The 72089-nt window shown below is 41.2% G+C and overlaps 1 protein-coding gene and 1 non-coding gene across 2 annotated transcripts; both read left to right on the top strand.

Annotated features, from left to right (window-relative positions):
* The first annotated feature begins 12699 nt into the window (after positions 1–12699).
* LOC145400778 (uncharacterized) lies at positions 12700–69956 on the top strand. Its single transcript, XM_080273214.1, has 4 exons — positions 12700–13081; positions 15451–17729; positions 68808–68936; positions 69876–69956. Exons 1-4 carry the CDS (start codon positions 12700–12702, stop codon positions 69954–69956), a joined length of 2871 nt encoding a protein of 956 aa, XP_080129340.1.
* LOC145400890 (5S ribosomal RNA) lies at positions 41345–41463 on the top strand. The gene has a single exon (XR_013897514.1). It is a non-coding gene; the product is annotated as a 5S ribosomal RNA (ribosomal RNA).
* Positions 69957–72089: the final 2133 nt, after the last annotated feature.

The following is a 72089-nucleotide window of genomic DNA, read 5'->3' as shown; positions in this document are numbered from 1 at the left end:
TGCTATACTGTTGTTGAAATGTTCTACAAGCCTGTGTGTATGTATGTGTGTATGTGTGTGTATGGTCACGAGACGCTGTTTGTGGGCTATTGTGCTGATATGAGACATTCTGGAGGGGTGCTAACGTCATTTCCTTATGGCCCCTAGGTTTGACATTGACCTAACCTCTAGACTATATATGTATGTTGCTAGCTATTATGTATTACGATATTTTAGAGTCCTGACAGGAATTATCCTGTGATTCGGATGCTGTCAACACGTATTTCTTATTAGGATTTTTCTGCAAGTGAAATGTATGCAAAAAAAATCTTTATTGACAAGTATATCGATTATGTAGATAATGCAAAATATAATAATATCCAAAAACATTATGATGTGCCATGAGCAGTGAGATACAAGTTAGGAAATGGTTATCGCAAACTTAAAACGCCAAAATACCACACTAGCAACAAAAGAAAAAAAAAAAAAGTGCCAGCGAGCAACCTGAGCCCATTACCATAAGAATCCCCAATCAGTGTTTGTCTGTCTCACTGTGTACAAACTCTTTATCGCGCCTGCTTGGAGACCAAACACGCACTGTCAACAAACATAATTGCTATAACACACTGGCACACCCAAAGCAAACACAAGGCATAACGAACTGTGATGATAATGCCTGAAAAAAGTTGAAAAAAAAACTGGGAAAAGTGAATACAATATTTCCTCTGGTTTAATAGAAAAATGTACACACACACACACACACACACACACACACACACACACACACACACACACACACACACACACACACGCACACTCTCTCTCTCTCTCTCTCTCTCTCTCTCTCTCTCTCTCTCTCTCTGGACTTAGGTGCGGAAGTTAGTACGATTATATTTCATACCTTCGTCCATAAGTATGAAGGAGAAAGTTGACAAGGAGTTTGTACCGTGATAAAGCGGGAAATGGGAGGGCACATCAAAGGATTTTTTGTCCGTCAGATAAGTTAATTTTCTAAAAACGATTTAATTTTGACCAGACGATATTATTCATGCTACTGACGGGCCCTGGTAGATTATTTAGCTGTAGCTGGCCCATCTAACCTTTTGCAGCTTACTTTACGTAGCTCACTGGTAGGCTAAAACACCGCGATGGCTCTTCGTCCTTTCCATGGCACTTCTTTGTGACTAGCATCATATTCTGATATTAATCGTTTGTTACAACTAAGCTTTCAAGATGGAGGTAGAGCAATTTTATGCCAAGTTACAGTAAAAAGTGTATACCAAGAGAGAACAGTTTTGCCTCCATATAAATTTATTCTTTGTACTTTAAGACGATTTAACTGGGACTGGATGATTTTGCTCTTGCCACGAGATTTATTTTTTTCCTGGCATCAGCATGATTAACAGTTTCACGCCAAGAAATATTAATTTAGCTACAGCCAGATGATCACGGTATATTATCGGTACAGTCATATGGTTATAGCCTCGTTTTATCTCTCTATCTATATCCAGACGCCTTAATCTCGTAAGGGGTGGCCACAAACAAATCGCCTCCATGTCGCCCTGTCCCCTGTCATTTCACTGCCCTCCCCCCAACAAACATCCTTCCTCATAAACCTCTCTACTCCATCCCTCCATCTCATCTTCGGTCTCTGCCTCCCTCTCCTCCTTTCCACCTCACTCACATTCACTCTCCAAGTTAGCCTTTCACCCTCCATCCTCTCCACATGGACAAACGACCTCAGTGTATTTCTACCAGCGATTTCTATCACATTCATATCTACACCACGACGCTTCTTCACTTCCTCATTTGTCAGTCTGTCTCTCCGTGTAACTCCAGATGCTCCTCTCAAATAACTTATTTCCACCGCTCTCAAACTTGACTTGTGTCCTGACAAGGTCGATGCAACGTTTCCATACATCAGAGTGGGGATCACAATACTGTCATACAGCGATCTTTTTACTTCACTTCCCTGTTTTTTTACCGTTGCTTTCAATGAACCAGCATCCTTTTATTCCTGTTGTACCCTTTCAAGCACTTCATCCTCCAAATTCTCCTCCCCACTCATCGCATTACTCAAGCACTTAAATGCACTCACGTTTTCCATTTCCTCACTATCCAGCAACACTGTACATTCACTGACTTCATTTCTCTCGAAGATCACAACTTTACTCTTTCCTACATTCACCTTTAGAATCTGTTTCATACATACTCTCCCAGGCTCATTCTTCAAGCCTTGCAGTTCCCTTTAGTCTCCACGTAACAATACAGAATCATCTGCAAAGGACAGCACAGGAGGTTTTCAAATGCTGGCCTTTCTTATCAGGGCTACTCCAACATCCACTGCCCTATCTAGTACCTCTTTTCTGGCTCCATCCATTTAAAGATTGAACATCCATGGAGACATGACACATTCCTGATTCAATCAAACATTCAGATAAAAAAATCATTCAGTTCACCATCCATACGCTCTGCAGCCCTAGTGCCCTCATACATCCTATTCTTGGCATTCAACAGTTTCCCAAGTACAACCTATATTTTAATCTTGTCCACATTCCTTGTCTGTCCACTCTGTCATATGTGTTCTCTATGTCGATGAAAGCAGCATACAACATCCATCCCTTCTCTAGAAACTTTTTCACTAAACGCCTTTGGATGAATATTTTACATACAAAACCTCTTCCCTTCCTCAAACCTCCCTGTTCTTCTCTAACTAATTCCCCCGTTATTTTCCTAACTCTGTCAATAAGTATCGTACCATATACTTTTCTCATTACACTAAGAAGACAAATGGCTCTATGATCACCATACACATCTCTTTCCCCTTTTCCTTTGTAAAGAGGAACGTTTATACCTGACTTCCAATCCTCTGGGACTCTATCTTCTTCCCAGGTTAGTCTGCATATCTTCCATATCCATTCTGCTACTATCTCTCCCCTGTGCTTCGGCATTTCTTCACACACTCCATCAGTTCCTGGGGCTTTCACCATTTTGACTCTTCATTGCTTCCACTGTTTTCAGCCTTTTTGCTGGGGCCAATTTATTTCTTGATTTCATTAGAACATTTTATTAAACACTTTCTTAGCGAAAGATTGTGCAAAATGACATTATTTTCTAAACGGTACCTCTGATTCTGTAACTGTGTGTGTGTGGCAGAGTGAGAGAGAGAGTGAGAGAGAGAGAGAGAGAGTGTGTGTGTGTGTGTGTGTGTGTGTGTGTGTGTGTGTGTGTGTGTGTGTCAGAGAGAGAGAGAGAGAGAGAGAGAGAGAGAGAGAGAGAGTGTGTGTGTGTGTGTGTGTGTGTGTGTGTGTGTGTGTGTGTGTGTGTGTGTGTGTGTGTGTGTGTGTGTGTGTGTGTGTGTGTGCGCGCGCACGCGTTATATTGTTGGTGACAAAAAAATCCCCTCTATTTCTTTTTTATGCCACCATTCATCTTTCAGAAGGGACTTAAAAGCAATCTTGGTAAGAAAGACCTAAGTCTAGATTAGTCTCCAACTAACTCTTTCACTGGAGATTTCTGAATACTCTCTCTCACAAAGGATGACCATTTTAACTCTTCACTACTTCTATTTTATTTTTGTAACTACCAAATTATATTTTTTCAGGTATGCCAGTGGCTGCGTCAGAGGAGAGATTGATACAGTTGGTAGAGGAGTTTGGAAGGGTTTGTGAAAGGAGGAAATTGAAAGTAAACGATAATAAGAGTAAAGTGATGAAGTGTGCGAGGTTGGTAGATGGTAGAAGGATAAATATAGTTTTGAATGATGAGTTGCTTGAGGAGGTAGGGTGTTTTAAATATCTAGGGTCACATGTTGCTGTGGATGGAAGAATAGATGCAGAAGTGAAGTTTAGAATGAATGAAGTAGGAAAGGTCCCGGGAGAAATGAAAAAAGTGTTTAGATGTCGTTCGCTTAGAATGGATGTAAAGAGAAGGCTGTATGATGGTGTTGTGGTACCGACTGCGTTATATGGGGCTGAAGCATGGAATATGGGTGTAGCAGAGAGGAAATGTTTGAAGTAATGGAGATGAGGTGTCTGATGAGTATGTGTGTATTGATGCATATGGATCGAGTAAGAAATGATGAAGTGCGAAGGAGAACTGGAGTTGTTCGGGAGATGGCTGATCGGGTTAAGCAAAGGGTGTTGCGATGGTGTGGGCATTTGGAGAGAAGGGATAATGAACGATTGGTGAAAAAGATAACTAGATCTGATGTGAGAGGTATAAGGCTGAGAGGAAGACCACGAGTAGGATGGATGGACAATGTGAAGAGAGCGTTGGATGCGAGAGGGATAACTGTTGAGAGAGGAAGAGTGTCTCTGCATGATAGAAATGACTGGAGAGATATTGTGAATGAATAAATGATGACGCAGCCCTGAGGGGATATTCTCCCGCATTTGGTGTGATCAGCTGAACAGATCAGATGTGGGTAAGGGGATGGGTCCATTATGATGTGGCAGCGGTAAACCGGCTCTGCTGTCGGGCCCTGCTGCTGATGTCACTGATTGCACTGCGCAGTTGACCCTCGTACGGTGTGGTGCGGAGAGGATCTGACCCTTCTCCCCTTGGGGCTAAGATGCGCATGAATGTGTTTGAGTAGATGAGTAAATTGGGAGTGTGTCGTCGTGTCTCGGCCACCTCCCTTTCCTTCGGGGAAGCAGCCTAGGTATATAGATACGAGTAGATGCCGGTGAAAGGGCTTTAATGTCCGAGTCATAAAAGGGTGACCAGTTACTTTATTCATTTCTTTTCATTTGAACTATAGATTTCTCAGCTTGGGAGGAACCTTTTAGTGTGAGGGGACATTGTAGGAATCCAGTACTTTGCATCAGGAATGTCGATATGTTCTAGGTTATGACAAGTTCAAAATATTAAGAGTTTGCTTTTAGCGAAAAGAACACCCCATTTTAGGTAGATCCACAGACTGGCTTCAGAGTGATTACATTTTCTCCTATGAACAGCACACGGTACATCATCCATGTTTTTTCATCGCTCTTATAATAATTACCTGTTCAGTGATAAGATGATGTAAAAACAGTAACCTATTGCAGTGTTAGAAACAGAACACTGATCGGGTGGGACGCCTTGATGCTGTGGCACCAGTATCGCTGGACGACTCCACTTCCTGATTATTAATATGTCCATCAACTTCCTCTCAAATCCCTGGAAGGAGGATGGTGGTCTGCAGAAGATGAGTAGCTTCAGCCTGCAGTTCACTGAAGTCTTATCCATATGGGATGGAGACAGCAACAGCAACAATAACAACAGCAACAACAACAAATGAGAGAACATTCAAAATAAGGCGAACCCTTAGTTTCCACTTGATTGCACAGTACATGCAACTTGCTTACCTTCCTGTGTTTGAAAAGTTTTCGAGTCTATTCTTAAGAAAAAATGTTAAATCATCTTCCCTAACCGAGACTCAGTTGTCTGAGACGACTGATGATAACCCTTCTCTGTATCCTCCTACTTTCTCTACATCCATTTCAAAGCCAAAGGTGGCTGTTGTGTATATGTACACAACAACATATCTTGCTCTCCTATTCCTGAACTTGAATCATCTGAATTCTTTACTCTCTGGCTTCAGCTTTCCTGTCATTCTCTGACTAAATGTATCTGTGCTATTTACTTATCCCCTAATTGTACTGACTACGAAAAATTCTTCGACTCTTACATCTAAGTCCTATCAATTTCTTCTTTCTCTGAAATCTCTGTTCTAGGAGATTCAATGTTCAGTACCACCTCTCCATTTACTGATCCACCTGATGAATAAGCCTACATCTTTTCTAACCTTGATAACTTAGAGCAAATTATACTGCACCCTACCTACACCGCTGACCGCCTTGGAGAGAGTTCCAGCATAACTGACCTCTTTCTTACAACTAATAATTCTGCTTTTGCTGTAAATTTCTCCTCTCCTTTGGCCTCCTCCGATCACAACCTTATCACGTAAACCTGTTGTATCACTCCAGTAAGGTATGTGGACCCTCCCTAGAAGTGTCGGTTGAGGAGCTGCTGGTTGGGAGGCCCTCAAGCAGTACTTCTTTGATTTTCCATTAAATGATTATTGCTTCCACGGCCGAGAGCCATCTGAATGTGCCTTGAACATTGCAGAGGTTATTCTTTCTGGCACGGAAGCATACATTCCGTTCTCATATCCTTTTACTAACTCAAGAAACGCTTGGTTTAATCACTCTTGTTTTAATTCTGTCCACCACAAGAAGGCCTACAAAGATACTGGAGCTAACCCACTCCTGAATCTCATATCTTTATGTTACTACCCAGAACTGGGCCAAGTCGGTACAATGCTCTGCTAGAAATATTTTCATTTGTACTAAATGCTCTCAATTCTCCACTCGAATTCTTCACACTCCTTCTGGAACATTGCCAAAAACCTTTCTAATAACTTTACCTTATCATCCTTCCCTCCTTTTTTTCCACTCTGATGGCTGTGTAGCCAATTCTTCTACTGATAAAGCAGAACTCTTTGCTCAGACTTTCTCCTCCAGTCCCACCTCAGACGATTCTGGTGCTTTTCCTTCAATACTCCACCCCTCTGATTTCCTCATGGCTGACATTAAAATTTCATCAACTGAAGTACAGTGTTTTCTGCGATCAATAGCCTCAATACTAACAAGGTATATGGGTCTAATGGGGTCCCTCCTGTTGTCCTCAAGAAATATGCTTCTGTGCTTACACCCTACCTAGGTAAACCCTTTCGCTTTTGTCTGTCAACTTGCACCTTTCCTTCTTGCTGGAATGCTCTCAGCCAGTCCCAAATAAGGGTGACCATTCCCATCCCCCCTGGGGGTAGGGGGGTTTGTCAAGAATACTCCCCCAGTATCCCTGCTTGTCGTAAAAGGCGACTAAAAGGGTTGGTGGAGGGTTAGTGCCCCTCCCCGGAAAACAACTAACTAAAAAAACAAACAAGAAGCCTCGGACAAGGACTGACCAAACGTTTACGACCAAGGACCGGACAAAGGACATTGCAATTGGAACGTGGAATGTAAAGGAAGCAAATGATGAGGTGAAAGAGAGAGAGATTGTTCAGGTGCTTGAGGATGCGAAAGTGGATGTATGTGGAATAACTGAAACAAAATGGAGAGGAGAAAATGAGAGAATGGGAGTATGGATGGGGTATATGTGCAGGAGTAGGTGAGAATGAGAGGGCAAAGGAAGGAGTATGTATAGTTGTGAGTAAAAGATGGAAGAGGAGCATAAGACAGTATGGATCAGTTGGATCAAGGATTGTGTGGGTAAAGTTGAAAGTTGGAATACAAATGTGGGCGATTGTGTGTGTGTATGCGCCAACGCAAGATCGTGCTAGAAGAGTGAGAGAAGAGTTCTGGACAAATGTAGAAGTGTGCATGGAAAAGTTTGGAAGGAATGATAGAGTGTTCTTGATTGGTGATATGAATGGTAAAGTTGGGAATGTGAAGGTGGATGGAATAGTTGGTGAGTGGGGTGTGCCTGCTGAGATAGATGAGAATGGGAGTGCGTTAGTGGACATTTGTGCTGGGAGGGGGTTGGTGATAGCCAATACCCTCTTCAGGCATAAAATGATCCACAGGTATACATGGCGAGTGATGAGAAGGGTGGGTGGTGAATTGAGTGAAAGGAAGGCAATGATTGATTATGTGTGTGTGGATGAAACGAGGCGAAGATGTATATTGGATGCAAGAGTTTATAGAGGTTGGGGGAGTGGACTTTCTGACCACTACTTGGTGGTGGCCAGAGTTAAAGTTCAAGTAAGATGGAGGAATAGAAGAAGGGAAAGAAGAGAGGAAGGAGTAGTTGCAAGGAGAGTGGAAAGGTTACAAGAGGATGAGAAAAAGGCAGAGTATAAGAGAGAAGTGGAGGAACGATTGGGCAAATATGAGTTGGAGCAGATGGGGGACGTGGAAGGTGTGTGTAGAATATTTACAGAAGAAATATGTGCAGCATGTGATGTGGTGTGTGGAAGGAAGAGAAGACGGAGGGGGGTGCAAGGAACAGTGTGGTGGACTGAAGAGGTGAAACGAGCTGTGACACAAAAGAAGAAAGCATACAATGAATGGATGAGAAATAGGGACGTGGAAGAAGTTGAGAGGCAGAAGAGAGAGTTATATAAAGAAAGAAAGAGAGAGGTGAAAAGATTAGTAAGAGAGAGTAAGAAGAGAGTGGATGAGGAATTTGGAAGGAATTTGAGTGTAAAGTGGAGGGACTGTAAGAAAATGTTCTGGAAAGAGGTGAAAAGAGTAAGACAGGGTGGAAGTGAAGTTAGCAGGGGAGTGAAAGATGGTAGATTACTAGTGGAGAAGGGAGAAAAAGTGAGCAGATGGAGAGAACACTTTAAGGAATTGTTGAACGTGGAGGATGGAAGTAATGCAAGTATAAGTGACTGGGGAATGGCTGGGAGAAGGAGGGAGGTGAGAAGACAGGAAGAAATCAGTGGGATAGAAGTTGTGGAAGCAATGAAGAAAGTTTAATCAGGGAAAGCCCCAGGAATTGATGGAGTGTGTGGTGAAATGCTGAAGCATAGGGGAGAGATAGTAGTAGAATGGATGTGGAAGATGTGCAGATTGGCCTGGGAGGAAGGTAGAGTCCCGGAGGATTGGAAGTCAGGTATAATTATTCCCTTGTACAAAGGAAAAGGGGAAAAAGAAGTGTGTGGTAATCATAGGGGCATTTGTCTTCTTAGTATAATAGGAAAAGTGTATGGTAGGATACTTATTGCCAGAGTTAGAGAAAGAACAGAGAAATTAGTTGGAGAAGAACAGGGAGGCTTTAGGAAGGGAAGAGGTTGTGTAGATCAGATATTCATTCTTAGATCTTTAGTGGAAAAGTTTCTAGAGAAGGGAAAGAAGTTGTATGTGGCTTTCATGGATTTGGAGAAAGCATATGACAGGGTGGATAGACTAGGATTGTGGAAAGTGTTAAGAATATATGGAATAGATTGGAAGTTGTTGAATGCTGTGAAGAGTATGTACGATGGTGCGAAGGCTGCAGTGCGTGTGGATGGTGAACTAAGTGAATTTTTCTCTTTGAAAGTTGGGTTGAAACAGGGATGTGTCATGTCTCCATGGTTGTTCAATCTGTACATGGATGGGGTAATAAAAGAGGTACAAAGGTAGGGTAGTGGATGTTGGAGTGGCCCTGGTGAGAGAGGATAGTGTTTGGAAACTCCCTGTACTGTTGTTTGCAGATGATACCGTTTTGTTGAGTGAAGACGAAGGGGAGCTGCAAGGCTTGGTGGATGAGTTTGAGAGAGTGTGTAAGAAACGGAATCTAAAGGTGAATGTAGGGAAGAGTAAAGTGATGGTCATTGAGAGAGGTGAAGTCAGTGAATGTACAGCGAGGTTGGATGGTGAGGAATTGGAAAATGTGAGTACGTTTAAGTACTTGGGTAGTGTGATGAGTAAGGATGGAGGTTTGGAGGGTGAAGTGCTTGAAAGGGTACAGCAGGGAAGAAAGGTTGCTGGTTCTTTGAAAGCAGTGATAAGAAACAGGGAAGTAAGCATGGAAATGAAAAAGTTACTACATGACAGTGTTGTGATACCAACTCTAACGTACGGAAGTGAAGCTTGGACGTTGTTGGAAGGACACAAGTCAAGAGTGAGAGCCGTGGAAATGAGTTATTTAAGAGGAGCCTGTGGAGTCACATGGAGAGACAGGCTGACGAATGAGGATATAAAGGAGCGTTGTGGTGTGGATGTGGATGTGATAGGAAGCGTTATGAGGAACACACTGAGGTGGTTTGGCCATGTGGAGAGGATGGAGGGTGAAAGACTGACGAAGAGAGTGTATGTGAGTGAGGTGGAGGGGGAAAGAGGGAGGGGGAGGCCGAGGATGAGATGGAGAGATAGGGTGGAGAGGTATATGAGAGAGGGGGGTGTGACTTGGGAGCAGGGGAGTGAAATGGCGGGGGACAGGGCGACTTGGAGGCGATTTGTTTGTGGCCACCCCAAACGGGATTGAGGCGTCTGGCAATAGATAGATAGATAGATAGATTCCCATCCCTCTAACTGTCACCCAATTGCTTTAACATCCTATGTCCCAAAAGTTTTCGATTTTTTTTTTTTTTTAATTATGGATCTTTCCTATCGCAACTTTCTTTCTGATCGTCAGTATGAGTTCCAACAAGGACGCTCAACAAGCAATCTTCTCACCTACCTTTCAGACTCCTGATCATCCTCTTTTCGGGACTTTGGTGAAAGCTTTGCCAGTGCACTTGACATCTCAAAGGCTTTTAGATCGAGACTGGCATAAATCTTTAATTTCCAGACTACCCTCTTACAGCTTCTATTCTTCCATCTCAGCCTTCATCTCTAGCTTCCTTTCTGGTCGTTCTATAGCTATCAATAGTGGTATTCCTCAGGGATCTTTCCTATCACCTTATCTCTTCCTTTTTTCATCAGTGACCTTCTAAGCCTTCCATTCATTTCCTGCAGCATCCATCTCAGCAGTTACTTCAGCAAATAAAGGATGAGGCTGTGGCACACCTAATGTCTGCCTTGGTTCATATCTGTGATTGAGGTAAAAATTATCTTGTGTTTTTTTTTAATGCATGAAAAACTCAGTTCTTACATCTATCAACCTGACAAAATCATCCACAGGAGTATCTTCTGATTTTTAGCAATATCCAGCCCAATCCTACATCATCTTTAACCTGCCCCGTCCCGACCGATTTTCCACTAATGACTCCCCTCAATCCCGACCAATTTTGAGAAAAATTTTTTTTGGCTCAAACCTCCGCTTTTGGTGAGAAACATCGAAAATTCATAGAGAAATCGCTCACCTGAAGTTTAAAGTACTGGATACAGGTAGCAGTACCTCTTATCTTACTGGGTTTTCTATCAGGCTGGCTCCAAAGAAAACGAGTTCTATGAGAAGATAACTATTCTACACCATTCATAAATGGTATTTATTTATTTATTTGTTATGAATTTATACGTAGTACGAGAGTATACTGGTTTTCACACAGTAATATAGGCAATATAAGCATTGTTCCACTCACCAAATACATCAACATATCTGACCTTTTTTGGCAACATTACCTGATCATCATTTCTGACTGTTTCTTCCTCTAATGCTATGTAAACTTTGTCCTCCATATTGTCATCGAATGGGGAATCACTCTGGCCTTGAATTTCATACCGTGGCACAACATGTCTTTACTGGACAGGTCACTGGTAACAGGTGAATTGCTGAGACAGTGGCATGCGGGGGGGGTGGAGGTCATGCGCGGTAAGGCATTGTCCCTGCCTGGCATCTTGTAGAGGAAGGTGTCCTGTGTATAAGTACCAAAAATCACGCGCAAAATTTGAAAAATGTGCAAATAACAGACCTTGCAATTTCAGTGCGTTTATATGCATCAACGGGACTCAAAGTGACAAACGTTCAGATGTATATATACGTCAATGGGACATGGCAGGTTAAGAGTACTTGGGGTTTAATTCTCTCAGGACTTATCTTGGAAAAATCAAATAACCTCTCTTGTAAAATCTGCTTCCAAGAGATTCGGTGTACTAAGCCAACTCTGTTCCATCCTTACCCCTACACAGTTGTTGACTTCATACACGGGTTTTATTCACCCTTGTGTAGAGTACAACTCGTGTGGTCCCCCCTGGTGGGAACCGCCTTGTCGTGGTGGGGGGGCTTGCGTGTCCCTGTGACCTGGCGAGCAAGGCTAGAGGGGGCTTCGGCCCCTGCTCCACCCCTCTTGGGGGGAGAGGGCTACCCATGCTAGTAAGGTCGTCAGTGAGAGACCAGACTAAATGGTTCCTGGAGTTAGGCTACCAGTGTGGGTCAACAGTGCTGCCCGCCAGAGGGATCACCTTCTGGGGTTGTCCTGTGTTGGATGGTTGGGTGTCTGGGCTGGGATGCACTGGGGAAGGGGGTCTTAGCTCCTCCGTGGGCAAACTTTCGGATCATGTGGGGTTTCTTCTTAAACCGAGAAGCCCCCATGGGGACGAGGTACCCCGCTCGCGGCGGCCAGCGCTCGGTCCCCTCGTATTCCTGGTAGGCGGTTGCTCCTGGCCCCTGGAGCCATTTATTATTAACCCATTATATATGGATATCAACACTAAAAATACCTTTGGTCCTCGTGGGGAGGTCGACCAGACCCTCAAGACGTCACCCTCTGGTCGTGATGGTGGTTCTTCGCAAGTGCAGGCTGGAGCTCGCACTCCTGCTGCTGCTACTAATGATGCTGGTAGACCCCGCGAGTCACCTATCAAGTCTTCCGAGATTCCTTATAATCTGGATACACTTAAGCTGATTAATGTGTTTACATCTCTTTCCTACCGTGCCATTCACTCTCTTTTCAAACCATTTGGAACAGTTGTTCGTATCCGTCTAAGATATGATGATGACTGTAGGTCCAATCGGTGTTACGTGACCTTTACTTCTGGCAGTGCTGCCAAAGCCGCTTTTGAGGCAAGGAATTCCCTTTCTCTAGGGGAGGCCAACTGTACTGTTGAGCTGATCCTATCAAACAACGTAATGGATTGTGAAAATGACTATTTTTGCCCCAACATCTTTGATGATGCTGAAGAGCGAGTTCCTAAGGTGCGCCACGCCCCCACACCTTACTGGTTTGTGGCATATTATAGAGAAGGGAGAGGAAACTTCATCCACGCTGCTAGGTATCTAGAGAAAGAAATTGGAGTGCTTCCTGAGGGCAACCTCAAGAAGTATGGTAAAGGAGTGTTAGTTTGAGCAAAGGATCTGACACAGGCCATGATGCTTCTCCATCTACCTTGCCCTTCTGATGGCCTCTTTGAGACCATCAAACCTCATCGAACATTCAATTACAGCAAAGGGCGTGTCTATAATCAGGATTTGTATGCTTTTTCAGAAGATGACATTCTTGATTTGTGCCCTGATAATGTCCAGCGAGTATCAAAGATCAGAGGAAATAGTAACATGATCGTCTTCACCTTTTATGGTCCTTATCTCCCAGATCGTGTTAAAATTGGCCCTCTGTCCCTTCAAGTAAAACCTTTTGTTGACCGTCCCCTGCAGTGTTACTCATGTTATGAGTTTGGTCACGGGAGGAAGAACTGTACAAATCGTTCCCGGTGCGGTCATTGCTCTGCCCTGGACTCTCATCCTACTATTGAGTGTGAGTCGGATCCCTATTGTTTTTACTGCAGGGAGGCTCATTCCCTAAGTTCTCGACAATGTAGGAGGTACCGCCTTGAGTAGGATATTCTTCAGTTCGCTAACTCACAGTTCATTAGCCTGGGTAGTGCCAGACGGGAACTTCTGTTTAGACAAGAGAAGGATGGTGGGGCTAAGACATTTGCCTCCTCCCTCTGCCCTAATTCTTCCAACTCCACATCTGGTTCGGCTTCAGCACCTCACCTTCCTCAACCAACAAAAGTTTCTTCCCGCTCTCTTCCGATTGCTTCTTATATTCCTGTCCGGAATAAGTTTTCCGTTTTGTCAACCGTGTCAGATAGGCCCTCCACAGCATCCTCATCTGAAAGACCGGAAACATTAACTACAAGAGTTCATGCCGTAGAAGGCCATGCCCCCATGGATTCTCCAACAAGAACACCTAAAATATTTACATCGCATCAGAGGCACCTTGGACGTTCATGTGAAGCAGTTGACTCAACAGGCATTTGTCCTAGCCCGTCAGTTGTTTCTCCTCAATCATCAGCTGCCCCCTCTGTTGAGTCCTTAGAGTCTACAAAGACAATCACACATATATGTTCTCCGACTAAGCAATCTCCAAGTTTTTCATCTCAGTCACACCAGAAACGTCCCCGAGGGTCTACTGAGTCTCTAGACTCAACGGACGTTCCACCTAGCAAGATTCCTCTGGGATTATCAGATGGCCATCAGCAGAAGACACCCTATTCATATATGAAACGTGCCCCTAATCGAGAGAATAAATTAAACGCTGCTAGGCCTACCTTTTCTTCGGAGTCCCGTGTGTGAGTCCCGGCTGCTGCACCAGGTACTTCAGCAAGAGTGCCGGTCTCCCCTCTGGAGGCTCGTCAGAGTCCCCCCATTCCCGCAAAACTGTTGACATACCAAGTAAATTTGGTACCGGGAAGTACAATTCTTGGACTCCCCCAAAACCCCGCACTAAATAGTCAACTTCAAGTTCCTCCAGTGGAAGTTCCGTCTGTAACTTCTAAGATCCCAGTCACCAAATCTGTTGTTGACAAGTCCGTGAGGAGCCGTCGTCTGCCATTGCACACTGATACCAAACGTGCGCCTTCATCTTCCCAACCACATAAAGGAAAGGTTGGGGCTTCCGACGTTAGTAGGTAATTTTCCATTCTGACATCTTGCAGTGGAATTGTAAGGGTCTTCGCTCTAGGTCTGAGCAACTAAAAGTTTTGATACATGACTTTGATCCAGGTATCGTTTGTCTCCAGGAGACCATGTTGGGCTCTGAGGTATACAATCCTGGATTGAATTATGCCTTTCACGGGTCTCCCCCTCCGCCAGGAAATCGTGCGCATGGGGGTACAGCAATAATTGTTCACAGGTCCTTGCAGCATTCTTCTGTTCAGTTGCAGACAACTCTTCAAACCCTTGCTATTACAGTTGTATTGGAATATTCGCTCAGGGTGTGCTCCTTGTATCTTCCACCTGGTGGTGGTTTCAGTGAGCATGACATTGAAGACTTAATCCGTCAGCTTCCTGTCCCCTTTCTCCTTCTTGGAGAGTTTAACGCCCATAATCCACTATGGGGTGGTACAATTTTGGATGCTGGTGGGAGGATTATAGATGACATACTCCAATCACATAATATCTCATTTTACAATGATGGCTCTATGACTTACCACAATGTCTGTAGTGGAGCCTCCTCCGCTATTGACTTGAGCTTGTGTTCTCCCTCCATCCTAATGGATTTTCGTTGGTCAGTAAATCCCTTTCTGAATGGAAGCGACCATTACCCAATCCATCTAAAGTGTGTGAAAAATGTTCCTGCTCATTCTTCTCCTAGGTGGAGGGAGCGGGAGGCTGATTGGTTGAATTACAAAAACGGTAGGCTATACTTCTGGCAAGGCCTTTCGAGTCCTTCTGTAGTCACTTGGAAGCCTATGATTACTTTGTTGCTGTGATTATGGGCAGTGCCCATGTGGCCATCCCTATGTCGAATGGTAAACCGCGTCGACCTGCGGTCCCCTGGTGGAATAAAACCTGTGCCATACTAAGGAAAATTACGAGAAAGTGCTATCGTCGTTATAAGACCAGAGCCTCAGCTGCCACGCGCCAAATTTACCAACGTGCCATGGCAAAACAGCGTCGCTACTTTTGAAAGGCCAAGCGGGACTCCTGGATATCTTACATCAATGGCATTAATTCCAAGACTCCCTCTAAGGTTATATGGAGGAAAATTAGAAAGTTTTAAGGCAAATTTATCCCATCTCCCAACCCGACATTGAAAATAGGTGACAACCTCATCACTGATCCTGCTGAGGTTGCGGAGACCTTTTGCTGATGTCTCCAATTCCTCTCGAATATCAGGGAGTGATATTCCTGACATGCCTCCACCTTCTCCCTCTTCTTCCAATGCTGCCTATAATGCTCCGTTCACACTTCGGGAACTAGAAGACGTTCTGTCATCGACTACCTCAACATCTCCAGGTGAGGACAACATCCTCTATTCAATGCTTACAAATTTGCCTGTTATGGCTACGAAGTTCCTCCTAAAGATCATTAACAAAATTTGGGAAACGGGCATTTTTCCTGCCAGTTGGAGAGTTTCCCTCATCATTCCCATCAGCAAGCCAAACAAAAATCCCCTTTTGGCCACCACCTATAGGCCTATTGCATTGACCAGCTGTGTTTGTAAGATGATGGAAAAGCTAGTTAATGCAAGGTTAGTGTGGTACTTAGAATCCGAAAAGCTGCTTTCTCCTTACCAATTTGGGTTTCGGAAGAACCGTTCGACATTAGACCCCCTCCTGATCCTCTCAAATAAAATCCAGCAAAGCTTTGCCAGCCATTGTCAGACTATTGGGGTGTTCTTTGACCTCGAGAAGGCATATGACACAACCAGGCACACTAGTATCCTTCTTCAGCTGTCTCGATATGGCATAGAGGGAAATATGTTTCACTTTATCCGTTCCTTCTTGTCGGAACGTTACATTAAGGTTCGTGTCGGAAATGTTGTATCCAGCCCTTATAGGCAAGAGGAGGGTGTTCTTAGTGTCATCTGTTTCGCTGTGGCTATCAATGGAGTTCTCGATCAGATTTCCCGCCCTGTGTTGGGCTCCCTGTATGCTGATGATTTGGCAATTTGTGTGTCTGGCTACGACGCAGTTGAGATTAGTCATCACCTGCAGAAGTCCATATACACTATTTGTCGTTGGGCTGATGATAATGGTTTTTGCTTTTCACCTTCCAAGACCGTTGCAGTCCTCTTCACTAGAAGCACACGCCAGGAGGTTGTCCCACATTTAAAGTTAAACAACAACATCATCCCTTTTGAGAAGGAGGTTAAGTTTCTGGGTATGATCTTTGACTCACGTCTCTCCTGGTCACAGCACATTGATTATCTGAAGCTTAAAGTCAAGAAATCATTAAATATCCTTAGGGTGGTTTCTGGTTTTGATTGGGGTGCTGATAGGAACTCCCTTCTCAGGCTCTATAACTCTTTGTGCCGGTCACAGATTGACCACGCATGCCAAATTTATTCCTCGGCATGTAAGACTAAACTTCATGAGCTTGATGTGCTCCACAATACGGGACTACGACTGTGCTCGGGTGCGTACTGCACTTCCCCTGTGGAGAGTTTATATGTAGATACAGACCAGCTTCCTCTGGACTTACGCAGGCATGAGTTAGGGCTTCGCTACATTGCACGAATTAAGAGCAATCGTTACACCAATCCTTGTGTTGATGTTCTGTTGCAGTGTGACCCGTCTAAGTTCTGTGGTCCTAGAGCCTCTATACCATTCCAGATTCGCATGCTTCCTGTGGGTGACGCATCACTGAGGGAGCAAAAAATTGAACCAGTGAGCTACAGCAGTCTCCCTCCTTGGCTCATTCCAGAACCTAATGTGTGTCCCAAAACCATACGTAGAAAAATCTTTTCGGATGAAGAAACTAAATCGAAGTTTTTGCATCATGACCTTCTCCACAGAGACTCAGTAAAGTTGTATACTGATGGCTCAAAGTCATCCCTTGGTGTAGGCTGTGCTGTCGTCCATGAAGGGGGTGTACGTCTTGGACGGCTATCTAATAATGCGTCTGTTCTCACTGCTGAACTAACTGCTATTGAGAAGGCTCTTGAAGAGGCTTACTCAATGCCGGGAAAGTCATTTACAATATATTCAGACTCCTATGGAAGCTTGACCGCCATTAAGCAGTTTAACACATTCCACCCTATAATAAGGAAGATTCAGTCTTGGCTTTGGCGCCTGGCTACAAAGTATAAATTTGTTTCGTTCTGCTGGATACCGTCACATGGTAATCTCTATTGGAACGAATTTGCTGACAAAGAGGCAAAATCGGCATGTTCTCTTCCTTCTGTTGGGTATAATAAGGTTCCCTATTCTGATTTGAAGACCGTTATACGTAACTTTGTTTGGTCTGAGTGGCAGGCAAGATGGGCTTCCCCCTCCCTGGCCAATAACACGAAGTATAAAGAGATTCGGCCATCGGTTTATGCCTGGTCATCCTCTTCTCAGGCTTGTCGGGGTTTTGAGACGAGGTTGACTAGGCTGCGAATTGGCCATACACGTTTGACTCATGGGTTCCTTTTGGACCGAGGGGTCCCACCCCAGTGTGACATCTGTCAAGTCACAATAACTTGCAGGCATTTCTTATTGGACTGTCCGACCTATGCCCGCTCTCGGGCGAAATTTTTAACAAATAGGGGATCCCTATCAGTTGTTTTAGGTAATAGGGCAAATGTTTCTAGCCTTATGGCATTTTTAATGGAGACAGGGCTATACTGCAAGCTGTGATTGGTGTTGTCATAGTTATGTTTTAGGGCTTGCTGACTACATCTGTTTTCATTTTACCTACGATTTTAGTTGCATGGTTATTGTGTAGTAGTTTTCTCAATTTTTATACTCATTCTTTTAAACTATCGTCTTTCATATCTCACTCATCAAAGCGCTGAATGACCTATCAGGTCCCAGTGCTTGGCCTTTGGCCTAAACTTCATATTCCATTCCATTCCAACTCGTGTGGGGAGGCTCTCCACATGCAGCTCTTCTCAACAAAGTGGAGTCAAAGGTTTCTCGTCTCATTAAGTTTCCTCCTCTTATTGGCTCCCTTCAATCTCCCCTCTTGCTGCACTGTTGTACCTTTATCTCTTTTTATCGCAACTCTAATGGTCATATCTCTGAATTGTCTGGTTACATCTCTTCACCACTGTGGCGGGTGTGCAGCACCCGTCTTGCAACAAATTCTCATCCGGTTTCTGTCCGACTTTCTAATGCAAGAGTTAACCGTTACTCCCAGTCCTTCATGTATGTAACAAGTCAACTCTGGAACTGTCTCCTTCTGTCTTTATTTCCTACTGCCTATGATCTCCAGTCTTTCAAACGCAGTCTGTCCTGGAGTCTCGAAATGAATGAATCTTGAATTTGGGTCTGTTGTTTTGTTTGTTTCTTTGTTTTTTTAAGGGAATAATTTGCGGACTTTAAGCCTTTGGTTCCCTCTTCCTTGCATAAAAAAAAATGGAACTGAGAATCCTATTGGGTCTTGGAACTGAAAATAAACAGAAGTACTCATTTATTGACAACTCTTTTCACCTGATAATTGCTCTTGATATTTCCGCGTAATGTGTCACTCAGTGAGGAGAATATTGATTAGCGGTGCACTGAAAGCTGGACTAATGAAAGTAAAGCATTCTCCCCGTCCATGAGTGTGTTGGTAAGCCTTACATATATACGATGTAGGATAAGGTTTTGCTGGAGAGGGACCCTTTCACGAGGTGGCACCATTATAACCGAGCGGTTTCACTGCCTGTTATAAGGACTTCCCTCAATCTCTTCCCTATCCCCTGAAAGGAAGATGAAGATGAGAAGAGAAAATTAACACTCAGTCGAGCCTGAGGCCACAGCTAGAGCAATAACTGGAGACAAAGCCTTCTAATACAAAAAGTAAAATATGAGGTGAATATTTTGTAGCAGTTAAGCAGTGTGTTGGATGTCAGAGGAGTTATGGAACAGTAGCTCTCTCCTTCCCTGGTGCTGATGTTTTGATCAGTCTCGGAAAGGAAGTATCTCAAAATCAAACAGAAAAATGTAGGCAATTCTCTCATGGTTGTGCTCTCTCTCTCTCTCACTCTCTCTCTCTCTCTCTCTCTCTCTCAGATTTCCTAGTGTAAAGATGTCAAATCGAGTGTTCCCCAGCAAGCCCACCCAAGGCTCCAAGTCATACCTCAGACTCCTACACAAAGCTAAGTATCAATATTCAGTATTCTAAGTACCCTTTTTCTCTTAACATGTATCCCATAACATTGTCATAAAGACTTTGTAGTTACTTGTACAGAAGTATATTTTAGACTTGTGGTCGAGCGGCTTTTATATCTTGTAGTAGCTTCCCCACCAAATGTCATGTAGTGACAGGAGAGGTAAAGAATAGTATGGGACTATTTTTATTTGTCTTGGAAATATTAACAAGTCTCTCACACGGAACAAAGTATAAGTCCCGGGTAGCTACCTCCCTGTCTCGCTATCTGTTTCTCTCTCTCAAATTGCCAAGCCCTTCTCCCGCCACCTGTCTCCTCTGAGGCCTATCTACTTCTCTCTTGCCTCTTCTGTGGCTAATCTCTGTCTGAGCTCTCTTTCCTAAATTCTGGTGTAGCAGGGGTGTGTCACGTGTGTTCCTCGTGGGTGGACTAGGTCTTTGTTCACGAGAGGACTGCTGACAGCTAACTGCATCATCTCCTTACTGGCCGCTATCGTCAGCTTTCCTCAGTGTTAAGAGTGAGTAAGCATGTTTAGCACTGCTCGATTCTCGCAGACACAACACCTTCTCATCATCTGACTCCCTGCTTCTATCTGTCTCTCTATCTATCTATTTATCTATCTATCTAATATGATTTGCAATTATAATAATTATGTAGTCCTAACATCTGCTTTCGGGTCGCTAATAAAATGGCGTACCATCGACATTTAATAGTTATAATATATTAATACATACTACATATACATTATAATGAACTTATAAGCTAATTAAGTGAAATACATAATATTGTAAAGTAACATAATTGTATGAATATTGTATACATATAATATTCATAGTAAATAGTGATTATTCAGTAATAATACATTTTAAACAAGTTGTATACATATTTGAATAAATGCAATGGTTGTTGTATAACACTTTGTAAGACGTGCATGTACAACAGACGTACGCATATAATTGTGCAATGGTAATACTGCTAGGTTATACATTACATAGAGTTATCACTTTAGTAATGTCTAATATTTCACCTAACGTGTATGATGATACTGGTAATACAGAATTGTGCTATAATTGTATGACTTATAATATTGTACTAACATTGTGGTACTACATAATTGTAACATTTTATGAATTGTTACAAAATATTGTGGTAATGCATAATTGTGTTGGCCTTATAATTGTAGTTACATTTTGTTAATGCAACTATTACATAAGTGTCTTGGCCTCATAATTGTAGTTAAAGTTACATAAAAGTTACATCTTGTTAATGCAACTGTTACATAATTGGCAAAGTGTAACATAATGCAATCGTTTGTCGTTACATAATTGTTACATATCGTTTGTAGGTACATAATTGTAGTTAGTGTAACATAATGCAATCGTTTGTCGTTACATAATTGTTACATATCGTTTGTAAGTACATTATTGTAGTTAGTGTAACATAATGCAATCGTTTGTCGTTACATAATTGTTACATATCGTTTGTAGTTACATAATTGTAGTTAAAGTTACATAAAAGTTACATCTTGTTAATGCAACTGTCACATAAATTGGTACATATTGTTTGTAGTTACATAATTATAATATGGAGTAACATAATTGTAATAACTGCAGTCCTAACATATGCTGCGGTCGATGATAGTGATGACGTGTCATGCCACTTGTTTGTGGAGACAACAATTTGCTTTTTTGTTTGTAGTTTATGTGGTATTTTGGCATATGTAGTAACACTTACACTTATTTTCATTTGTTTGTTATGTGATCTTACTCTATTTCTCTTTTTTCTTTCTTACTTTTTTTTTTTTTTTGTATGTATTGCTTTTCAATAGTTTGTTTCTCTTTGCTTGTGTACACATTTTCCATGTTCATGGTTACATAATTACTGGCTAATTTCCTTGGGATACTTTTTCAAAGTTTAGTTTATATTGCACAGATACTATAAAATGATATGATATAGTCCCATATTTTGTTATTTTATATAAAAAAATATATACACTATATACAGTATTAACTATACACACTGATTTGTTGTTCACCTGTACCTATCGTGAGTAATAAGTGTGTCAGCACTGTGTGGAAATCATTGTCTTCACGATTGTGTTGAAGATGTTCACTCTTGCTAACGGCATTTGTGTTGGCCATTTTTTTTTTTCTCTAGTTTACCTTGTAACTTAATTTATATGTTTCCACTAGGTAGCTTTAATTAATAAATGTTTAATACAGTTCTTTTAATCGCTCACTGAGTAACTGTGATGGTATATTTTCTTTATCGCTTGTAGATGTACTAATGTATAGTTGTATATATGAAACACGTATTTTATGTAGGTATAAATGGTAACACTCGTTGGTAGTAAATAAATGTTATAGTAAATGAATGAATATATACAGTATAGAATATTTATTGTTGGTGCAAGTATTTAATGATTGAATTATGAAGATAATTGAAGTAGGTATGTGTATTTAAGCTGTAACTATACAACACGTTTTATATGTTTGTGCAGAAGCTTATTGTCTATCACTGTGTATTGTATAAATGAAGTAACTATGTAACTCACTAATTTTTACCGTGGTGGAAATGGTGTGAGTGGTGTTGCACGTGGTGATAGCGTTGTCCTTCGCGGGTTGATTGGTGTGCTGTCGTCTCAGCACATGGTGACGTCGGCTTCCCACACTGGTAGCTGTGGTGAGTGAATGAGTAGCGATGAGTAACTTGGGTGAAGATGAGTGAGTAAGATGAGTTATGAGTCTTGTCTCACTCTTCGTTTGTTTGTTCCGGTTTTCTATGTCGATGTTTTCTCGGTCCTTTTCTCTAGTGATTTACTCGTTGTGGGATGAAGACTGCCGCTTCTTGTAGGTGCGTGTAGAAGATTATACAGACGACGTAGAGTTGTTAATTGTAGTTGATTGTAGATGGCTGTAGTTCGCTGATTCGTCGTAGACTTGTAGACTATTTGCACTGTAGGCTGTATTTTGTAGGATTCAATGTAGAACTGAAGCTAATCTTGTAGAGTCTCGGTTGCTTTTGTAGAAATTTGCTTTTAATTCGGAGACGATGTCCGCAGATTTGCTGGTTTGTCGTTAAGCTACTTGCAAGGCGTCGTGTGATCTCTTGACCTCTGGATCAGCATGATAATCTGGGAGACGGAGGGGGCTGGATGGAGAGAAGCGTCAGGAGCAGGTTATGTTGTTGGTTAAGAGAGATATTCTTGTTTTCAATCTTGATATTTTGTAGGAATTTAATGTTGATTCGTAGACGAGGTTCGTATACGTTCGCTGCTACCAAATGTCATAAAGACTTTGTATCATAAAGCAGCGACTTTGTATTTGCTTGTAGAGGCAGGAGAGGTAACGAATAGTATGGGACTATTTTTATTTGTCTTGGAAATATTAACAAGTCTCTCACACGGAACAAAGTATAAGTCCCGGGTAGCTACCTCCCTGTCTCGCTATCTGTTTCTCTCTCTCAAATTGCCAAGCCCTTCTCCCGTCACCTGTCTCCTCTGAGGCCTGTCTACTTCTCTCTTGCCTCTTCTGTGGCTAATCTCCGTCTGAGCTCTCTTTCCTAAATTCTGGTGTAGCAGGGGTGTGTCACGTGTGTTCCTCGTGGGTGGACTAGGTCTTTGTTCACGAGAGGACTGCTGACAGCTAACTGCATCATCTCCTTACTGGCCGCTGTCGTCAGCTTTCCTCAGTGTTAAGAGTGTGTAAGCATGTTTAGCACTGCTCAATTCTCGCAGACACAACACCTTCTCATCATCTGACTCCCTGCTTCTATCTGTCTCTCTATCTATCTATTTATCTATCTATCTAGTATGATTTGCAATTATAATAATTATGTAGTCCTAACAACATTACATACTTTATAATGGCTCCAGCATTTCGATACATGTACATCCGAGTGTGATCATATGTTTAGTGATGCCTTTATGGTTATAGATGATTAAGGAAATTATACTGCTTGTTTGTTGTGCCTACTCAAGCAGAAAATAGATAATAAAAACGAACAAAATTTTTGATTACATCTGAACGTATCTGTTCTGAAAATAGAAAATCTAGACCTTAACAAAGAATATGAATTGTTGAGAAAAGAATTAAATTAGAGTTACACACACAAAAAAAAGGCAAATAAACCCAGTATCTGTACAGGTTCAACCATGCCTAAAACAAATCCCAATCTCCCCCGCCCGCTTCCTTCTCATCATCACCTCTCTTCCCCCATGATCCGTCCTATTCTTTCACCTAACAACCCTGTCCCCCAGTATATGCCCTCATCCCCACCCCTGCCCCTTCAAGACTGTACTCCCTGAGCCCGACCTCTTCTCCCTCAGGACTATGTCCCATTTGTCCCACCTCTGCCCCCTCCCACCCTCATACCTTCTCACCTTGCTCGATTTACACAACATTTCCCTCTGGTCCCCGCTTCCAGCGCTTTGGCCCAATAATGAATAGTGGTGCCAGAGTAAGCAAGTCCGCCCAATCCCCCCTCAAAGAGATCCATCCTATGCCTCGAAGTCTTGGCAGAGAATGATAACAATGAGTCATGATCAGATAGAACAATGGAAGACGCAGAAATGCATGAGAAGACAGGGAAGATATCTAGCAAACGTCGCACAAATTCTATTAAAATATCTAATTGTCTTAAATATTTATTCTTCAATGCAAGAGGCTTACGAGGAAATACTTTCAGACCTTAAACGCTCACTCGCAAACGAACACTTCAGTATAATAGCCTTGGTTGAATTATTTCTGGGCACGCAAAAACACTGAATTAATTGCAAAATGTCAGTTACAAGGCTTCAAGTTTTTCAATAAATATAAAATTTCAAGAGGAAGAGGTTCATCCGAGATCTATAGAGGAGATAGTCTTAGCCCAATATATCATTCAACACCTGGAGTCCCCACAACAGAACATGTAAGTGCCAACCTAACTGCAGGCTCCACCACACAAAATTTTGGTGTAGTGAATATCTCATAAACCAGGACAAATCCTGGAAGACGATACAGAGCTCTGCAACAGCCTAAGTACAGCTATAGAAAATAAAAAGTCACCAAACTTAACCTCCCTAAAGTAAATTGGACCAATAATATAGGTTAATGAACCAACAGGGCAGTCGAACATCTTAGACCTACTCATATCTAGCCAGGAAAATTTGGGGTCTATTACCCAAACTGCGGAACAGCTGGGAAACTGCGACCATAACATGATAAGATTTGATATAATCCTTCCATTTCCAGTTTTCAAACTTTGCCTTATTATATCATTATTTATATGTGTGTAGGTAACTGTTTATGTGAACAGCATCTGTATGCATAATGTTCAAGCGCGAAGATGTTTCATTATATGCACAGCACTTATCTAATGTAGTCAAGCTATAAAGAAGACGAGAATCCACTCACGAAACTGATATGAAAACAAGTAAAAAAGGGTATGTATGGCTTAAGTACATGTTGTCAAATGATAGCATGTTCATTCTTTTGTTTTCATTTCCATTCTTATACTACCTTCGACCGTTTCTATGAAATATCCTTCAGGGTTCTCAGTCATGCAAGTTGCTACTTCTTACTTATTGTTCCTGTACGGCAAAAGCCTTAGGGTCTGGAAGGTGGGGAAGAGAACTTTCTGCTTTACTATCCTTGTCTTCCACCTCTGTGACTAAGTTTATGGCCAATCCATCTTGCAGCGACTAGAAGGTCTGTGTGGTCTGTGCATCTATACAATTCTCTCTCTCTCTCTCTTTATTGAGGTAGTAAGAGGTGCTAAAAAGCCTCCTAGACATGGTAGTCAACTTGTCGTTTTTAGCATCAGATGTACTGGTTTTACACTTCTCTGTCGCCAACTGTGTTGTACCTGTTATCAGTTTTACCGATTCCAGTGATATTATACAGATTTCTGCATTATAATTATATGGAGTTTCGTTCCTTCTGTAACAATCTAATGCATTTAGATTTGGTAGCTATAGAAGGCATCAAACAAGGATTAGTTTAAGATATACAATTCGTAGCAGACAAAGGAGTGTGTGGCAAGTTAACTGGTAAACAAAGGCTCTCTCGCGTTGTGTTGGAGAGCCTTACGGAGGAAGTAAGAAGTGTTGAAACAAAGCCTCCTAAGGCAACGAGCAAAAATCAAAATTTAAGTTAAAAATGTTGTTGCAGTTAGGGGAGTGTGCTGGAAGTTAAGTAACTTAAAGTAAGGATTTATCATTGAGGTGGTAAGATTATAAGCCTTGTATAGGAAGTCTTACCATTTGGGTTCGTGGGAGCCTTGGACAGAGTGCCAATCAAGACCTTTTTATTCAATTGGGAAAAATATGTAGCAGTGAACAGGATAATTATGGCTGTATCCCACCTGTCGGAAAACTCATCTAATCTGAAAATAGTCTTCTAAACGTGGTAATATCAGAATCAAAATATATGTCACCACACTGAATTACGAAACATTGATTCTACGACGACGACGTCTCTTAATATTTTATTGTTGCCAGTTTCAAATCATTGTTTCAACCTAGAAAGGACTTGCAGTAATGAAATAGTTTTTTTTTTTTTTCTTTTAAGGCTACATCTATCCCGTCTTGTTCGAAAATAGATGAACAACGTCGTGGAGGTAGAAAGATTGGGAGACGTACTGTATTTAAAGTTTGCAAAGTAAACGTAACGCCCCTTTTTCTGCCATATTATTGCTGAGCCTAAAGAGGAACTCATACCAAATGAGTTGATGGGAATGTGAGAGAGTGTGACACTTGGAGAAGAAACTTATCTTATTCATTTATTTTATTTGCTTATCAATTATTTTATTTATTTATACTTGTTTAGTATAGATGATCTCGCAACTACAGAACTTCTTCCAGCTGAAGTATGTGGGCAGCAAATGTCTTTCTACCTATTTATCTATCTATCTATATTATCTATCAGTCTATCTATCTATATCTAATTAGCTGCCAGTCTGTCTCAACAACATACAGTAAAAATGTATATCGATCTATCTATCAATCTATCTGTGTATAATATCTATCAGTCATCTATCTATATCTAATTATCTGCCAGTCTGTCTATCAATAACATACAGTAAATATCTCTCAAGCGTCTCATGAGCAAAATAGAAGCACATGGAATAAAAGGAAATACGCAGAAATGGTTACAAGACTGGCTTTCAGACCGAAAACAGCGAGTTGTGATAAACGGATAGGAATCCAAATGGCATAATGTGATCAGTGGCGTTCCCCAAGGCTCAGTACTTGGACCAATACTTTTTATTATCTATATAAACGATATTGATGAGGGTCTACATTGTAAAGTACCCAAATTTGCAGATGATACTAAAATAACCAGTAAAGTAACATCAAAATTACGGTGGCAGCAGTTACAAAATGACCTTAATACTTTAGCAAGCTGGGTAGAAAAATGGCAAATGAAATTCAACACAGAAATATGTGAAGTACTTCATATTGGAAGTAACAATGTCCATGCAAATTACAAAATGAACAATATCCAGTTATCAAGTACAGACAATGAAAAGGATCTTGGTGTGATAATATCAAATGACCTAAAACCAAGTAAGCAGTGCACCGAGGCAGTCAAAATTGCAAACAAGCTGGTGGGTTTTATTAGAAGAACTTTCGAGTTTAAATCGGAAAAAGTCATACTTGCCCTGTACAACTCACTAGTGTGCCCCCATCTTGAGTATTGTTTGCAATTATGGTCTCCGTACGACAGAAAGGATATTGAAAAATTAGAGAAAATTCAGCAAAGAATCACGAAAATGATACCACGACTTAGAAACAAACCATATGATGAACGCCTTGAAGAACTTAAATTATTTAGCCTAACGAAGCGCAGGTTAAGAGGGGACCTCATTAAAGTTTTCAAAATCATACAGGGATATGACAACTTAGACATGAATAAGTATTTTGATATAGACTGGTCAAGTCAAACCAGAAGTAATGACTTCAAAATTATGGGAAAGCATTTCCAAACCCATGAAGCAAAATACTTCTTCTTTAACAGAGTTGTAAATATCTGGAACAGATTACCCTCAGATACCATGAACAGTATCTCAACTGAGACATTCAAAAACAATACAGACAAGTATTAGCAAGAGAATCCTCAGCTGACTCTGTTTCTGTCCAAATAACTTGCTTCATAGCTACGTGTAAGTTCATTTCCCTTTTGCCTACAAGACACCCCATAAACAACGTACCCGTACATAGTGTCGCGTCATGTCATTATACATTTTTCAATTTATTTAATGCAAATAAAGTAATATAAGCACAGATTAGGATCCACGCAGATAGCCCTGAGTTAACAGTCACTACTCTTACTTCCGACCTGTGATGGGCTGTGGATTACTGAGGGTCTCTGTTAGCCAATTGACCACCATCGGGATTCTCTTAATGTACCAGGGGTCACTGCTTCAAGATGAAACTTGTGTACTTGTCCCACATGGGAGAGTTCCTTGTCTCAGTGGAGTGAACGGAGCTAGGGCCTGATTGACTGCTGCCTCCCCAAAAAGCGCCAGGCAAGGCCACCCCTAAACATCCACTCTGTGCATTGTACATCCACACTGTGCACTGTGCAGTCTCCTTTTGTCCAAGACACCCGTCTTATATATTTTTCAATCTTCCCAACGCAAAGAAAGTAATAAAAGCAAAGATTAGGATCTGCACAGATAGCCCAGAGTAAACGGTCACTACTCTTACTTTCGACCTGTGATGGGCTGTGGATCACTGAGGGTCACTGTTAGTCAAGTGACCACCATTGGGATTTTTTTCATATACCAGGGGTCACTGCTTCAGGATGAAACTTGTGCACTTGTCCCACATGGGAGAGTTCCTTATCTCAGTGGAATGAACAGAGCTAAGGCCTGATTGGCAGCTGCCTCCCTAAAAAAGCGCCAGGCAAGGCTGCCGCACCACCCCTAAACATCCACACTGCGCAGTGTGTAGTTTCCACGTTATGTCCACAGACTTCACATTAACTCAATGTACCGGTTTGTAATGTCATGCTGTAACTATTAGTTTATTTGATTAGTTCTCTTGCAGGTTACTCAATCGGGTAGCTTATAGACAAAGTATTATAGAATGTGACTTTTCCTTTCCAGTATTTCCTATGAAATTTCCATGTCAGTTTTTCCATGCTGCATGGTGGTTTTTCTCACTTTTCCCTGGAGGGTTTGGTGGTGGGGGGGAGCCTTCTTGCTTTACTATCCTTATCCTTCAGCATGTAGAGTTAGATCTTGTAGTCATAGTTTTCTCTGTAACAAGCAGCCTCGAAAGGACCATAAGGTCAGTTGCTGTTTGCTTTCCTGTTTGCTTTCCTATCTATAGATATATCTGTCCATCTATCTATCTGTCTGTCTATCTATCTATCTACAGTATATCTATCTATATCTATCTATCTATCTATTTATCTATATATGGCAACAGAGAGAGAGGATCCCTTTAAGTGAATATTGGATTAAACCTTACTTTTCCGAGAATACAATACTATAGGATTTAAAATTAGGGCAATCAAAACACAGACACAGGAAAACAAAGACGCATTAGGCTACCTGTCACAAATCACTCCAGCATTCCATAATCTAATACACAGAATATTTGGCTCAAACATTGTGTGTGTGTGTGTGTGTGTGTGTGTGTGTGTGTGTGTGTGTGTGTGTGTGTGTGTGTGTGTGTGTGTGTGTTGGTCTTCCATATAATAATGAGAACAGGGTTAGGAAAATAAGAAATTATAACGATGATGGTGATGATGATGATTATGATTAGAATGATGATGGTAAGTACGACAGTGTATTTCATCCACCCTTATCCATCTCTCCTCTCTCCCACCCATTCTTTTCTCCTTTTTCCTCCTTTCCTCCTAAACAGAGCAGAGGCAAGTGTAAATTTGAACAGTGTGAAGCTGGCAGTGCGGAAGGACGAGAGGGCGTTCTCCTTATCGATCCACCACCCTCCTTGCCAGGTTACCTGCCTCCCGCCAACACACAGGACCTACGCCATCCACTCAGCTATCCTCTTACACGCTCAAATCCATCCCGTTTCCTACTCCTCCACTCCGCACTCACCCATTCATCCAGTCACCTGTCTGCCTGTCCATTCACCTCACTCTCTTGTCTACTCCATCCGTCTACCTACACATCCACCTACTCACTACCCGGCCTACCTATTCAGCTCCCAAACTCTCCTATCTACTTCATTCACCTACCCATCCATCTAACTGTCCATCGTCGTAGTCAGCCTTCCAACCTCCCACCTATGCTGCTTTCTTGGATAAGGTGGAAAGGGACTAAGCTGACTGTGAAAAGCTGAGAGAGTGGGAGAGGTGGTACTGTGGAATGGAAGTGTGAGGAACTGTATAACACAGGTGAAATTACTGTAGCATATGAAAGAGGGTATGGGACAGTAGGGGAGAGGTTGTTGATAGAGCGGGGAGGGGGGAGGGGTGAAACTCAGAATGGGTTGTGAAAAAGTTGAGAGTGAGGGTGGGGGTACTGGTGAGAAAGAGTATACATCAGGCGCCTCTGGTGCTTAGTCACTAAAAACCAAGAGGAACAAGGAGTGCAAAGAAGTGCATGAAGCAGGTCTCTGATGTCTCCCACTTGGCGAACGGCGACAGACTCGGACAACTTGGGTTCTATTTAGACGACAGAGAGTGGCTATATCAAAACTCTACAAGATCACCGACAACAATGACCACGTGAAAATATCCAACTGCTGTTTGGTGTATGGGGAATATTACATGTTTATGCCCAGTCTGACTACAGTCATAAGAGGACATCAATACAAGTACCAATTTCAGCGCACCACTGGAACCCGAACTAGTTTCTGCGACAATTCGTTTCTGAGGTCTGGAATCACGTATCCTCTGACACCTTGACGAGCGTGCCTTCATGTCCGATAGAGGAGGAGTTATCCAGACCAGTATCAACACAACTTCTACTGACTAACATTGAACTATCAAGAACTGAAGCTTTCCCGAAAAAGAAGAGAGTGAACCATTGATACTGTGTAAATACCCTTGCGGGTATATACTGACAGATATGCAAGGCATTACTCAATGTACAGTAATTACTTTAAATGGATATGGGGATTTAATTTTGATATTTACAGCAAGCTCATGCCGAAAAAAAAAAAAAACGGACTTATATTTATAATTCTAAGTAAAATCACAAACATCCTGCAGGAAGTAACCGTTCCTGAGATATCCATTTACTAGCTTCTTTAGTTTTTAAAAGAGTTTGTATGGCAGCCTCTATTCTTATTAGAAAAATATGAACAAATTCAACTGTGCAGGTGAAAGTATCATTAGAATAGTGGCATTTTGGCATAAACGTACCTACAGCCACATTACCTGACCTTAAACGAACAATATTACATTGTTTTGTCTAAGAGAGACACGAGAAAATGGCGGCCTACACGTAGGACGGCATGTCCAGTGTAAACAAAACCAAATATTCTGGGGGAATTTTAATTGTTTTTCAGAAGATTTACATAGAAAATTTTTTAATTATAGGCTTCATAACTTACACTTACTGGTTTTTACCGACACGAATTTAGTGTGATGGTAAAAGAAAAATTCTGATACAGACCAACCATCAACCCCACTCCCCTACTCATTAATCTACCCACGCGACCTAGTATCCACCAACCCTTCCTCCCACCTGTAATGCCTTCTATCCTGGACAGGAGTGGTAAGGGACAGTGTGAGAGGGGGAAAAGAAGGGTAAGTAATGGGGATATTGATATTAATATTTTTTTTTTACAGAAGACGAACAGAGGAAGGAAAAGAAATTATAAAAATACATATACCAGATTAGGCTACCTTCTATGGTGGCCGAAACAACCATGCTCAGTTATGACTAGTACTTTTAAGTTATAATTATATGAAAGTTATGAGACTTTTCAGTAGATCTAAACAGAACTAATAAATGGACATAATATAAAGAATTATTAGGTAGCTCCATGTTCGCCTTATTGTTAATCACGTTTTCTTAATTTTTTGGATTCTTTCTTTCTTGTCTTGTTTAATTGTGGCAGGCACTTCCAACCTTCAGAATTAACCATTTCTCACCAAACTTGGACACAATGACCAGCCTATGACCTAGCTGTGTCCGCAAGGTTTTTGTTGCTAGGAAACTACTCGTTGCCCAGCAAAGGCCGAAAAGCCGCTTTTTTCGTACTTTTCACGTTTTGAGCTGTAGAAACATTACTAATGGGCATAGAAAGCTCTGACTTCTTTAGGCGCAATCTTGACGACATTCCCTATCTTAAGTGTACAATCCATTTTTCTCCTCTTTCTTCCAGTTTTCGTGTGGCAACCCTACGAAGATTGGCCTCAGCATCCCTACCAACCAGTACATATTTTTAAAAAATGCCCTCCTAGTTGCCCACTGGCATCTTGGAATTGAATGAAAGTTTGCATGCTTGTAGACACTAACTAGTACTACAATTGTACAGCTATGTGTTACATTGGCCAGGTCAGGGGTCAAAGGTCATCAAATGCAAAAACAGTGAAAATAGCTAAAATCTTGACTATGCTTGTACGACATACTAAGACTCCGAATATTATTAAGCCAGGGCTATGGTTCTTGAATGGATTGGTGCACTGGAGTACCTCCATAAAGAAGTAACATTTAGTGTCTAAAGTCATTTCCAGTCGTTGGCAGTGCCACCAAGAAATTGTACCTATGGTGGGCCATTCCCGCAAATTGCGAGTTCTCTAGCTCCACAGCAGGTGGATGGAATCGAATGAAACATTGCATGCTTATAGACGTAAATCAGCACTACAAGTGTGTTTTGTACATGCACGACCTACTGTAGATTCGCCAGGTCAGGGGTCAAAGGTCATCAAATGCAGAAAATATGAAAAGCGCTAAAATTACGACCTTGCTTGTGTGAAATGCTAAGGCTCCAAATAATATTAAGCCAGGTACATGACACTCGGGTGGAATTTTGCATTAGAGTATCTTCGCATGAAAATGACTTTTACTGTCGAAACTCTCTTCCGGTCGCTGACAAAGCTTGGTCTGACTAAAGGTGGCCATTGTCGCCTACTGGCTTGTCCATATATGACTTGATGAGGGGCAAACATATCATTCATGATAGTGCTGACCCATTATTTTAGTACAGAGCACCAAATTCTTGACCCTGCTGAGAGTTTTCCATTTCAGTTTTCCAAGGAGAAGTGTCTGGAAGTGGGGAATCTCAATGAAACACATTACTGTAGATGGCCTTCCTTTATTAACTCTCCAGAGCCCAGGATTGCTGCATTTTCCATCTGGTGGGGAGGGTCTTTAGCATACCGTCCTTCGCCTATCAGGCTTTAGGTCGCAAAACTCCTAGGTCCCTACCTTAGAGTTCCTCTCTTATTTAGGATTGGAAAATAATCCAAACCGTCACCTCCAGGTAACACTGGGCTCTACGGGGTTAACTCTGCTGTATCTCCTTACATATTAGTTTGACACAAGGAAGACTGGACTTGTTCCAGGTCAGGACAAGGCTTGAAAAGTACTCGAAAATCCAGACAATGGCCATACTGGACCAAGTCTCAGAAGTAGAATACTCTGCCAGAACTTAGCTGAAGTCCTTTCTCAGACATAAAACCCTCAAAGTGTTGGAACTTTCAGGTAGTTTCATGCTAATTCTATATCTATCTATTGCCAGACGCCATGTCGCCCTGTCCCCTGCCGTTTCACTGCCCTGCTCCCAGCTCGCATTACCCTCTCTCGTATACCTATCCACTCCATCCCTCCATCTCATCCTTGGCCTCCTCCTCCCTCTCCCCCCATCCACCTCACTCACATAAACTCTCCTCGTCAGTCTCTCGCTCTCCATCCTAATTAGTAAAGTGAAATTATTATACTTAAATGAGACACAGAAATTTTTATACGAGTATTTCAAGGACTTAAGATAATTCAGCTGTCCTTTAACCACACTAACCACTATTCTTTGGAGTGATACTGCACAGGATGAGAACTCATCAACTTTTTTCATAATTACAAAACAATTTTCAGCACCAGAATGGTGTGAGAGACAGCTCACATTTACTCTAGTATGGTAAGATGCTGACACAGCTGTTCTGTACCTCTTTCCATATCTCACAATTTTTCAGATAGATTTCGCTTCCAAAACATTACTGATATAAGTCTAATACAATTAAAATGTATTTTAGGGGTTGAGAAGTTTGTATACTATCTCATAATGGGGCTGGAAGAACGAAAAGCTCCAGGCTGGAGGACACGGTGATGCTCCTCAGAGAGACGAAAATAGAGAGAGAGCCTTATCCCCTCAGGGAAGTGTGCTGCTACCCTTCCCTCGAGGGACCCTTACGATAAACCTTTTTAAAGTGCCTATCATATTTCCATTTACGAATATGAATAAATATAACAAAATATATAGGAACACGTTGGTAATATGTTAATCTCAAGTGTCACTGTTCAACTGAAAAGGAATAAAATACTGATTCGGTGAAAAGAATACATATCTTGGCGAAAATGTATAAAAATATGGGATATTATGGTGTAAAGAGCAATATATTGTTGGCATTTATTTTCAACCTGTAAAATTCCATTCATGCAAAGTCTTTAACACTGGCGCAGTTGGTTTTGAATTGCTGTAGGTTGAAGTGGGGGGGAACTAATCTGAGGAAGTGAGTTTCAAAGAGAAGCACTTCTGAGAATAAATGAATTCTGATAGGCAGTTCTTCAATATGGATGTGTGACAGTCAAGTCATGAACGCTACTATATGCCAGTGTAGCACGGGGAAAGGCGTATAGAGGTGGCATAATGGATGCAACTTCGTCTGAGCAGTTTTCATGAAAGTATCAGTAAAAATAATGCAAATGAGGGAAGGGAGTTAATTTGTAATTGTCCAGTTATTGTCCAGTTGTTTTAGTGCAACCTCTCTACACCCACTCCACAAATGGTAAATATGTAGATTACAGCGAGAGAGAGAGAGAGAGAGAGGAGAGAGAGAGAGAGAGAGAGAGAGAGAGAGAGAGAGAGAGAGAGAGAGAGAGAGAGAGAGAATACTGAGGATTGACAGTGTGGGAGGAAGGGTCTGAGAAAAGATGAAAGCCTATAATGAGAGCTGGTTGTTGAAAGTTAATATGGAGATTGGGGAAGTGTTTGAAAGAGGGAAATACTTTGAGTGGATTTGGTCTCTTCGTTTTCGTTCGTTTAAAAACATTCCAACTTACGGATGCGTCGTTCTTGGTCATCTAATGGCTACTCTCCATTTCTTTTTCATTCCCTAATCCCTAAGGTCACACTGAATGACCTCGTCCCATCTCTTCTTTGGCCTGACTCTCAAAACTCTACCCTCAGAGTTCATACCTCTCATCCTCTACACCCAGCAGTTATGCTTCAGCTTCTCCACATGCCCCAATAATTTCAGTCTACCTCATTTCATAACATCACTAATACATTTTAGCCACATTCTTCCTCTCATCCGTTCTTGTGCAATCCTCCCCCCTCCCCCCCCAGGGTAATCATTCTCATCTCTTTACGTTTGAGTCTACGAATATCCTCGTTTGCTGCCCAAGTTTATAAAAGCCTAACACATATTACATGCAAGGATCCCTTGTCAAAAGGAGAACCCTATCATGTCAGGAGAGCCATCATCTAAAACTTTTTCCAAGCATTTCTTAAACTAGCCAGCAAGCTAGCTCCAGCCCCACCTGCAGTACATACCATGTTTCCCAAAACAGAAAACTCATTCACGCACCCAAATAATTCTGCAACAAGATTAATCCTTTCCCGCCTCTCCCTATCTGTATGCTTTCCGTTACATATTGCACACCCAAATCAGCATTATTTGCAGCCTACCTCTAATACTGCTACAGCTCTTATGCACCCAGTGATCACAAACACTGCACAGGATTGAGTTATTTCCTACACTTTCTGGCAAACTGCACATGGCCACACTTCTGTTTTGATTATACACCCATCCTAGAGATCCTCACTTCTGTTACCTCCACCAAGGAGGTAATGTTTTTGCTGGTATTGGTTTTTGTTTGTCTGTTTGCCTGTTACAAGGATTACTCAAAAAGTTATGAACGGATTTTGCGGAAATTTTCTGGAGGGGTAGGGTATTGTCCAAGGAACAATCTGTTTGATTTTGGTGGTGATCCGGATCATCATCCGGATCCAAGAATTTTTTAAAGGATTCTCTGCCATTGTAGTAGATCTACCACACACTCTGCCTTGGCGTAGGTTTGCAGTTTAGGATATTCTTGTGTCATCTGCGTTTACTGTCAGTCCCACGAATCCCATCCGATCTCTCCTTCCTAAACCTTTCCTTCGCTATCGTACCACTGTAAGAAAATGTAAGAAATTATACAAAGACCTAGAATGAGAGAATGTGAGAATGAGAGAAGAGTTGTTGTTGATGTTTAGCAACCCTGGTTTATTTAGCTGACCAGACACATCAACTGCAGGCAAGCAGCCGCCTCAATGCCGTGAACCGATGTTCCATTGCAGGAGAGAGTGCCTAACAAGGAGAGGAAGAGTGTGGAAGTTCGGTTCCTGGATGGATGCTGCATTTGAGCTTCTCGAGCCACTTAACTGGGCCAAAATAGTAGACTCCACATCACCATTGCTATTTGGTTATATGGCTACCACCCAGCGTTTTAACTGGCTTTCTAGGTTGCAGAAACCAAAAGGCATGACACTCATTGTAAAGCAACCTGATGAGGAAAGAGAAGTACAAAATTTTGCAGTATGGATGAGAGAAATGGGAAGAGAAGAGGGCAGACTGAAAAAAGAATGAGAAAAATGACAGAAGAAGTATGCGGCACTTCATCAGGTGAATCGATGATAGTCGCCACCACCTACGACTTTGTGAAAACGCTGAAAGTGAGGGTTTGAAGAGAGTTCGAGGGTGAGAATACTGAGGGATGTGGAGTACAGAGGAGTACATAGGAAGTACAGGAAGCCAAAGGCCTGTTGGCCCATGGCGAGGTTATCTGTCAGAAGAAAAGGTCTTGTTCTGCCTAGTTCTAATCATAGTGTAAAAAATGAAAAGCTAGAAAAGTGGAAGGCTCTCCCCCATCCACCACACCATCGGGTTAACCCCCCCCCAAAAAAAAAAAAAGAACATGCGTGCTGTCAAAAAAACAAGCTTTGCAGTTTTTACAGACAGAAGAACTATGCACTAAGTAATGTACTAAGAGGTCTGCAAAAAGATGGAGCATGCACATTCGCCGAAAGCTCTCATTATTAAGTACACGTTTCAGTGTCGCTAGCAGTGGAATGTTTATCAATCCTGCGAAGCACGATAATTAAATATTCAACATCGTGCCAAGTACAGTGTAGCGCTATACATATCCTGTGTGTGTGTGTGTGTGTGTGTGTGTGTGTGTGTGTGTGTGTATGTGTGTGTGCTTTAACTACTCCTAGGTTATTTGGTGGATCTGAATGATACTTTCCAAGTGAGTTCGTCGGGTTCCTGGAAAGGTCTTGCACTAAAAATAATATTCCGACCATGATTTTCATAGAGGGTCAGCCCCCTTCACCTGATGAAAAATTCTCAGAAATAGCGAAAGGAGGGCAGATGTGGCCTTCCTTTCTTACAAGTAGAACATGTTATACAATGGCGTCTCATCCGTAATGCGATATAAAATAAAAAATGATGATCTGAAATATTTGAATAGCGTGAACCACCAACGATTCTAGGACGGTCAGCCCCTTCCAGAAACAAAAACGATCAGAAACAGGGGAAAGTTAACACATGCATTTTAATGAAATCGGCATATATATCACAGGATTAGGTATGCCGTTTCAATATTTTCACTGAATTCACAAGATGAAACTGCACATTGGTATTTGGAAAGCATGACTCCCTCCATCCCTCACCATGATTCTTGGAGGGTCAGCTTTCTACCAAAAGGAAAAGGAAAAAAAAAAGATAAAATATAAGAAGCTTTCAATAAATATTCCTCGGTGAGTTCGTCTGCTAACTCCAAAGGCCTTCCACTATATACAATTTTCCAACCACTATTTTGAGGGGGGACAGCCCACTCATCATATTAAGAATTCTAGGAAATAGTGAAAGGAGAACTGCTTGATTTTTAGTACGTGTTGTACAATGGATTCTGATTCGTAATGCGATATGCAGTAGAATGAATTTAAATGTTCAGAAATTGAGGAAAGATTTGAATGACATTTCCCAGGTGAGTTCATTTGGTTACTGGGAAGGTCTTCCACTATGTACAGTCACAATCATGATTTTTAGCGGGGTCACCCCTCCTCAGAAGTAAAAATAAATAAATAAATAAATAAAAGTAAGAATTTGTGAAGGGATTCCAGGTATGGCTTAGATATCTTAATACATGTTGTACAATGAACTCTAATCTGTAATACGATATTTGGGGAGCATGACCATTCCAGTGATTCTTGGGAGGTTAGCCTGCCTTTCAAAAATGAAACAAACAGAAACAGGCAAAAGGCAGCACATGGATTTCAACGAAACCTGCACACATATCGCAGGACTAGGTACGCAGTTTCGATGTTTTGTTTTTTCTCTCAGTTTACAGGAAGAAACTGCACATCTACTTTATTTTAATGTGGATGAAAAACAGCACTGAATTAATTACAAGACTTCCCGTCATCTGTGAGCCAGGTAGACCGTAATAATATTGTTAGATGAAAGCTTGACTATTATGTATCCATCCTGGATGACTCCCAGTGCTGGCTGAATGACGTGTGAACCCAGGTTGTGACTAAACGATTTTCATTAATAAATTTCCTTCTACAATCAGTACTTTCTGAGATTTGAGTTTTCGACACAGACAGACGCACACAGATACATTTCGCACAAAAATAATGACCATCGACTTCGTCTACTTGACCCAATAGCGTATAGTTGCAAAATATCTGTCCAGCTGAATTTTAAACCTATCAGAACTTTTTGCACTAACTATTCTCGTTGGGAGCCTATTCCATTGTTCCACTGCTCTAATATTAAAGAAACATTTTCCCTCTATAGTGTTGAATCTCTTGGTTTTGACTTTCATTCCATAATTTCTCTGCAAATCATTCTATATTTCAAACAAACCGTCATATCGAACATCGTCGGATTGCATTTTTTTTATTATGTATTAGAGCTCCTCTGAGTTTTTTTTTTTTTTTTTTGAGAGAAAGAGAGAGAAACATTTTTCTTTTCTTTACTCACTCTTTGTAGGGTGAATTTCACAGCGATGTAATCATTTATAAATGTGGCTTTGCGCTGCACACTCTCAAGTCAGTCTTCGTCCATAATAAGATACGGCGACCACTGTTGCACACAGTAGGCTGTTCTAGGTGTGGTTTAACCCAAGACGTCCCATCGACATATGGGTATGTTGCAACATTTTGCATTTGCCAGTCCTGTCAACGTACTGGTACGTTTTGCAATTGCAAGGTCCCTAATTTGCACAATTTTCAATTTTCGCTCGTGATTTTTTGTACATATGCACGGGACACCTTCCTCTATTCCTCTACAAGATGCCAAGCAGGGACAATGCCTTACACCGCATAACCTCCCCCCCCCCCGCACGCCATTGTCTCGGCAATTCACCTGTTACCAGTGACCTGGCCAATAAAGCCATTCAGGGCCAGAGTGATTCCCCAATCGATGACAATGTGGAGGACAATGTTTACATAGCATCTGAGGAAGAAACAGTCAGAAATGATGATCAGATAATGTGGCAAAAGAAGGTCAGGAATGGTGATGAGTTAGTGAGTGAAACAATCCTTATAATGCCTATATTACTGTTTGAAAAACAAATTTACTCTCATACTACATATAAACTCGTACCAAATAAATAAATAAATACCGTTTAGGAGTGGTGTGGAATAGTTATCCTCCCATAGAACTCGTTTTCTTTGCAGCCAGCCTGATAGAAAACCCTGTAAGGTAAGGAGGTACTCCTACCTGTATCGAGTATTTTAAACCTCAGGTGAGCGATTTCTCTATGATTTTTCGATGTTTCTCACCAAAACCGGAGGTTTTACCCAAAACAAAAAAAAAAATCCAAAAATGGTCGGGACTGGGGGGTGTCGGAGGTGCGATAGTGGTCGGGACGTAACGGGTTAACTAATGACAAAAAATCTTAGGAATTACATCAGGCATTTTATAATCAATGATCCTTGTGATGAAACTGTATTTTCTTTATATTGTTATCAGCTGCTATACGATAATTTAAGTTTTTGAGGCCGTTACTAATTATAACCCTTATTTTTTTTCTTGTTCTTTACTTCCATCACTGGGATCTCGAACATACGGTATTCTAATTTAATGTTTTTGTCACCAACGTTCATTAATTTACATTTTGTACGTAAAATTTTATCTGCCATTTTTTACTCCAGTTAACTATCTTATCCTGGCAGTTTCGCAGCCTACATATTTACAGTGTGTTGACCCTTGAGGAATTTCGCTTGTTCCTGCGAGCCAATTTGATGGATCACCATTTATCACTAGCCTACATGCTGTAGCGATTCGTTAACCAATCACCAATCCATGAACTTAATTTGTTAGAGAGGCAGTGAGCTTTTAGTGTTATTTTCAGTAGTCATAGATGTGGCACTTTATATATAATTTGTGGAAATCTAGGTATATCACATCCAACGGCATTTTTGCGTCCCAGTTATATATGTTTGTAAAAATTTCAGGCGAAATTACAAGGAACGATCTATTATTACGAAATCCAAGCTTATTACCTGTTATAAGATTATGCCTGTTAACCATTTAAATGCAGCCATGAACAGTTGACCCCCCCCCCCGAGTGGCGGGGTTGTATCGCGGTCTGAGTACCTGTAGGAAAATATTAGCCAAAAATCAGAGATTAATCCTAGAACATTGTACTTGGTATGGCAGATAGTACTTACATTCAGCTTTCTCCAGAGACAGGTGTTGAGCCTTCGTGGACTACCCAAGGACTTGTGGAGACTTGCAAAGTTGGGTAACCAAATCCTCACTTTCACACCTCCAGCAACCCGGTTTCCCCTCTACCACAGCCTCATTCTGTCACAGTAAACTTTATACTACAACGTAAAGGTAGTTTGGAATCCGTATTTGTACAATAAGCACTGAAAATAAGGCTAAAATCAACAGAGCATACGGCCGACATGCAGCGCGGTGGCGGTCTTCCCATCACTCAACAAACATTTCCATTTTCACAGCTAAAAACATGTATACTACATTATTTTCAATCATATTACTTCCCAAAAGATCACCGCAGGGCGCTTTTTATTCTGCCTTACGCCCATCACTTTATTCTCGTTCCTGTCGGCCGCTCGCACTGACTCGGAAGAGCTAGAACGCGCCATAATGTCACTTTGAAAGCCTGCGGTAAACTGATGCTAAACAGGGGCAAACTGTGCGAAAAAAAGCTAGTGTTACAACTGGGGAAACAAGCGTTTCCTATCAGCATAAACTGCTTGTGAGAGGAGAGCGCAGATTTACAGTTCTGAGCAGTCAGAGCACTGCCATGTATCACAGCCAGGCTGGCCGGGCCGTGGTGGGGGGGAGGGGGGGAAAAAGACGATACTTGGCAACAACGGAGGTCAGTAGTACAAAGGTAAAGTATGCTAATTGTAGCTAAAGGGTGGTGGTACTGATAGACAATACCAGCTGGAACATCCTTGCCCGCGTTTATTCAAAAATCGCAAACGCGACGCTCCGCCATTATGTCCTTTTTGGTGAGCGTCGCAAACGTGACGATCCGCGTTTAAGGGGTTAAAGACATATTTTATCTTGCATTTTTTCCCCTAGTAATGCATAGTACTGCCGTTTGGCTTATTCACTATGTTGTTATTCATCGTCTTTTAAAACGATAGGTGATTATATTAACGAGATTCAATTGATTAGGTAATCTACAGTCTGTTAATGATTACTGAATATTTTAGTTATAGGTAAGGTTAACTGTCTGTAACATTCGCGAAGTATGCGAGGAGATAATTATCTGAAAATGGTCAGATGGTTTACTTGGGTACATATTCGGAAAATAATTCAACACATCATGAACGGCCATACCACGTTGAGTACACCGCTTCCCGTCCGATCAGCGAAGTTAAGCAACGTTGGGTCTGGTTAGTACTTGGATGGGTGACTGCCTGGGAACACCAGATGCTGTTGGCATAACGTTCTCCCTACGTGTCAAGTGGGGTTGGTGGAGGATTAGTGCCCCTCCCTGTAAAACAATTAACTCTAAGCCCTTGGCCACCCTGTTTGGGATACATGGCGTCTGGCAATGAATGAATGAATGTCCTGTCACCTCACTGACTGATAACTCATCTTCTGGTGCTGAGAAAAATTATTGAGGGATGAGAATGTTTTCGCCATTTTCTTTGGTGAAAACACCATGAAAGGAGTCGTTCAGTATTGTTGTAGCTGTTTGGTTATTATTAACGAATTTATTAGATTTAGTAGATTGACTATGCTATCTGTCACATTTTTCTTATCTCTGTCATAATGAAAAGAAAAAAGATTTTTAGTGTTTGAATTTGCTTCACGATAAATTTGTGCCCCATAATCTCTTTTAGTTTTCCTAATAATATTAGCATACTGCCTCTGCAATACCCTAGAACAGTACATCCGGGTCTGAGAGAACCGGCCACTTTTTGCCACTTTTTGGTTTAGCAACGTCTAGATGTCAGGGACCCCTGGCCTTCTCAATAGCTTCCTAGGTTTGGGTGCTGATGTTAAGGGTGGGTGTGTGGTTTTCCAGGTCTCCCTCTGTTTTGGTGTATAACACACACTGGGTCTGTGAGGCTCAGGTATATTGGATTACGGGGGCTGTAATGTATTGTTGCGTGATGCGTATTTGTGCACCATTTGCATTGCCCTCTCCACACCATGAAAACTCTTCATACCACTAGCTTTGACAGCAGTGTGCGCACCACTGGGTCATTTCTTTTCTTATGGGGTCCATGTAAACATAAACTGTACGTTTTCGTAAAGATTTTTTCAAAAATTTGGCTAAAATACATAAAATAAGTTAATCTTAATTATATATTCATTATTGCATAGTAAAATGAACCAAAAATGTTGTAGGATGGTCAAGGATTCAATAAATAAATAATAGGTTTTCTTTTGTGGGTCTCTGAGACCCAGATGCACTAATGGTGTAAGGGCGCAAATAGGTATACTGTTCTAGGGTAATTTGGTAATGGCATCGTGATTTCATATAAGCTTATATCTTTATATGGTTTTCTCTTGCAGTCGATAATTTCTTTAATATTCGCTGACATCTAGGCTGGTTAATTACTGCACATATTTCTTTAGGTAATTATCAGTTTGCTTTTCGTTCGATAGATATGAGTTGATTTGTGACTATTCCGCACCTTACTTCGATGTTATCCAAATATAGTAAGTTCCAGTCGCTCTTGGCAATGTACGTTTTCATAGTATGGACGTTAACTTTTTTGAAGTTTGGAACCTTAGAAGCTATTTACTCTGTTCTAACAGTTTATGCTAACTTCAAGTATAATGATATTACGATTGCTGTTACGAAAGTTTTCACCAACCTCACACAAAATTTATTAGGTCGCTGTTCCTACCTTAAGGTCAGTTATATTATTACCAGTCAACAATTATATTCACTGCCTGATTTAAAATGCATCGTCTACAGTATCAGTTGTAATAACTTGTTCCCCTTTTCATTTGCACAAGAATAGATTTTTTTCCAGTCAATATCCGGGTTGTTGAAGTCCCTTAAAATAATAGTGTTATTGTTTTTTATGACATATTTCATTTCTTCGGATAGCAGTTCATCGTATTCCTAATGTAACTTCGTCTCTATACTACATTAAAAAAGAATGGGCATATTACTCTGTGAAAACTTTAACATACAAAGAATCGCATGCTTCAACAACCACCTTACTCATCTGTATCGTATTTGTGTGGCTTTCATAATATATTAGAATTCCCCCACTGGTTCTCTGTAGTCATATTTTTTCATATATTTTACAGGTTTGTAGTTATACATGTCCAATCAGGTGCTTACCACGAGGGTTTAACCATGTTTCTGTAATGAAAATGATGTCAGGATTTTCAGTAGTTGCCTAAGTTATTAAATCGTTTCCTTTTTTTAAATGATACATCTCATATTAATTTACATAATAGTACAGCTAGATATAATTGGAATGTGAGACACAACATCTCCCCGGTTTAATCGTTTATACCTTCAGTGAAGATGGCAACATTCCCACAAGCCGCTTATATGGTTCTCCCTCCCTCCCCACAAATCCCCTGATTGTCTACCTGTAGCTGAGGTAAGGTCAGATGTACATTCCCGACTCTCCTGATTTTATCTCTCTAGAACCCTCCCTAACAGCTTTTCCTACCCTACTGAGGTGAGGGCTGCCTCTACCATATAAACTCCTGTCAAGTTTAAATTTATCCCAAACATCAACAAACATCACACCCTCCTTTCTATACAAAGCTACTGTTAATTCCTATCATTCTACCAGGACTCACAGTCAATGTAGAATCATGGTAACTGACCACAGCTACCTTCCTATGGCTTTCCTTGAACTTCCTAATAAGGTCCCTGTACTTTCTGTGTATCTCCTCTGACCTGCCTGAAGCTACATTATTGGTTCCTACCACAGTAACAAACACCAAGTCCTCTGAGATGTTTCTAAGTCATTAGCTATCTCTGTCACGTCCTGTATTATACACACAGGAATGCGAAAATGCTTCCTTCTACAACCCACTACACAAAACCCGTTTTCATTCAGCCTAATCAATCAATCCCCAACAAATATGAGGCTAGGCTCATCCTGCACTTAACCTTCTAGAACCTGAAACCTGTTCCTAATAGGTACACTCCTATCAGTAGTACTTGTCTCTGCCTTCCACCCTTGCTTGACTCGCTGAAAGCCATCACTATCATCTAGCCTGGTCTCATACTTTACTGGCCTAATTTCTAAGTTATCTACCTTGCCTAATACTTCTGCTTCCACTTCCTTTAGAAACACAACCTTACCAACAACCATTCCAGAGTCATTCTCCCAACCTTTCAACCTGTTACTTAACATATTAATTACCTCACTGTTTTTCCTCATTCTAAACTAAACCTAATCGTTAACTCACAAACTATAAACGTGTACGCATCATCCTCTTTCACCATGGCCTATTATAAACCCCTTAAAACACACGCAGCAGCAGAATCGTTGGGTAGGCGACTTTTTAAGGGGGGCTTGGAAGGGTCTCTGAAAGCACGTTTTCACCCGAGCAAGTCAGAGGTCAGAAGAGGGTGGGTGAGAGTGGAATAGATTGGTAAGTGAGGGTGAGAGTGGGTGAGGGTGACAGCTGCGATTGTGTGAACTAGGATGGAGTATGATGAGGATGGCACTATTGCAGAGTGTGGATGACAGTGTTTTGAAGGTGGGTGAGAATTAGAGTTGGATCGAGAAAAGCTGAAACTAAGCACTTAGACAGAATTTGAAAGTGTGACATATTATGAGATAATGATGTGAAACGGAACCAATGGAAGCTACCAACGTGGTTAGGATACGATAATGGAGTAAAAGTGAGGGTAAGAGTTAATGTATGAGAGTGTTTGGACTGCTCGATAGAGATTAATGCCACCCAAATATATTGCTTTCCTGGCTTGGGCTGGGGGGTTAGGATAGCATGGCAAGGGTGGGATGTGAAGAGTGGATGAACCAGTGAAATATTGAGCGTGAGGATGGTGTAAAAATCAGGGTTTGGGTGGGGTGAGATTGAGGGCTGGATAAATGTAAGGACGAGGATGAGGTGCGGTGGGGTGGATATTCTGTGGGATAAGAATGACGAGGGATTTAGATGAGGAAGAGGTTGGGGAATAGGAGGAGGAGGGTTGAGTAGGCTGAGGTGAGAGTGAAGGTGTTAGTGGTGCAATACGAGTAGAAGTGTGGGTTGAGAATGAAAATACCGTAGGTTAAGGATGAGAGGGTGATAAGAGTGAGAGTTAGGCTATGGGTGAAAGCTGAGACTAGCGTGAGCGTAAAAAGTCGAGAGTGAGGGTGAGGAAAATCTGAAAATGGGAGAAGTTGTGGGATGAGGGTGAGAATATTGTGAGGGGAGGGAGAAAGTATGGGTTGGAATAGTGTAGACTGAGAGAAAGGAGGAAGTCTTAAGATTAACCTCTTCAGTCCGAGGATGTTCTGTATTTTCATATTTACTCCAACCAGACCAGCAAGAGAGAGTTCCGTAGTAGTGGAGAAGATAATGAAGGGTATATCTAATCACTCCATCTCGAAAAAGTCTCTCTTAAGGTGAGGAAAATTAGGGTGAAAGAATCAAGATCTCTGTATATTAAGGAATATGTCATCGGATCGAAAGTTGGTAGTAGGGGTTTGGGTTGAGGGTGGGAGGGAATATTTTAGGTTGAGGGTAAGACCGAGGCTTGGGATTACATAGGCTGAAGTAGACTGAGGCAGAGTGATAGGATGGTATGGTGTGGGTTGGGAGTAAGGTGAAGCTGAGATAAGTAGATTAACGATATGGCTGGACTGACTAGAATATATGGGCTTGGAAATTTGGATAGAAACAAACTTTCGGCACCTCTTGTAATGTGTGAGTGGCTGAGACATTCTCCGAGGACTGAGGCTGGTTCTGGTAATGTTGATTGATGCTGGTGAAACAATAGCATCATCCCTCTTTAGACCTTGAATCACGTGACATTTTTACTTTATTATTGTTACCTCCAGATGAGTTTATTCAGCTTTGGGGAGATGTTTTGCAATAAAAGGATCAGTGAAAGATACATCTAACTCCAAGTTCGAAATGTCTATCCGGAGTTAGATGAAATCTCCAAGTAGCAAGAATAGATTTTTTGAAACGTCAATAGATTAAAGGAGTAACGATATTGATACGACAATATTAGAGATTCTGGGGTTAGGGTTAGATAGTGTTTAGAAATTTTCACACCATCTCCAGGTGGTCTAATAGTTGGAACGCAGTCGGAATGCCGACCATGTAGCTTTGATATGACTTCTGGTTTTTCGATCATGTAATGCCATCAAGGGAAATGTGTTTGTCATCTACTCTTCATTGTAGTTTCTGACTACGGCAGCCTAGCATCAGGACCCTATACGTCGTAGTCTTCAGATGAGACTGCCTGTTTACCATTTACCTTTTATCACTCAGGAGTTCCATGAGTCACTCTCAATAAATTATAATCATCTGGCATTACATGGAATAGAATATCACAGTTGCCCAAACCGAAGGGATTTAATGATCACAGCATCTACACTCTTAGCCACATATGACCGACTTCCTGGTGAATCACACTGTGAGGTACTAGCTAGAATAGAACATTAAGGCTCTCCCGACCATGAGAAGATTAAAAAGTGCGGCCAGTAGGATTAGAATTACGATGGTGAAAGAAACGACTCCCCCAACTCAATTCTTTAACAGAGTGATAAGTGGAAGCAGCAAAATGGTTGGTCTTAAAGGTACCGTAGTGCAAAGGAAACAGAAGACATTGATCAGGTATAGGCATAAAGCTTGGATTACAATCATTCCAGCTCACGTCAATTCCATCCAACCCACTCGTCTGTGTTAAGGGAGATGATGCTTCCACGACAGAGATAACGGACACAGGGGACAGTTGAGCTGACGAAGATGCAGCTACATGTCTACAGGAAAATGGCTGATCAGAAGAAAAGGTGGAGGAGAGAGAGAGAGAGAGAGAGAGAGAGAGAGAGAGAGAGAGAGAGAGAGAGAGAATGAAAGAGAGTGAAGGAGGATGATAAAGGTGAGGACATGAGGCTACAATACTAAGAATGACTGAAATGCTATAAATTAAAAAACAGTTTACGAAATAGGAGGGAAAGACTTAGAACAGTGAGAACATCAGACCAACTTGGTAAGAATAGTTAAAATACAGATTTAACAGTGAAACGAATTAAATACAACGCTGCAATACGAAAAAAAAAGTGGCATTATATAATGAAACATTGGAAACAGAATATTAGGAAGAAACAGACTAAAATAGATATGTAATGGCAGGCAAACAGCCACGAATCCAGAGCGACATGGCTGATCAGGAAAAAACATGAACGTAAAGGCTAAAGGGAGGAAGAACTCAGGGGTGAAGGACTGTAATGGCAGAGGTAGGTCAGTGGCAATATTAGACTGATTTAATAAGAATACCTGAGATCGACGTTTCTTATTATGAAACAGGAATGGTGTTATTCTAATCTTTAAAGCATATTGGAGTGACGCCATGAAACAGCTGGGACAGAAAGGTAAATTAAAACTAGGCAAAAAAAAAAAAAAAAAAAAAGTTGAATATACTATTTTGACAGAGGTCCACACACAAACAGGCACGCCGGGGAAAACAATACCCCCACTGCGTTTTGCTTTCAGATGTTAAAATAACATACTCGAGCTGAAGACATTAAAGAAGGTTTCACGTCTGTCACTGTGGCCAGTTACAACATTACTACTGGGGACTAGGCACATGGTCTAGCTAGATCTGACGTAACGGTAAAGTGTTACCATTACATTAAACCCATTACTACGATGACATTTTGCATATATATTTTTGGCCAAATTTTATTTACCTCAAGTGAGCCTTCTCGAGCCAGAAAGATTCAATAATATTTCATTAACCCTTTCTCATTGTCTGTTTGTTGGCTGCAGTTATTAAATGTCCATGAATAAAATTCCGGAGAAAAATGCAGTGATTATATACCAGAGAATGGGTTCCGTTTATCTGTCTTCATGTCCTTATGTCTGCATGTCTTTAACCAAGGATATATACTTGGGTGTGTGTGTGAATATATATATATATATATATATATATATATATATATATATATATATATATATATATATATATATATATATATATATATATATATATATAACACTTCAATTGAGAATACTAAAATCACTACTGTCCCGCAAAGTTCCAGGTTCAAAACAAAAGACTTAGGTAAAATTACAAGTTAAAGTTTAATGCTCAAACTAACAACTAAACATTCAGGACTCATAAGGATAATGTAATGGCAAACCAGGTTACATATATGGTTAACTGCAATAGCCTCTATTAACACGAATTTAGCAAGAGCAAATTTATCTAAGTTAGCCCTGATAAAATGAGAAAACCGGATAATGCTCAGTTAAATCAAGATATAATATTATTACAGATACAAAATATTAATAATACTGGCTGACATTAAAAACTTTACAAGGCTTACGAATTAACACCTTAGGCTATACAGTACAAGAAAAACGGTAATAACACTTATACTCAAATTATACAGCAGCTAGATGGCTGGAGACTTGCTGAGCACTCACAAAAATAATAATATACTGTACAGGAGAGGACAGAGATGTGAACAGAATGAGGAGTAGATCTAAGTGGCAACTAATGCAGAGACTGAGCTCATTATATAGGGGCCAGCAGAGCTTGATTCAACTTGTAAGAAGGACGCGCAAATGAAGGCATAGGGGACGAAGAGTTGACAATCCTGCTCTGAACAACAGAAAGAACGACTTACTCTACTATAAGGGGGAGAAGGGGGGAGTAAGGTAGAACATGCAAGCCTGGTCACTATGGAAGCCACATGGCGAATCGTGAACAAACATGCAGCATACTGTACATTAGGATCATACAAAGGATGATGCAATCATGAACAAAACTGTATCATAAGTTAGAATTATACAAGGGATGATGAAATCATAGGCTATGTAACACATCCCCACAAATAAAAAGAAATTTACAAAGGAAATTTCTTATTACTCTAAAACAATCTGTCTAAAGTCTAGATAAGCAATCTGCAACAACATTTTCTTTCCCCTTGACATGTTGTATGTCTAATGAATACTCCTGAAGAAGTAGACTCCATCTTGTAAATCTCTGATTTTTATCTTTAAACTTACTAAGAAATTTCAGTGGGTTATGATCGATATAAATGACTATGGGGTCAAAACCAGAACACAAATAAAATTAAAAATGCTGTAAACCCAAAATCAAGGCCAAAAGCTCTTTCTCAATAGTTGAGTAGTTCTTCTGAGGTGGAGTGAACTTCTTACTGTAATAAGATACAGGGTGTTCAATACCCTGATCATCCTCTTGCAGCAAAACAGCCCCAGCTCCTGTATCACTTGCATCAACAGCCATCTTAAAAGGCTTAGCAAAATTTGGAGTAGCGAGCACTGGCTGACTTAATAGGATAGCTTTAAGTTTACTGAAAGAGGATTCACAGTTATTGGTCCAGACAAATTTAACTCCCTTTTTCAGTAGGTCTGTAAGTGGTGATACAAGAATTGAAAAGTTAAGAACAAATCTCCTGTAATAACCTACCATTCCCAAAAATCTTTCTAGCTCTTTCCTACTTTTAGGTCTGGGAAAATCACTTATAACCTGAACCTTAGCTCCTGATGATGCAACGTGTCCATCACCAATTACGTACCCAAGGTACTGAACTTTAGCTTGACCAAACTCACACTTTGATAAATTAGCTACAAGATTAGCTTGAACCAAACGCTCAAGAAATTTACTGACATGGCATAGGTGATCTTTCCACTTGTCACTGAAGATTAATACATCATCAATATAAACAACACACCCTGCCAAACCCTCTGTTACAACATTCATGAGCTTCTCAAAAGTGGCTGGTGCATTCATCATACCATATGGCATTACAGAACATGCAAAAGTCTTTCCTAGTGTTACAAAACATGAGATCTCCCTAAGACGTTCAGTCATAGGTACTTGCCAGTATCCCTTTAACAAATCAAACTTACTTATGTACCTAGCCTTTCCGATTTTGTCTGTGCAATCTTCCACACGAGGGAGAGGGTAGGTGTCTGTTTTGGCAACACGCTGTAGTCGATGCAAAGCCGCTGTGACCCACCTGGCTTAGGGACTAGAGTGACAGGAAAACTCCACTCGCCCTGACAGGGCTCAATCATCTTGTGGTCCAACAGGTAGCCAAGCTCCTTCTGGATGAGAGGAACTTTCACTGGGTTCACACGGTAAGGAGGCAGTTTAATTGGCTTTGTGTCTCCAACATCGACATCATGCATCAACACAGTGGTTCTTCCTGGAGTGTCACGGAACACTTGCGGGTACTCCTGCAGTAATGCCGAAAACTCCTGCCTTTCCTCGGGAGCTAGATGAGAAAGCTTAGTCTGGAGATCATTCATGATATCAGGATTCTTCCCCAAACTATCACTCAGGCTCATACTTCATGGGAGAGCTTCACTTGCAGACTCGGGTGGAACAGCTACAGTGCAGACTGGGTTATTTTCGTCCCGCCTGTGATATAACTTTAGCATGTTGATGTGACAAAGTTGCTTGTTCTTTCTACGATCTGGTGTGGCGATGACATAGTTGACATCACTGAGTTTCTTCTCCACGAAATAAGGACCACTAAACTTGGCTTGAAGAGGTTGCCCATGCACTGGTAGCAGAATCAAAACCTGATCTCCTGGCTGAAAGTGGCGTAACATGGTCTTCTTATCATACCAAGTCTTCATCTTCTCCTGAGCAGCTCCTAAATTCTCTCTCGCCAGCTGTAAAGCAGTGGACAGCCGTTCTTTGAACTTCATCACATACTCCAGCAGGTTGACGTCATCTTCCTCCGACAGCCAGCATTCTTTGAGTAGCTTAAGGGGTCCTCTTACTTCATGGCCAAACAGTAGTTCAAAGGGTGAGAAGCCCAGTGATTCATTTGGAGATTCTCTTGCGGCAAATACAACGAATGGAAGACCTTTATCCCAATCTTTCTGATGTTCCAAACAGTATTTCCTGAGCATCGATTTGAGTGTTTGATGATATCTCTCCAACGCTCCTTGGGTCTGGGGATGGTAAGCTGAAGACGTGATCTGGGTGATGCCCAACTCTTTCAGAGAATGCTTGAAAACATTTGACATGAAATTACTTCCCCAGTCTGACTGTACCTCCTTGGGCAGACCAAACTCGGTGAAGAACCCTAACATTTCCTTAACCACGTTCTTTGCTGAGATATTTCTAAGTAGAATGGCTTCAGGATAACGAGTAGCCATATCAAACAGGGTCAACACATAAGAAAATCCTGAAGAAGTCTTAGGAAGAGGGCCCACAATATCCACCAACACACGGGTGAATGGCGCCTCAAAAGGAGGAATGGGAACTAGAGGTGCAACCTTTTCGGTCTGATTACACTTCCCCACAACTTGACAGGTGTGACAAGACTTACAATACCAGGAAACATCTCTGAAGATACCTGGCCAGTAGAGGTGTTTCAAAATGCGTGCCACAGTCTTCCTCACTCCAAGGTGTCCTGCCAGACTGGAATCATGAGCCACTCTAATGATATCCTGCCTACAAACACGAGGGATGACAACTTGATGTACAACCTCCCATTCACAGTCGGCTGACGACTCAACCAACTCTTGACGAGACAAATTATCAACACTACGGGGTACTGCCTCATCTGGTGAGTGGTCCAAATTAGCAAGAAAAGTGTCAGCTAGGATAACATCATCATCATCATTATCCTCTAAGTCACCAGTAACTTTAGACTTAGCCCTAGTGACAGCACATGCAGAGAACACGTCAGGGATATCACAATCCAGGGTCGCAGTCACTGGTTCACTAGACAACTGAGGAGCTGGACACATTTGACTTCCACCAATATCATTTCCAAGTAAGAAAGTTACACCTGACATTGGGAGTGTCTCAACCAACCCAACCATAACGGAACCATTAACAAAACCAAACTCTAAATTCACTCTGCACAGAGGGACAGAGAAGTAATTATTCCCTACACTTTGTAAGATTACAGTTTCATCAGAGGAATTAACATTAGAGCGTAGAACACTGGTCAGCATAAGGGATTGGCAAGCACCTGTATCACGATATACTTTAACTGATTTCCTGTCATTACTGTCCAGAGGACTGACAAAACCATCAGACAGGAAATTAGCACATGAACTCTTGAGAGTGTCACCCACGTTACTGCTCAAAAAAGGAGCTTCATCATGAGAATTTAATTTACCCCTCAAAGCAGGCTCAGTTAACTCGGTTAAAGAATTCTGGGAACTCTCAAGGGTGGACACTAGACCAATTGACTGAATATTTAAAGACTCCTTTTTGTTCACATCACGCTGTCTCCTGAAACATTTCTCCGTAGTATGACCAAGCTTACTACAATAAGTACATTTACTTTTCTGAAATCTAGAGGTGAAGCTGGTATTTACTTCCTGAGAAACATCATCTTTATTCTCTTTCCTGATACCTGTACTCTGAGTAGAGGCAACGTACCTACTCTCAGCTTTCCTTTTTTCTTTAGAATATCTCTTCTGAGTGAGAACATATTCACCAGCTAAAAATTCAGCATCCTACAAATTATCTATTCTTTTCTCATCAAGATATAGGTTTACATCTTTATTAATACACCTTTTGAAGTCCTCCAGCAAAATTATCTGCTTAAATTTATCAAAATCAGAATTTACATTCTTAGAATTTAACCACTGCTCTAACAGATCTTCTTTGATTTTTGCATACTCAACATGGGATTGCTTAGCTTGCTTATAAGTTGTCCTAAATTATACTCTATAGGCTTCAGGAACAAGGTCATAGGCCTTAAGAATCAAGCTCTTAACTACATCATAATTATCAGATTGATCCTGAGGCAAAGATGCATAAGTTACTTGAGCTTTACCGGTGAGAACACTCTGAAGGATTACTGGCCAATACTCTTTGGGCCAATTAAAACCTGTAGCTACCCTCTCAAACAACTGAAAATACTTTGTTAAATCAGATTCATTAAAAGCAGGGACAAGTTTAACATTTTTAGCCATATCAAAATCATTAGAGCTAGATGATCCAGTTCCACCTTGTTTCATGCGATACTCATGGTCTGCCTGAATCCTAGCAAGTTCAGTTTGAGCCTAAGCCTGTGCCTGTGCCTCCTGAATACGAGCCTGAGACTCAGCCTCTTTAGCACGTGCCTGAAACTCAGCCTCCTTAGCACTAGCCTGAATCTCAGCCTCCTTAGCACGAGCCTCCTGCAGGGCTAACTGAAACTTAGCTATTTCAATCTGCGTTTGCTTATCTGGAGGAGTTACATTAAAGAAGCTTTTATTAATCATGCCAACAATTTGATCTTTAGAATGATGAGAATGAACAGCAATTCCCAATTGCTGAGCAACAAGCTTAAGTTCATTCTTTGTTCTGTTTTCTACATCACACACTGTTTGCACATTTGACAAAAAATCTTTGGCTTCATCAAGAATAGTAATAGTAGACATCATGAATAAATCACAGTCACAAAATATCAAGCAATATCCTTATTGTAATATCCTGAATATCCTGATAAGAGGTCACCAAATTAATGTTACGGAACAGAGAGAGATAATGAACACTTCAAGTGAGAATACTAAAGTCACTACTGTCCCGCAAAGTTCCAGGTTCAAACAAAAGACTTAGGTAAAATTACAAGTTAAAGTTTAATGCTCAAACTAACAACTAAACATTCAGGACTCATAAGGATAATGTAATGGCAAACCAGGTTACATATATGGTTAACTGCAATAGCCTCTATTAACACAAATTTAGCAAGAGCAAATTTATCTAAGTTAGCCCTGATAAAATGAGAAAACCGGATAATGCTCAGTTAAAGCAAGATATAATATTATTACAGATACAAAATATTACTAATACTGGCTGACAATATGGAACCAATATGAATCACAAAAACTTTACCAGGCTTACGAATTAACATCTTAGGCTATACAGTACAAGAAAAATGGTAATAACACTTATACTCAAATTATACAGGAGCTAGATGGCTGGAGACTTGCTGAGCACTCACAAAAATAATAATATACTGTACAGGGGAGGACAGAGATGTGAACAGAATGAGGAGTAGATCTAAGTGGCAACTAATGCAGAGACTGAGCTCATTATATTGGGGCCGGCAGAGCTTGATTCAACTTGTAAGAAGGACGCACAAATGAAGGCATAGGGGATGAAGAGTTGACAATCCTGCTCTGAACAACAGAAAGAACGACTTACTCTACTATAAGGGGGAGAAGGCAGGAGTGAGGTAGAACACGCAAGCCTGGTCACTATGGAAGCCACGTGGCGAATCGTGAACAAGCATGCAGCATTCTGTACATTAGGATCATACAAAGGATGATGCAATCATGAACAAAACTCTATCATAAGTTAGAATTATACAAGGGATGATGAAATCATAGGCTATGTAACAATATATATATATATATATATATATATATATATATATATATAATTATGTATGAATGTATATTAGGATGCTAATGCCGTTAAGGTGAATTTTCAAGATGTAAAAAATCGCAGTGCCGACTTGGTTTTTAATTCTGTGTATCATAATTAAAGCTCGTGGTGAAGTTTCGTGGGTGTTTGGAGGTTGCTTATGGGGAGCACAAGAGCTTGATTGTCATTCTGTCTCTCCAGTATGAAGTCATTTTTTTCTGTACACCTGTGCGGCGACATCAACCCTGACCTCGCAGCTGCCCTTGATCACACGAACACAGCGACAGAAGCACGGGATACTTGTACATCATTGCAACAACTTCTGATAGTCTTGGCCAAGTTGTCTCCCAGCTGGCTTGTCGTCCAACACTTTCAGGTCGTCAAGGAGGAAGTATCAGATCAGAACAGCTGCTTTGATTATGGAGCAAGTAGATACAACATCAGGGTTTGGGCAGCTCGTCGTTCACTGGCATTCCAACTGTATGCCTGCACTGACTGGAACTGAGAATTTGGGCAGGATGGCAATCCTGGTGTCGGGGAAAGATATTCCCCACTCAGGAGAAACCACTTAGCTGCTGGGAGTTCCAAAGATCGCAGCCAGTACAGGGGAGGAACAATAATGCAGTTGCCAAGATACTGAAGGACTTGTCCCTTGAAGGAAGGATCACGGGAATGAGCTCTGACACCACCACAGGCAACACTGGATGGCGGGGTGAAGCATGAGTCAGGATAGAGGCTGCTTTGGCAAGGGATCTCTTACATTTCACCTGTCTCCATCACGTGTGTAAGGTACTTATTGAGAATATCTTCAAGAAGATGGTTGATGCCTTCAGTAGCCCTGATTGTCGGACTCTTCAGACAATTCAAGGAGAAATGGGCCTTTTTTGACTGTGATGTATTCCATGTCAGAAGCACTGACCCATTTGTGCGAGATGTCTTTGATCGTTTCCCCTAACCTGTCACTGAAGCACTGTAATTCGTCCTGTTTGCTTTAGATGAATCACACATGAGGGACGACTAAGAGGAGTTCCTGGAACAACACTGGTGGTCAAATTTCAAATGGCTTAAACTTCAAAGCTTCAGCCACGATGCATGTTGCTTGCTGAATGACCAAGATTTAGTGCACACTGAAAGTCTGGCTCTTTCAGGGTCAGTTCTGAATGAAATGTCACGAATAGTAGGTATTGAGAGAAATGGCTTTGTTCGAATCCATGGTGTACGTGAAGTACTGATTAAGAGCTCCTGAGGTGGTGAATGCCGCTGTGAATGACCTCCAATTGCTTAAGGACGTCAGCAAGTACCACACCTTCAACAAGGCAGTTGCAGATGCTGCATTGGTTGCTATGATCCGCCACCTCTGGAACCTGAGCAAAAATTGGTTGTGCTTGCTGTCTCCAGTTCTAAGATGTTGGTGAGGGAGAAGCGGAAGATAGTGGTGGTCATGGAGTCAAACGAAGGCGAGGAGGATCTTCCTACAAGAAGGGTGGGACTGGGCATGGTGATGATCCAGAGGACACAGCTGGATGAGTTGTGCACCAAAGGGATCCTGTCCTCCTTCGAAACGGCATGAATCCAACTGCGTTCCTTCAGTTAGACCCAACAGAACGAGGTAATTCAGACTACTAACAGGGAAAGGAAGTCTTGCAGTCGATCTCAGTGGTCAATGGCGTCGCAGAAAGTGGGGTCAAACTCATTCAAGACTTCAATGCAACCCTCACTCGGCAGGAGGAGCAAAAGCATTTCCTCCTACAAGTCGTCTTGGAAGACAGGTGGAGAAATCCAAAGCCAACAAAACAGTTCGTAATGAAGTAGAGTAGAAAGTAGGTCCGTTGCCAAATTTGTCAGCCAATGCACGACCATTAATTTTTGTTCTAGAAATTAAATATTCTTTGTTTTCTATTGATATTTGGTATAGAATACGATACTGAGAGTGAGTTTGAATACATTGCAAGTAGTATCTATCTGAGCACCTTTATATATATATATATATAATTGGTTTTACACCAGGTATCCCCGAAGGGCTCAGGCGTTGCCCCTGGGTAGAGGACTTTGGATTGGAGCATGTAGTATTTTATGACTGGATGCCCTTCCTGATGTCTACCAATGACCCATGGGTGGATTCGATCCTCTGACCCTTGGGTCAGAGTGGAGCGGTCTAACCCACTGAGCCACGACTGCTCTCTCTCTCTCTCTCTCTCTCTCTCTCTCTATATATATATATATATATATATATATATATATATATATATATATATATATATATATAAGCCTCTGTGGTAAAGTGTGCGTTTTCGTACACTGAAGAACGAGCGTTCGTTCTCCGCCAGGGTAAAACACTTTAGGAGCATTCTTCTGGCCACGTACTGCATTGGCGGACATAATGGGTGCTGTGGTTGAACCAGTGTCACATACTATAAAGTATGCTTCCACCCAGTCGCCTTGCACGGGCTGATTACACTTGGTTCACAGACTACACACACATCCAAAGCCCCTACAACAATGCAGTTACACTTACAAGCACTTCCCACCCTACTAACAATCTCTATCAGACAGCCTAAGCCACTTGGTAGACATACACTGGCTGTATCGTCCCCACTTCGGTCTGGATAGGCCAGTCCTGCAGTGGACACTCAAACGGCTGATGAGAAGAAATTATATATATATATATATATATATATATATATATATATATATATATATATTGTTACATAGTCTATGATTTCGTCATCCTTTGTATAATTCTAACGTACAGTGTGCTGCATGTTTGATCACGATTCGCCTCGTGGCTTCCATAGTGCGTTGTTCTACCTCACTCCCCCCCTCATCCCTTATAGTAAAGTAAGTCGTTCTTTCTGTTGTTCAGAGCAGGATTGTCAACTCTTTGTCCCCTATGGCTTAAAATGCGCGTCCTTCTTACAAGTTGTATCAAGCTCTGCCGGCCCCTATATAATGAGCTCAGTCTCTGCATTAATTGCCACTTAGATCTACTCCTCATTTTGTTCACATCTCTATCCTCCCCTGTACAGTTGTTAATATTTTGTGAGTGCTCAGGAAATCTCCAACCATCTAGCTGCTGTGTAATTTGAGTATAAGTGATTATTACATTTTGTTCTTGTACTGTATAGCATAAGGTGTTAATTCGTAGGCCTAGTAAAGTTTTTGTAATTTATATTGTCACCCAAAATTAATAATATTTTGTATCTATAATAATATATCTTGCATTAACCGAGCATTATCCGGTTTTCTCATTTTATCAGGGCTGACTTAGATAAATTTACTCTTGCTAATTTCGTGCTAATAGCGGCTATTGCAGTTAACCATATATTTAACCTGTTTTTGCCATTACATTATCCTTATGAGTCCTGAATGTTTAGGTGTTAGTTTGGGCATTAAACTTTAACTTGTAATTTTACCTAACTCTCTTGTTTTGAACCTGGAACTTTGCGGGACAGTTTTCTCTATTCCGTAACATAAATTTGGCGACCTCTTATCAGGATATTCAGGATATTATCATAAGGATATTGCTTAATATTTTGTGACTGTGATTTATTCATGATGTCTACTATTACTACGCTTGATGAAGCCAAAGATTTTTTGTCAAATGTGCAAACAGTGTGTGATATAGAAAACAGAACAAAGAATGAACTTAAGCTTGTTGATCAACAATTGGGAATTGTTGTTCGCTCTCATCATTCTAAAGATCAAATTGTTGACATGATTAATGAAAGCTTGTTTAATGTAACTCCTCCAAATGCGCAAACGCAGATTGAATTAGCTAAGTTACAGCTAGCCCTGCAGGAGGCCCGTGCTAAGGAGACTGAGGCACAAGTTGAACTTGCTAGGATTCAGGCAGACCATGAGTATCGCATGAAACAAGGTGGAACTGGATCATCTAGCTGTGATGATTTTGATGTGGCTAACAATGTTAACCCGCCCCGTCCCAACCACTTTTTGACCACTGGTACCCCCAAATCCCGACCATTTTTCGACCCTTTTTTTTTTTTTGCTAAAACTTTCGCTTTTGGTGAGAAACATCGAAAATTCATAGAGAAATCGCTCACCTGAGGTTTAAAATACTCATTACAGGTAGGAGAGCCTCCTTACCTTACTGGGTTTTCTATCAGGCTGGCACCAAAGAAAACGAGTTCTATGGGAGGTTAACTATTTCACACCACTCATAAACGGTATTTATTTATTTACTGTTACGAATTTATACGTAGTACAAGAGTATATTGGTTTTCAAGCAGTAATATAGGCATTATAAGCATTGTTTCACTCACTAATACCTGACCTTTTTTTGCCACATTACCTGATCATCATTTCTACCTGTTTCTTCCTCTAATGCTATGTAAAGTTTGTCCTCCACATTGTCATTGATTGGGGAATCACTCTGGCCCTAAATTTCGTACCGTGGCATGACATGGCTATACTGGCCAGGTCACTGATAACAGGTGAATTGCTGAGACAATGGCATGCAGGGAGGTCATGCTGGGTAAGGCATTGTCTCTGCCTGGCATCTTGTTGAGGAAGGTGTCACGTGTATACGTACCAAAAATGACTCGCGAAAATTGAAAATTGTGGAAATTATGAACCTTGCAATTGCAGGACGTTGAAGTACGTCCCCGGGATTAGCTGTGACAAAACGTGAGGACGTGGAAGTACGTCCCCGGGACGCTGCGGGTTAAACTTCTCCCTCCTTTTAATGAATCTGATTTAGCAAAGTATTTTCAGTTGTTTGAGAGGGTAGCTACAACTTTTAATTGGCCCAAAAAGTATTGGCCAGTACTCCTTCAAACTGTTCTCACCGGTAAAGCTCAAGTAACTTATGCATCTTTGCCTCAGGATCAATCTGATAATTATGATGTAGTTAAGAGCTTGATTCATAAGGCCTATGAGCTTGTTCCTGAAGCCTATAGAGTATAATTTAGGACAACTTATAAGCAAGATAAGCAATCCCATGTTGAGTATGCAAAAAACAAAGAAGATCTGTTAGAGCAGTGGTTATATTCTAAGAATGTGGATTCTGATTTTGATAAATTTAAGCAGATGATTTTGCTGGAGGACTTCAAAAGGTGTATTAATAAAAATGTAAGCCTATATCTTGATGAGCGAAGAGTAGATAATTTGTCTGATGCTGCAGTTTTAGCTGATGAATATGTTCTCACTCACAAGAGATATTCTAAAGAAAAAAGGAAAGCTGAGAGTAGGTACCTTGCCTCTACTCAGAATACAGGTAACAGGAAAGAGAATAAAGATGATGTTTCTCAGGAAGTAAATACCAGCTTCACCTCTAGATTTCAGAAAAGTAAATGTACTTATTGTAGTAAGCTTGGTCATACTACGGAGAAATGTTTCAGGAGACAGCGTGATGTGAACAAAAAGGAGTCTTTAAATATTCAGTCAATTGGTCTAGTGTCCACCCTTGAGAGTTCCCAGAATTCTTTAACCGAGTTAACTGAACCTGCTTTGAGGGGTAAATTAAATTATGATGAAGCTCCTTTTTTGAGCAGTAACGTGGGTGACACTCTCAAGAGTTCATGTGCTAATTTCCTGTCTGATGGTTTTGTCAGTCCTCTGGACAGTAATAACAGGAAATCAGTTAAAATATATCGTGATACAGGTGCTTGCCAATCCCTTATGCTGACCAGTGTTCTACGCTCTAATGTTAATTCCTCTGATGAAACTGCAATCTTACAAGGTGTAGGGAATAATTACTTCTCTGTCCCTCTGTGCAGAGTGAATTTAGAGTCTGGTTTTGTTAATGGTTCCGTTATGGTTGGGTTGGTTGAGACACTCCCAATGTCAGGTGTAACTTTCTTACTTGGAAATGATATTGGTGGAAGTCAAGTGTGTCCAGCTCCTCAGCTGTCTAGTGAGCCAGTGACTGCGACCCAGGATTGTGATGTCCGTGATGTGTTCTCTGCATGTGCTGTCACTAGGGCTAAGTCTAAAGTTATTGGTGACCTAGAGGATAATGATGATGATGATGTTATCCTAGCTGACACTTTTCTTGCTAATTTGGACCACTCACCAGATGAGGCAGTACCCCGTAGTGTTGACAATTTGTCTCGTCAAGAGTTGGTTGAGTTGCAGGTTGCTGACCCTGAGTTGAAAGGTCTAGCTATCTCTGCTTGCAGTGAGGAAGAGTCAGCTGGTGCTTCTACTTGTTATTATATAAAGTCAGGAGTACTTATGAGGAAGTGGAGACCCCCTAACAGCATCAGCCGACTGTGAATGGGAGGTTGTACATCAAGTTGTCATCCCTCGTGTTTGTAGGCAGGATATCATTAGAGTGGCTCATGATTCCAGTTTGGCAGGACACCTTGGAGTGAGGAAGACTGTGGCACGCATTTTGAAACACTTCTACTGGCCAGGTATCTTCAGAGATATTTCCTGGTATTGTAATTGTAAGTCTTGTCACACCCGTCAAGTTGTGGGGAAGTGTAATCAGACCGAAAAGGTTGCACCTCTAGTTCCCATTCCTCCTTTTGAGGCGCCATTCACCCGTGTGTTGGTGGATATTGTGGGCCCTCTTCCTAAGACTTCTTCAGGATTTTCGTATGTGTTGACCCTGATTGATATGGCTACTCGTTATCCTGAAGCCATTCCACTTAGAAATATCTCAGCAAAGAACGTGGTTAAGGAAATGTTAGGGTTCTTCACCGAGTTTGGTCTACCCAAGGAGGTACAGTCAGACCGGGGAAGTAATTTCATGTCAAATGTTTTCAAGCAGTCTCTGAAAGAGTTGGGCATCATCCAGATCACGTCTTCAGCTTACCATCCCCAGACCCAAGGAGCGTTGGAGAGATATCATCAAACACTCAAATCGATGCTCAAGAAATACTGTTTCGAAAAACAGAAAGACTGGGATAAAGGTCTTCCATTCGTTGTATTTGCTGCAAGAGCATCTCCAAATGAATCACTGGGCTTCTCACCCTTTGAACTACTGTTTGGCCATGAAGTAAGAGGACCCCTTAAGCTACTCAAGGAATACTGGCTGTCGGAGGAAGATGACGTCAACCTGCTGGAGTATGTGATGAAGTTCAAAGAATGGCTGTCCACTGCTTTACAGCTGGCGAGAGAGAATTTAGGAGCTGCTCAGGAGAAGATGAAGACTTGGTATGATAAGAAGTCCAGGTTACGCCACTTTCAGCCAGGAGATCAGGTTTTGATTCTGCTACCGGTGCATGGACAACCTCTTCAAGCCAAGTTTAGTGGTCCTTATTTCGTGGAGAAGAAACTCAGTGATGTCAACTATGTCATCGCCACACCAGATCGTAGAAAGAACAAGCAACTTTGTCACATCAACATGCTAAAGTTATATCACAGGGGGGACGAAAATAACCCAGTCTGCACTGTAGCTGTTCCACCCGAGTCTGCAAGTGAAGTTCTCCCATGCAGCATGAGCCTGAGTGATAGTTTGGGGAAGAATCCTGATATCATGTATGATCTCCAGACTAAGCTTTCTCTTCTAGCTCCCGAGGAAAGGCAGGAGTTTTCGGCATTACTGCAGGAGTACCCGCAAGTGTTCCGTAACACTCCAGGCAGAACCACTGTGTTGATGCATGATGTCGATGTTGGAGACACAAAGCCAATTAAACTGCCTCCTTACCGTGTGAACCCAGTGAAAGTTCCTCTCATCCAGAAGGAGCTTGGCTACCTGTTGGACCACAAGATGATTGAGCCCTGTCAGAGTGAGTGGAGTTCTCCTGTCACTCTAGTCCCTAAGCCAGGTGGGTCACAGCGGCTTTGCATCGACTACAGATCGACAAGATCGGAAAGGCTAGGTACATAAGTAAGTTTGATTTGTTAAAGGGATACTGGCAAGTACCTATGACTGAACGTGCTAGGGAGATCTCATGTTTTGTAACACTAGGAAAGACTTTTGCATGTTCTGTAATGCCATATGGTAAGAAGAATGCACCAGCCACATTTCAGAAGCTCATGAATGTTGTAACAGAGGGTTTGGCAGGATGTGTTGTTTATATTGATGATGTATTAATCTTCAGTGACAAGTGGAAAGATCACCTATGCCATGTCAGTAAATTTCTTCAGCGTTTGGTTCAGGCTAATCTTGTAGCTAATTTATCAAAGTGTGAGTTTGGTCAAGCTAAAGTTCAGTACCTTGGGTACGTAATTGGTGATGGACAAGTTTCGCCACCAGGAGCTAAGGTTCAGGTTATAAGTGATCTTCCCAGACCTAAAAGTAGGAAAGAGCTACAAAGATTTTTGGGAATGGTAGGTTATTACAGGAGATTTGTTCTTAACTTTTCAGTTCTTGTATCACCACTTACAGACCTACTGAAAAAGGGAATTAAATTTGTCTGGACCGATAACTGTGAATCCTCTTTCAGCAAACTTAAAGCTATCCTATTAAGTCAGCCAGTGCTCGCTACTCCAAATTTTGCTAAGCCTTTTAAGATGGCTGTTGACGCAAGTAATACAGGAACTGGGGCTGTTTTGCTGCAAGAGGATGATCAGGGTATTGAACACCCTGTATCTTATTACAGTAAGAAGTTCACTCCACCTCAGAAGAACTACTCAACTATTGAGAAAGAGCTTTTGGCCTTGATTTTGGGTTTACAGCAGTTTTAATTTTATTTGTGTTCTGTTTTTGTCCCCATAGTCATTTATACCGATCATAACCCGCTGAAATTCCTTAGTAAGTTTAAAGATAAAAATCAGAGATTGACAAGATGGAGTCTACTTCTTCAGGAGTATTCATTAGACATACAACATATCAAGGGGAAAGAAAATGTTATTGCAGATTGCTTATCTAGACTTTAGACAGATTGTTTTAGAGTAATAAGAAATTTCCTTTGTAAATTTCTTTTTCTTTGTGGGGAGGTGTTACATAGTTTATGATTTCATCATCCTTTGTATAATTCTAACGTACAGTATGCTGCATGTTTGATCACGATTCGCCTCGTGGCTTCCATAGTGCGTGTTCTACCTCACTCCCCCCCTCCTCCCTTATAGTAGAGTAAGTCGTTCTTTCTGTTGTTCAGAGCAGAATTGTCAACTCTTTGTCCCTTATGGCTTCATTTGCGCGTCCTTCTTAAAAGTTGTATCAAGCTCTGCCGGCCGCTATATAATGAGCTCAGTCTCTGCATTAATTGCCACTTAGATCTACTCCTCATTTTGTTCACATCTCTGTCCTCCCCTGTACAGTTGTTAATATTTTGTGAGTGCTCAGGAAATCTCCAACCATCTAGCTGCTGTGTAATTTGAGTATAAGTGATTATTACATTTTGTTCTTGTACTGTATAGCATAAGGTGTTAATTCGTAGGCCTAGTAAAGTTTTTGTAATTTATATTGTCACCCAAATTTAATAATATTTTGTATCTGTAATAATATATCTTGCATTAACTGAGCTTTATCCGGTTTTCTCATTTTATCAGGGCTGACTTAGATAAATTTACTCTTGCTAATTTCGTGTTAATAGCGGCAATTGCAGTTAACCATATATTTAACCTGTTTTTGCCATTACATTATCCTTATGAGTCCTGAATGTTTAGTTGTTAGTTTGAGCATTAAACTTTAACTTGTAATTTTACCTAACTCTTTTGTTTTGAACCTGGAACTTTGCGGGACAGTTTTCTCTGTTCTGTAACAATATATATATATATATATATATATATATATATATATATATATATATATAGATATATATATAGATAGATAGATAGATATAGATATATAGATATATATATCATGTATAAAGATTTTAGATCAGATAATGAAGGTAATGGGGAGAGTTCTAGAAGGTATGATTAAAGAAAGAGTGAATATTAATGACGTGCAGTTTGGATTTATGCCAGGCAGGGGGACCACTGATGCCATAATATTCATTGTTCGACAGCTTCAGGAAAAATAAATAGGCAAGAAAAGGGAAATGTGGTTTATTTTTGTTGATCTGGAGGAGGCCTTTGACAGAATCCCTAGAGAGGTGGCGAAGTGGGCAATGAGAAAGATTGGAATGGAGGAGTGGCTGGTTACGGTGGTTATGGCCATGTATGTGGGTGCTCGCTCCCAAGTGAGAGTGAATGGACATTTGAGTGATGAGTTTTCCGTGAATGTTAGTGTGCATCAAGGGTCGGTTTTGAGTCCCTTGTTGTTTATCATGGTACTTGAAGCCCTCTCATGTGACTTCAGAAACGGAGTCCCATGGGAGATGTTGTATGCTGATGATTTAGTGATGTTTGCAGAGAATGAAAGGGAGGCGGAGGAAAGATTTAGGATGTGGAGAGATGGTATGGGGCATAAAGGCTTAAGAGTATATGCAGATAAAACAAAAGTGATGATATCTACGGTTGGTGGTGGTACTGTTAAAGAAGAAGGAGAGGCGCCATGCGCAATTTGACACAAGGGCGGGGGAAGTAGTTCGATCTTGTGCAGTGTTTGTGATAAGTGGGTGCATAAGAGATATAATTGTATTTGAGGTAGATTGCAAGATAATGCTGATTTTATGTGTGCGGTGTGTCGGGAAATGCAGGTGGAGATTGTCAGGCGTAAAAGGATTGACCTTGCTGGTGAGTTCTTGAGTGTGTGGAAGAGTTTTTTTTAGTTGAGAGACATGTTATGTGCTGGAGGTGGGGCTGGAGCTTGCTCTATGGTTAGGGTGAGAAAGGGTTAGAAGTTCGGGGAGCTGTTGCCCCTCCTGACATTGAGAGTGCTCTCCTTGGGTGATAAGGGATCTTTGTATCCAGCATGTGTTAGGAGTGTAACAGTGTATGATAGTGAGACCTGGACAGTAAGGAAGAGGATATTCGCAGGTTCAAACGTACAGAGATGACAATGATTAGATAGATGTGCAGTGTGTCCCTGCGTGCAAGGTCAGGGAAGGCTGGGTTTATGATGGAAGAGTTGAGAGGTAGGATGGGACTGGAGTGCACTGATATTGTGATAAGGAGAGGTAGGTTGAGGCAGTTTGGGCATGCGGAGAGGATGGGGTATGGGGTATGCAGAAAGTGAGAAGTGTTAATACTGAGGTGGGGTTGCGAGAGGTAGACCGAAAAAGACGTGAGACGAGGTCATTAAGATGATTAGGGTCACGGGATATGGTCAGTTTACTTCTTTTGTTCCAGTTTGAAACTAACCTGGTGAATGGGTTGAGCGTCAGGTAAGGATGAAGCTATTAGAATTTGAGAGCAATCAGTCAAGAGTAAAAAACTGGGCAGGAACAAAGGTTCAGCCTTATGGCGCATATCCTACTGTACACTCGTTCGTTGGGCATTTGTCATGTTCGAGCATTGAGCTCATTAGATTCGAATCATGGTGAAAAATCACGTTATAAATTGTATATCAGAAGCGAGGAAGTTGCTTTACTTCACCACGTCAGCAAAATTATTTTCAAACTACAATATTATTTCATTACCATATTCCAAAAACACAGGTGATCAATGATCGATTAAACGGGCCTCAAACCGACTGGGCGGCGCAGGTGCTGCACCTTCTGAATGCTTCTTCTTCTTCAAAGTTGTTTGTGATTCTTGTTCTAGGATTAATCATAATATTTTCCTCGTGATGCTTAACAATAATAATAATAATAATAATAATAATAATAATAATAATAACAATAATAATGACAATAATGACAATAATAATAATAATAATAACAATAATCATCTTTTGTTCGTCAAAAGTGACAGTACTTCCTAAGGAATTCACTAGAGCTCGACGCGCATTTACGCCTTTACAATCACAAATATTGTCACATAATTCATATATATTAAGGATTTCATCAGCCACCAAAAAAATCACATTCCTTTCTTTATGTAGGGGATGATGAGATGGATGGATGAGATGGAGAGACATATCCCTGAGGAAGTGCGTGAGGTGGATATAGGACAGCCTGATGGACGGTGATTGATAGTATGGAAGCATTTCTTTTGCGGTCGTCACCTCCGGGACAAAATTCAATCTAGTTATAGGCTGTACAACTATGTGTAAACATTCTCGTCCTCCTAGTAATCAAGATCAGGTGAATAAAGTCGTCTGATGTTAGCTGGAATAGAGTTGTTTTGAGTCCCTGCCCATGAGAGAGATAATGATAACAGTACTAATACTCTCAATCTCCTAGGACTCAACTACCTGGTGAATAAAAACGTTTGGCATTAGTTAGAATTGAGTATTACAGTTGTCCCAGCTTTGAATGTTAATGATTACTCTAAGTTGCGTACGACTCTTGCTGAATAGTTTACAGTACGAGTTTATTTTCCCTGAAATACAAAAATATTCCAATGTTTACAAAAGAGTTCGAAAACGAGACAAGATGTAGCGTGCAAGCTTGTGTGTGTGTGTGTGTGTGTGTGTGTGTGTGTGTGTGTGTGTGTGTGTGTTTAACAGATTAGATCAAACATTGCCTATCTAATTTCAACCAAACTTGGAAGAAGGATCGGGGGATAGTCTTGTGGGGAAACTTATTTTTTTCTGAGAACTCAAAGGTCAAAATCACAAGGCTCATTCAGACGTTCACCAGCAAAACCAACTTAATTTCTTTTATCCAAATTACAGTAGAGCAAACTAAGGGAAACTGATGAGGGTAAGGCAAGAATGAATTCTCACAGTTTTGATAACAATCTGTTAGAGTTTTAGGCTACATGGCAAGGACAAAGTTCGCCCCGTGTGTAAGTGACTTGATACAATAACACAAATAGTTCTGATCTGATTGATCCAGAGTTGTTGAAACGATTGATGGTCAGCTTTGGAGCAATTTTTTTTTTCCAATTAACCAAAAGTCGGGGTAACAGGGCAAAGTGGTAAAACAATTTGATCTGATTTGAGTTAAAGTTGGTGGAAGGGTTAAGGACTGGGCAAGAATGAAGAAATTCGACACAGAGTAACATCTCTAAGGGCAAGGTCCCAAGGCTAAGTTAAAAATTCGGCCCTTAGACCAGCAGGTGGGCGTGGGTGTTGCACTCCCTGAGAGCTCCTTTCGGAAGCAATCAGAGAGACGAGGGAGAGTTATGTCACTGTATTTATTGTAATGACGGCTCAAAAGGAAGACATAGATTATGGTTCATAGTTATGTCCGTGCGTTTTTCTCTTTTTAGGGTCCTTTTCGTTTGTTATATAATACAGTGCATTGAACTAAGAATATGATGATGGTGATGATGGTATTGATGAGGATGATGTTGATTACACACCTATGAATATCTTCAGTCCGAGTTAATAAACCTCTCACATCATAAGGTCTTTTCTAGACTTGTAAATAATGTCACATACAAGAATCTCTCTCTCTCTCTCTCTCTCTCTCTCTCTCTCTCTCTCTCTCTTGTTGGGCTGTGTGTGCATTTTATTTGTATATATATATATATATATATATATATATATATATATATATATATAAAATTTCTCACGAGATGGATAAAAGTAGAAACAGAAAGAACTTTCGAGTAATACATATTCAGAGTGACAGAGACATGGGGGCGGAGGAATTATAATTATACACACCTGCAACAGGGATGGGCACACAGGGCAAAAGGGGACATGATTTGGCCCAGCATAACATGACATGACATCTCATCTCACCCTGGCCGAACTACCATCCTAAGTCATAAAAAGGCTATGCAGTCAGTGTTCGTCTGGGAGGGTACTGCGTTATTATCAGTTCCGATAATAACTGATTATATTTAAATGGCCACAGGTCATGTTTACAGTATTCTTATATGTGCCAGAAATTAAGTATGATTCAATGGCACATCGTTCACCGAAGCTTTTTTTTTTTTTTTTTTTTTTTTTCTGGTACCTTAGAACCGTCCCAGTCAACGTTGTGATCACTGGATGCGTTGTGTTGGAATAAGACAGTAATGTTCAGCCGTACTCATATTAATATACTTAAGCTGTAAGATCCTGGTTTGCAAGTCTTCCAAATTGTCATATATAAAATTACAGTCATATATAATTATTACAGTTTTTGCATAAAATCTTATATATAACACCTGAATTTCTTGATGGGCTACTCTTCATGAGTTTCTTTTTTTTATGGTGTTCTCCTACATGAAAGCTACTCTTTGAATGTCGTGCTGATGTGATATAAGCTGAAAGAGAGTTTTTGGCATATTCGCAGGCATCCGTTTTGTTGACTGTTTAATTTTAATCCTCAAGATGTTCCAGAAGACACCACCCGCTGTTTATACCGAGACGTCCTGCAAATTATTCTGACTCGAATAACTGTATCCCTTTCACCTGCAATAGTATTCCTTGGGTATTCCCAGTCACCACACTTTCTTAATTTTTATTTGTGTCTAGAATCACACATCCAACAAAAGAACTACTGATTATGGTGACAGTCAGGATAACTCAGGAGCATGGAATGCAAAGAATCTCCAGGTTAAAGGACCAGACCATCGCAGGTTAATGAACATCTGCACCTACTCTGTAAGGACTATTAGAAGCTGACCTGTTGGTACTGCTTGAAGAACTGTCCACTATCAAATGGAATACCGAATGACTTAATGAAAATAGAAGATTTGGTCAAGAGCGAAAAGTATCAATCAGTCGACATGTTATATTGGAGAGGCAAACCTGATGGTGGCAACAAGAGGCATGGATTATAATTCCTAGTAAACAAACATGTTGGAAAGAAAATCTTATAATTTTTTAGCATAAATGAAGGAGTAGCTACTGTCATGATAAAATTAAATGAAACATTCAAATTAAAAGAAGTTTAATTGTTTAATTGCATTTGCCAACATGTAGTTACTGTGATGAGAACATTGTTAAACTCAGTGAAGACAGACATTTAGCTATTGAAAGGCTCATTATACTCTGATCATAGGAGACTTCAGTATTAAAGGTGGAAAAAGGGTAGCCGCAGATATCTCAGCTGGGAATCATGGTGTAGTCTCTAGTCTACTCTGCTTCCTCAAGAACTGTTTTGTTGGCTTTGGACTTCTCCACCTGTGTTCTGAGACGACTTGTAGGAGGAACTGTTTTTGATCTTGCCGAATGGGGGTTGCTTTGAAGTCTTGGATGATTTTGACCCCACTCTCTGTGACATTGTTGACCAGTGAGATCGACTGCAAGACTTTCTTTTGCGGTTTGTAGTCTGGATGACCTCCTCACTATGTTGGGTCTAACTGAAGGAAGTCGCTCGGGGTACATGCCATTTCGAAGAATGACAGGATCCCTTTGGTGCAGAAGTCAGCAAGCCGTGTCCCTTGGATTATCACCATGTCCAGTCCCACCCTTCTTTTAAGGATGATCCTCCTCACCTTCGTTTTACTCCGTAGCCACTACCATCTCCCACTTCTCCTTTACTGACACCTGAGAACTGAAAAGAGCAAGTGCAACCAGTTGGTTGCTCAGGTTCCACAGGTGGTGCATCATAGCACCCGACACAGCATCTGCGACTCCTTTGTTGATGGCATGGTATTTGCTGATGCCCTTCAGCAGTAAGGTCATGCACCAGGGCATTCACCACCTTAGCAGCTCTTAACCAGCACTTCAGGTACACCGAGGCGAACAAGGCAGTATCTCTCAGTGCCCGCTCCTCATGTAATGTCAGTCAGAACTGATCCTGAAAGAGCCAGCTTATCAGCATGAACAAAATCTTGGCATTCTATCGAGCTATATACATAATGCCAGGAGCTTTGAAGTTCATGCCATTTAGAGATTCACCACCAAGGAAGACGAAGCCTAGTTCCAGGAACTCCTTATAGTCATCCCTTATGTGTGATTCCTCCAGTGTGGACCGGACTAATTCCAGCACCTCAGTGACAAGTTCTGGGAATCGATCAAGGATATCTCGCAGTAATGGGTAAGTGTTTCTGACTTGGAATGCACTGCAGTCAATGAAGGCCCATTTTTCCTTGAATCATCTAAAGAACCCAACATTAGGGATGCTCGAGGCACCAACCATCTTCTTGAAGACGTTCCCAGTTAGAACCTCAGACACATGATGCCATCAGGTGAAGCATAAGAGGTTCCTGTCCAATGCAGCCTCTCTCCTGACACACACGTTATCCCGCCATCCATTGTTGCTTGCAGTAGTGTCAAACCTCATTCTCATGATTCTTCTGTCAATGGACCAGCCCAACAGCATCTTCCCAACTGCGTTTGCTTTTTCCTTCCCTGTACTGGCTGCTCTTTTCGGAACTCCCAGCAGCTGAGAGGTTTCTCCCTGGTGGGGTACATCTTTCCCTGACACAAGAATTGCCAGCCTGTCCACCTTCTCAGTTCCAGTCAATTCAGGAAGAGATTAGAATCCCAATGAACTACGAGCTGCCCGAACCCATATGTTGTAGCTACTTGCTCCGTAACCGAAGCCACTTTTCTGCTTCAGTGCTTTCTGCTGGACGACCTGAGAGTGTTGGACGACAAAACCAAATGAGACACATTGTGGCTGAGACTAGCAGCAGTTGCTGGAATAATGTATGACACATTCCTGTCGGTGGTGTTGGTGCAATCAGGGGCGGCTGCCAGGTCAAGGGTGACAATATTCCTTCCACTGCTTCTGCAGGTCGTTGGTGTTATAACCTGAAGGTAACCTGAAGGGATCTGGAAGTGCCGCTCGCAGTCGCCTTGTCCTTGGCGGTGAGGTATCTCCTTCATCAGTTGACGTTGTGGAAGATGAATCTCTCAGCTCAGAGACGGTTGCTCTCTCCTCCATTTTGCGCTATTCCTCTAGCCTCTTTTGATCTCCCCATGTAGATCTCTCGACTACCTGTTCCTCTTGCCAAACTAGGACAAGATCCACTAACCCTATCGTTGCCTTCCGATCCGTTTGCTGATCTGTCAGGAAGAGGTGATCCTCTGCATCTTCCATCTTGTTCAAAGACTCAGTCATGTGGTGCATGATGTTGAACAGCTTGTTCAGTTCATCTCTGAATGCTCCTTCGTTTTGTAATTTGGTGTCTGAACTTCGTCCCTTCACTCCCTTGCATTTCTTTAGGTCTTCCCACATCATCAGAATCATTCCGAGAGAGTTGATGACACTTTATTCTTCTGCTGTGAGGATTCTGTACCTTCTCCAGACTATGCAAAAAATACACCCAGAAAGTAATACAAGCATATTCATCGACTTCTCAAAGCAGAGGCGAAAAAAACAGAAACATCCTATGATGACGTTTCCCAAGTTTGGAGAAAAGACCACATAAACAATACTTATGAGAGATTTCAGTGCAAAAGTTGGGAAATCAAAAAGTGGAAATGCATGTACCAGAGTTTTTGGAGAGGGAATGGAGGAGGACAAATGGTGGTAAAGTTTGCTGAAATGTAGTACATGAGAATAATGAAAACATTTTTTTTTTCTTTCACAAAAGAACAGGGAAATATGGACCTGGAGAAGTACAAATGGAGAAAGAAAGAATGATACCGACTTCATTATAGCAGATAAGAATAACGCAGTCATACATGACACGGTTGTCAACAAGGTAAATATAGGAAGTTGCCAAAGAATGGTCGGTTACATAGCCAGATTTGATTTCATAAGAGAAAGAAGTTGATTAAAAATAAAATGATGTGTCCAGTAAAAGTAAACGAAAACATTGCAGCTTTTCAGTTATAAATAAAGAATAGACCTCTGTCTAC

Source organism: Coenobita brevimanus, chromosome 53 (assembly GCF_032717465.1).
Source record: "Coenobita brevimanus isolate Jiangsu-jjx chromosome 53, ASM3271746v2, whole genome shotgun sequence".
NCBI lineage: Eukaryota > Metazoa > Arthropoda > Malacostraca > Decapoda > Coenobitidae > Coenobita > Coenobita brevimanus.
Note: the sequence above shows the minus strand (reverse complement) of the source record. Positions and strands in the feature narration are given on the sequence as shown.

Excerpts from the sequence above, each read along its gene's own strand:
- LOC145400778 (XM_080273214.1), top strand. The coding sequence starts at position 12,700 with ATGCTTCTCCATCTACCTTGCCCTTCTGATGGCCTCTTTGAGACCATC. Across the intron at positions 13,082-15,450 it reads CTCTCATCCTACTATTGAGT|GGAGTGATATTCCTGACATG; the intron begins GTGAGTCGGATC and ends CTCGAATATCAG. Across the intron at positions 68,937-69,875 it reads TGAACATCTGCACCTACTCT|GTGGTGCATCATAGCACCCG; the intron begins GTAAGGACTATT and ends CAGGTTCCACAG.